The sequence below is a fragment of the Drosophila navojoa genome, chromosome X (assembly GCF_054131105.1).
Source record: "Drosophila navojoa isolate 15081-1374.11 chromosome X, UAZ_NAV_1.0, whole genome shotgun sequence".
NCBI lineage: Eukaryota > Metazoa > Arthropoda > Insecta > Diptera > Drosophilidae > Drosophila > Drosophila navojoa.
Genome location: NC_142895.1, coordinates 18,049,834 through 18,121,922, shown reverse-complemented (window position 1 = coordinate 18,121,922; position 72,089 = coordinate 18,049,834). Strand labels below are relative to the sequence as shown.

The following is a 72,089-nucleotide window of genomic DNA, read 5'->3' as shown; positions in this document are numbered from 1 at the left end:
TTCAATCGAAAGCCTCAGTTACTTAACAGATTACAGCTTAGAAAAATACTTTAAATTGCATTTGATGCGTTTCTTCTATTTGGCCATTTCATTGCCTTGCCTTGGGCTCCATACAAAGTTCAGATTGCTGAATAATCCCACAATGACGAAAATGAAATCGAATAAAATATATTGATTTAAATAATTGCTTAAAATGCGACAACATCTTAGCTAAAGCTGTCTGTGGTTGCATTTGCTTGCCTGGCTGAATATTTTAATATAAATTGATTGGGCAGTGCCAAAAAAAAAAAAAAAATATAAAAGATTTTTGTTATTTTTTTTTGTTTTTTTTTTTTTTGTGATTTGAAATTGTTTTCCATTTAAGACTTTGCTTTGTTAACCGAAATATGAGCATGAATTACAAGTGTAAACGTATACATAACATAATCTGCTTCAAATGAACCAGTTCAGTTCAAATGAATCAGTTCAGTTCAAGTGAACCAGTTCAGCTCAAATGAATCAGTTCTGTTCAAATGAATCAGTTCAGTTCAAATTAACCCGCGCAGTTCAAATTAACCAGTTCCATTCAATTCAACCTGTTCAGCTCACATGAGCCCGCTCAGTTCAAATGAATCAGTTCAGCTCAACTGAATCAACTAAATTCAAATGAACCACTTCAGTTCAAATGAACCGGTTCAGTTCAAATGAACCAGTTCGGTTTAAATGAACCAATTGGCCAATTGGCTCAATGGCTTTAGCGCAGTTAAAGAGTTGGAGCTGCATTTAAATGAGGCCCTATTAATTGTCAAATGCTAACGCGAATGAAAACGGCAAACAGTCCCAATGGAACAACAATAAATGATAATCGTTTATTGTATAATTATGTGCGTTGCTTTTGCTATTGTTGTTGTTGTTGTTATTGTAGTTGTTATTGTGTTTGGCTTTTCAACGATTTTGTTTGTTTTGCAATTATTTTCAATACTTTTTTGCATGCGAAAATTGGAATCAATGCTTCAAAAGCCGTTTGACGTTTTGACATTTTACGAAATAAAAAAACTATAATAATAATACAAAAAAGTGGTAATCAAAACCGCAAAAGAGACACAAAAGCGGGAGGGGAAGATACTTAAATAAAAGCATAAAAAGAATGGAAACAATGGCAAAAAAAACGTTTTAAATAAATAAATATGCGATACATAAATTATAATTAAATGGCGGCATTCATTTGATTAACTTAAACTGCATGGAATTAAACAACAGCCGCAGCCTAACCCCAGCACGCGCCCCCCCCAAAAAGGGGGCGTGAAATCGTGGAGTGCTGCATGTAATGAAAATAAATTTGCTAACAGCATTAGATTAATGCAATGCGCCTAAATAACAACAACAACAACAACAACGGAGAGAGAGAGAGAGAGAAAGAGACAGACAGTGTATGTGTGTGTGTTTGTGTGCATCGTCCTGTCTCGGCGATTATTAATAAAGCCCATCTATTTAGGACTTATACTAATTAAATGCGCGCGATATTTTTGAGCTTTGTTGCGTATACGCCGCGTGCGCCCGATTATAATTATAATTAGCAGCATTATGGCTTTTGTTGCAAATGCATTGTCCGGCGAGCGTGATATTCGATTAATGGCAAACGGCTGCCCTGGCAATGGCCAATTATTTGTTAGCCAAGCGCCGCGCCGCTCGATTTATGCAATTGACGTGCATAATCCCAGAGCCGCTGCGCCTACAAGTATGCAAAGATTGTGGCCCGATGAGCGATTAGCGATTAGCGTGCCAGCTCTCTCTTTCTCTCCCCCCTCTCTCTCTCTCTCTGTGCTGTGTGTGTGTGTTGGCCCTTTGTGTAAATTATAAATTGGGCCTTTTGATGCGCTAATGAGCGAGCGATATATGTGAAGCTGGTGCATGGGAGCCGGCCATGCGGAGTCCTGCCGTGCAGAGCCATCCTGCCGTGAACTGCTGTGAACTGCACTAGCCTGTATATCCTTAGCCGTGAAGCGCACGCTGGCTTTGATTATGAATTCATTTCGCACATATTTTATTTCTTTGGTTGCCAGGCATACAAAATTTGTTGCTGCTGTTGTTATTGATTCTTGATATACATATATATATATATATTTTTTGCATGCAGTCAAATGCTATAGCCGCAGCTACGGGCTCGCGCTTCAGCGCCCATTCGAATGCATTCGTTATTGATTTTGTATGAATTTCGTTATAAGCACAAACAAAACAGAAAAGCATAAAAAATAAATAAAGTGAAACACTGAATATATTATTTAAGTAAATAAAACGCAAATATATGCCATGTGTGCGTTAAACGCTTCACAATTGCGAGTGTGAGAGAACAAAGAAGTCAGAAATACAGGAACGCAAAGAAATCTTAAATATTACAAAAGAATTTGGCAACCGAAACAATCAAGAATGCTCTAGGAAATCCCGTGAATCCCACGCATGGAAAATACAAAGCACATGCACACATACCCACACACACACACAGTAACAAATTTGAGGCGTATGGGGCGTGGCATCCGAAATTGACAAAAATATCTCTGTATGCATCACATGGACCAACAGGGAAAGCCTCCAATCACTAGTTTAAAGAGTATTCAAATTGGGCTTAAAAACCGACGACAATAATCGAATATTATCGAAAACAAGTAAATGGAATGATATATCGGATAAAGAAAATACACTCTTACTGCGTTGGGTATCGACGAGTATTAATGCAAAATTTCAAGTCTCTAGCTATTGTGGATTACGAGATCTTGGCGTCCATACAGACGCACAGACACACAGACGAACATGGCTCTGCTAGTGGTGCTTTGTGGGGTCTGCCATGCCTCCTTCTGCCCGTTACACACATTTGAACATATCCATATCCCTAATACCCTACTTCTACAATTTCAATGGGCTCAATCAAAAATATCTTCAGTGTAGCTGACTGCTCAATACCCTGGAAGGTCACATGAACCTGAAAGCTTAAAGCTGTTGAAGATCTTCATCTCAATCGTTTGTATTCATTGTTTCAGCAAGCGGAAACTTTATGAATATGCTCAATATTCGCTTTGTAAAAAACCTGACCAGAAGAAGGAAACACATTTCCATATAATTATGATAGCTAATTAATATTTATTAACCAGCTCATGGGCGTCGCTGTTGCCGCCGGCAAAGGAGCTCAAGACGATTGCATAATAAGAGAATAAAATACAATTTAAAGCACAAAGAAACATGAGACAAAGTGGAAGATAAGAAATGGAATTTTTGGTTTAGTGACATTGAAGTGATATCGCTTGAATATGCATATTTGCTGATCGGAACAGAGTCGGCACAACAGAGAGATACTCCTTATTGATCGCCTTTGCCCCTGTCACTGGCCGTGTTCATTGGCCGTGCAGCATGCGGCCGAGGTTGCTTGCCTGCTGACGACAACAGCACGGAAATTATTGTAAATTTATTAAAAAAGGCATAAGGCCAATTACGCCGGACTCTTTTTACCTTTAATTAAGAAATTGCCAATGCGAAAAATAATAATTAAAAATAAGCCCGCACCAGAAGCGTCCAAAGGATCGCCGACCCCGCGCCGCCTTCTGCTTATTAGCTGAGGCGAATTATAAAGAAAAATATGAGCTGAGTGCACGCCCAGTAGTCGGCTGGCCAATACCCTGTAAGGGATAGAAAAAAGTCTAACCGGGCAGATAGTATAATGAAAATAGAATTGCGCTATATAAATTAAATTTTTTTTTTTTTTTAATTTCTATTTATTGAGAACGGTTAATTGTGATCTGGAAATGAAAATAGAATTGCGTCAAAAAAATTTAATTTTTTATTAATTTCTATTTATTGAGAATGGCTAATTGTGATCTGAATTGTCCGGGACTACTTTTCGTCTCATCCGAATATGAACTGAGGGACCTAGGCCCGATTGGCACTACCTACATATGTATGTATCATATACATATAAATACATATTCCTTTATTCATTTAAATAGCTCGCCAAAAACCTGACGAACAATTGAAATGTGGGCAAACTTTATTTGATGCACGCCTCGATAATGGCATTCCACTTTAACGTGTGCGCATACAGACGCACACAACTGTGCCTGCATAAACACCATATATGTATGTATGTGTAAACGAAAATAAATACACACACACATATATATATATATATATATATATTGATATGCATGGGCACTGTTTTTATTGTTGTTGTCATAGTGCGGCGCCTGTTGATGTTGATTTTTCGCTGATGCACATAATTTATTTAACATTTTGCGGGAATTTAAAGCCAGCCGAGGCGCGTCCACGGCGGCAGGACGAAGTGGACGAGGGCGACGGGCCGTGGTTGGGGCATTGAAATTCAATTTGCCCTCAAGTTGCCGTTCAATAATTTCTACAACATCAACAACGAATGCAACAACAGCAACAACAACAACAACAACAACTACAAACGGTGTTGAAAAACGTAAAAACAATTAACCAAATTTCATTGTTATTTTGCTGATTTTGTTAATTGTAATTTTAAAAAATATTGAATTAATTTTTGAAAAATATTTTGTTTATATAAGAATTAATATATTTAATATGCATTTATTTTAGCTTGATCTATATGTTAATGTATTCGTTGCAGCTAAGTGAAGAGTATCAAATGTTGGATTTTATTTCATTTTGGTTCGCCTCGCTTTTGTGTCTTATTCATCGCAAGCCACAAAAAGGAGGTATACAAGTAAGGACGTTGCCGTCGGGCATTACCGACTGTAGAATACGCATTCACGCCCCCCATGGGCGTAGATATATTCGCCATGACTGTTTGTTTTCAAAATTTCAAATCTCTAGCTATTCAACCTCATTTGTCACGCCCCTAGTAGGCACATCTCGTGGGAAAATCTCGAGGCTTTCTTTACTTTAAGTCGAGCGTATATTTGAGTATATTCTTCAAATTTCAAGTCTCAATGAAATTGCATTCACATGGATGGACGAATAGACGGACGGACGGACGGATATTGCACAAAAGCCAATATACTCGTTTCACTTACGTAAATGAGCATAAAAAGAAAAAATAATAATAACAATCACAGAAATTTTAACATTTTAAGTATATGTTCATTTCTCTCTCTCTCTCTCTCTCTCTTTCTCTCTCTCTCTCTCTTTCTCTCTCTCTCTCTTTCTCTCTCTCTGTGTGTACGAAAATGAATACCGAAACGGACGAGAAGGCAATAAATTGCACAACTGATATATGAATATGAATGAAAATTGCAATGCAGTCGCTGTTGCAGTCGCAATTAGCTGAGCGCGAGGCGCGTTCGATAAGTTTCTTATATATATATATGTTTTTTTTTATATATATATATATATATATATATATATGTAAATTCACTTAAAGAAATGTTTTATGTGCTCATACACAGCAGCTCGCTTCCAACACACACACACACACATCTCTCTCTCTCTCTCTCTCTCTCACTCGCCCGGCTTGGGCCCTTTCTCTGCGTCACTTTCTCTGCGCGTCTTGGACTGTCTTTTTGCCTGGGGCATGCCAACTGTTTGTATTTGGTAAAGCGTTTTCTGCTTTTTATCCGTTGGCATTTTCAAGTAATTTTTCACGCATTTCTGTGGCTGCTTTGCGCCTCATTTTTCACCACGCGCATGTGTGTGTGTGCGCGCCTGTGTGTGTGTGTGTGTGTGTGTTAAGCTGCTTAAATGTTTTTGCCACTTCTTTTCGCAGCATTGTCTTTTTTTTTTTTGTTGTCATCGTTTTTCTTTTGCCTCACTGTTGTTGTTGTTGTTGTTGCATTTACAACACTTAAATTGTAAATAATTCCGATTTGGTTGCCCAGACTGGAGAGCTGAAACCTCAGTCCTTTGATTCCTCGCCAGCCAGCCAGCCAGCCAGCGCTCCAGTGTGTAATGGCCAAAGCCACTTGCCTTTGTCAACAAATTTGCGTTTAAATGGCTCATGTGCCGCAAGCCGTCCGCCCGCCCATCCGTCCATGCATTCATCCATCCGTCCGTCCGTCTGTACGTCTGTACGTCCGTTTGTCAGCCGGTTTGACAGTCGGTTTGTCGGCTCATCTCGGTTGTCTTGTTTGTTGACGCAGCCTTTGCAATTCGTTTTAATGTATTTTTAAATTATGTTTATTTTTTTGTAACGCATTAAGTGGGACACACGAAAGAGCGAGAGGGAGAGATTGGGCGTGAGCAAATCGACAGACTAGTGAAAAGTTCTCGCAGCTTCTTATTAACATACTGACATTATTCTTAGCATAAAGCTTCATTAAAGAGATTCGGCCCGCTGGCTTCGGCAAATAAGTTAATGGGATTAACGCTCTTAGCCGTTTGGCATGCCCCTTAGCATATTGCATACCAATCAGGCTCGCAATACAGACTTCTTCTTCTTGTTTTATTTTGTTTTTTTTTTTAATACTCGGAGCCGTTAATGTGCGCAGAAAATATTTATTTTATTGGATATTATTTTCAGTCTTGACTTCTGCACAGTTGTGAGAGGTGTGGTGTGTATGTGATATAAATATATGCATGTATATACATATGTAAATGTGTCGAAATCTGTTATATATATATATATATATATATATATATATCTGTATATTCCCATGCCTTTTATATCTGTATATATCCTGTATATATCTACATATATCCCAATCTTTCATATCTATTTATCTATGTACAGATGTATATCTATGACCTTCATATCTATATATCATATATTTCATATCCACGTCTTACATATCTATATATGAATACATGTCCATACATGTCGCTCATTTCTATATATCTACATATATCAAAATCTTGCACACCTATTTATCTATATGTATCCATATATTCAAATCTGTATATCATATATTTCATATCTACATCTTATATATATATATCTTTATAAGATATATCTTTATATTAATATATGTACATATGTATATACGAGTCTCACATTTCTATATGACTACAAAGATCTCAATCTTGCATATCTATTTCTTTATACATATATATACACGCCTTCAATACCTACATATGTATGTATATACAAGTCTCTCATATCTACCTGTCTCTATATATCCATGACTTTAAAATCTATTTATCATATATTTCGTATTCACGTCTTTCATATCTATATGTATATACCAGCTTCTCATTTCTAGTTATCTTCATCTATCTCAATCATTAATACCTGTATATATCCAAGTCAAAGTCAAATATACAATATATAGATATTGAATAGACTTGAATACTAGACATAAAGATATTAATCTACATACATAGATAGATAGATACATATTCAAGTCTTTCATATCCATATCTCTTTATACCGCCTTTCATATCTATATATTTATATCTCATATCTACAAAAATATTTACACATATTATCTTTCATAGCAATTTCGTATATGTATATCAACTTTTATCTAGATATCTATCTATTGATCTATATATATATATATATACATTATCTATTTATATCCAAGCCTTTGTTATATAAGAGATTTCAATGCAGCTGGCAATATATGATGAAGCAATTAGTACTTCCATTTAAGACTTGATTCGCATAACTTTAGCTCTTGGCTCTCTTGGTCCCTTAGTCTCTGGGTATATTCCTATTAAAAATATGCTTAGTTCTCAATCAGCTCACTCTGCAAATGCTCCATCAATGCATCTTTCAAGCTAGAAACTTTGGCTTGCATTTGCTGGACTTTTATTGAATATTTCTTTTATTATTATTACTATATATGTATATCTACTACATATACATTTTTTTGAGTTCATGATTATCGAGTTCATTGTGTAACGGTCGACTGAGCGGAGTCTGAGGCTTCGGTTACGATTGACGGCAAATTCAATGCTATGATATAAAATCAATGTCACAATCGGATTGCTGGGCCAGTTGCATAAATGTAGCTGCTGCTTTTAACTGTTATGCATTGGGCCCATTGTGGAGCTATTGTCGATTGTCGATTGCCGATTGTCGATTGCTGGCTGCTGGCTGCTGATTGCTGATTGTTGTCGGACTTTGGATTTCGATGTAATGGCGCCCATTTACATTCGAAAAAGTACATAATTAATGTAATATGCCGTTCGGAGGAACGGGTTTTGCTATCGCTCATAATCGCACCAAAGTGAAATCGCTAGAAGAAAATTTTTCAATTTGTTGTAGACGAGGTGTGCATAGAAGAAAGCTGATATGGCTAATCCATTGCTCAGCATCAGCATCATCATCAGCATCATCAACATAATTATCATGTGGCCCAAAGGCAATTACGGCTAGGGGCTATGGAGGGGAGAGTTTAGCAGCAGCAGCTGCTGACGGGAATATTGTTGGATGACGGTGCAAAAATATGGAAAACAGCTGAAGTTGACCATGAAAATGCTCAAAGCCAAATTGCCCAAAGCCAATGCAGATATACATACGCTTCTACTACTATTTGCATATTCATAAGCACCGTTTCATCCACATAAACACACACACAGAGATACTGCGGCAGGGAGCGGGCCAGCAGTCGATGCTGTTAATGTGTGCCGTTGGCGAAATGTTAATTAAGCCAACTGGAAACCCAGTTGAAGTCAAGCGAGTGAGCAAAAGCAGCCGCTAATCAAGTTGGAGGTCAGCGTTGGAGCACGCATATTACGTAAGGATCGTCATCAGACAGAGATAGAGATGAAGCGCGAGAGAGAGAGAGAGAGCGTGAGTGAGAGTGAGAGTGAACCAACTGCAGAGATGGAGAGATAGAGAGAGATGCCAAGAAAAGTGAAACCGGCTAAATTTCCAGTTTTTGTTAACTCTTTTCTGTTACATATACATAGCTGTAAATATGTATGTATATACAATATATTTCTTTGATGCTTTTCTGTCTTACGTTATGCAGCTGAGGCCCAGGCAGCCAGGACAGTTGACCTTGCGGGCCTTTCAGGTGACAGAGTCCAAAAACCAGTTGGAAAACCCATTTATGATAAGAGCAAAAGTCAATGAAATGCCAGCCATGTTACCTAATTCGCCGTCGAGCCAAAATTAAACAAGAAATACGAGTACGACGACGAGTGCCAGGAAGACAAAGACAAAGGCAGAGACACACGCTCACAGAAATATCACATGCACAGAGGAAGACCAAGACCACTTCCAATTGGCAACGTCAACACTTTTTCATAGCAATGCACAGTAAAAAAAATTTAAAAAAAAAATAATAAAAAAATAATAAATAAAAATAACTTATTAAAAAAACAACAGCAACAAATTGAGCGAGAAAACAGCTATTAGCCTTTATAGCAATACACGAATGCGGAAGTGTATTTGTTGCCAGTGTCGCATGTTGCGTGTCACATATGTTGAGTGTGTTGCAGCAGTGAGTTTTTCTTTTCATTTTCATTTTCATTTGCTTTGGCTGCTTTGTGGGCCAACGAGAAGCCTACTTACCATGAACGCCAACGGCGATCAGCAGCGCCGCGATCAGACAGTGCTGCAGCATCTTGAACATCATCCAGACCGAATACACCGATATACACAGCGGACTTTTGACAGAGAGAACGCGAACAGAGAGCGAGAGAGGCAGAGGCAGAGCGAAGGAGAGAGACGTCCGCAACGCGCAAATGCAAACCGCCAACTGAACGCAGACAGCGCCAAAGAAATTGCAAGAAGCCAAGTTAAGTTCAAGTCTCGTACAACGGGCTGCCGAGCGACGATCACCGTTCAACGATCAACGATCAACGATCACCGATCACAACGATCAGCGGCGTTGACTGCGACGCCAGCAGCGGGAGCGAGCTTGACTTAACTGATTCTCAATTCACTTTCATTTCGACTGGTTCCACGATGACGGCCAAAAGAGTCGAGCAGCCGGTTTGAGCCGCGCCGCATGCGCGCGCATTTCAATGAGCCGCAGGGCAGAGCCCTAATCAACCGGCTGCCCGCAGATCACAGATGGCATTATACAGACACACACACACACACATACATACATACATACATATGTATACCCATTAAAACGTGTGCCCATCAAATGGTATATTCCTTTGTTGTTCACAGTTCAGTTTATGCATAGAACTCGGCCATAATATCAATCAATTGGCCATTCCCAGGGCGTGGCTCGCCCGTCTCGAGCACATGGCTCGCATAGCAATCGCACTGGCTTTAAGTACATATTACAGTTAGCACTAGAGAGTTCTACAACTGTATTTCGACACGAGCTGCATACAAATCGTTGCACAGAGCCCGAACATTTAGATTGGCCCAAGAATTTATGCAGCCGATTGCATAATTCATGGAAACTCCGACTGAGTTTTGGAAGTTTCCAGCCTGAATGCATTCGAGTTTACCCAATGAGCTGGCTATGAAGCTGAGCCAAACATGACTTATTGAGCTGGCCGCTGAGTCAATAGAATATAATGATTATATAGAAAATAATGAATAGATTCTACATGAATCTTCCATAGAGCTGCAACCTAATAGAATTTATTTACAATTTATTTATTTATTTATTCATTTAACAAATAAATTGTCGACAAAAAATTGTTATATAGACTAAATCAATATAAATTTGTTGTATGTTATTTGTCTAACGGTATAGCTATGCCCCAATTCACAGCCCAAATACAGTTTATTTAGTTTCAATAAACAAATAAAATATACAAGTGATTTTTAATTTAATAAGTCTAATAAAAATCAGAATAAAGATTAACAATAAAACTTAAAAAAAAAAAAATAAATAAAAATAAAATATATAACAAAATCATGTATAGAAATTACTTTATATATGAATATATAAATAATATACCAATATAATATACCAATAAGAGATATAAATTTTTTATTTATTCATTTATTTATTTATTTATTTATCTATTTATTTATTTATTTATTTTTTATTTATTTATTTATTTATTTATTTATTCATTTATTTATTTATTTATTTACTTATTCATTTATTTATTTATTTAATTATTTATGTATTTATGTATTTATTTATTTTTTTTTCTATTTATTTATTATTTATTTTTTTATTTATTTATTTATTTATTTATTTATTTATTTATTTATTTATTCATTTATTTATTTATCTATTTATTTATCCATCTATTTATTTATTTATTTATTTATTTATCCATTTATTTATTTATTTATTTATTTATTCATTTATTTATTTATTTATTTATTTATTTATTTATTTATTTATTTATTTATTTATTTATTTATTTATTTATTTATTTATTTATTTATTCATTCATTTATTTATTTATTTATTTATTTATTCATTTATTTATTTATTTATTTATTTATTTATTTATTTATTTATTTATTTATTTATTCATTTATTTATTTATCTATTTATTTATCCATCTATTTATTTATTTATTTATTTATTTATTTATTTATCCATTTATTTATTTATTTATTTATTTATTTATTCATTTATTTATTTATTCATTTATTTATTTATTTATCTATTTTTTTATTTTTTATTTTTAGCTTATCTATTAATCCATAGCGCATTTGCTTGTAGCTTTAACTTCTTATTAGTTTTAATCCATCCTTAATTCTAAGCTGTTATTACAATGTAAACATAATTCATCAAAATAAAGAATGAAAGCCATGTAAACAGGGCAAAATTAATGAAAAAGACAGAAAATAATTAAAAAAGTAATTAAAAGCAAAGAGTAAAAGCTTAATAAGAAATGATCACACAAACAAATATAGATGAAGTAAAGGAGAGAAGTGAGAAACCATCAAAAGCAGGTGAAACTGTTCTAGCGGTAGCTGCCTGACTAGCGAATACCCTGTGCTGTTTGTACAAAATATAAATTTCTGCTGCAGATTAAAAATCTGAAATATTCAAAGTATTTGAAATTGCAAATTTCATTATTAAACTGTAAATTATTATTTAAGTTTTTATTAGAGTTGAATCCATATAATAAATATTAGTCGTCATACGTTTATAGCTGTCGCTCATTAAATTTTAGAAGTGTAACTACTAATATATGTTATATAGCTAAACAATATATTGATATGATATGGTTCGTATTTGCTTTTACTCTCAGACTCAAGCAACGAAAGTATAACAGCTGAACCTCAGTGCATTTCGATTGAGTGCTTGAGTCTTTTAATCTTAATCGAAGTGCTCGATTCCTATATAAAGTCCCACTACGCAGCGCTATGTCTGCTTACTCTCCGCTCTCTGCTTTCTCGGAGATAGATAAATCTGCTCAAATATATATACATGTATATATGTATTCGTGCTCAAATCGATTCACCAAGAGCTCCCATTTCTTATCGACAGTGAGGAGTATTATATAGTTTGTCCTATTGAAAACAACTCTCTCATCATTATTTATGAGAAGAGCATGTGAGCGCATCTGAAATACTTTCTCACACTGACACTTACAGTTCCTTCTTCACCTACACAATTAAGCATGCTGTCTCTTTCTTACCTCATTCAGTGCATATCTATTGCTTTCATATAATATCTTCGTCACTCCATTGGATCTATAAGCATTAAGCTGCCTGAACCCAACATTTTCGGGTTTTCAATTCTCTGGACTGCACGCCCACATACACATTTGCATACATACATACATATATAAGTGTTTGTGTTGTGTTGTCAATCAAATGTATATTTATACCCCCGCCAAAGTCATCAAATCGAGTTCTGCTATTAACATCTATATCAAAGTATATTTCCGATTCTCGAATTCGATATCAGGAACCGCATGGCACTCATCATGATGTCATCAGGCGGCATGGCTAAACCGCAGTCGAACTAGTCGTGGAACTGGTCAACCAAAATGCAGAGACTCAATTCGGATGAGGCTAAAAACGCTTTCGATTTTCTTGGAAATGTCAATAGAACTTGAATTAATTTTCAAGTTGTTTTATTTCTGCTTATATGTATGTGTGTGTGTGTATGTTTGTCTATTTTTATCTATTTTTTTCGGATTTCGATTCGATGGGGTTTTGTTTCGTTTGGCATTAATTGATGTTATCTTGTTTTAGTTCATTTCGCAGTATGCATGTTTGATATTTGTGATGTCTGCTCATTCATTTAAATTTAAAATATACATAGATTTGCATGTATGTATGTGTGTAGGTGTGTGCGTACACGAAACTCTGTGCGAAGCTGTATGTGAATACGAATGAAGTCTGCACGTTTATCAGGCGGCAACAAATTCTCTGCGGGCTTATTTCATTTATTATACTCGTCTAAGTTGTTATTGTTGTTGTTGTTGTTGTTGTTGTTGCTTTATTTATTCTCCTCCATCAATATAATATATGTGTTTTGTTTTGCAGTGAATAATCTCGCCGTTTCTGTTTATTTTTGCATTTGATATTTTTCTTCTCTCTATATATATGTTTATATTTTTTTGTTTTTTTTTGTTTTTTTTGGCAAAACATTTGAAATTTGAAATTGAACAGCAGTGGAGTCGACGAGTCGAATTGGCCATGTTATTGTTTGAATATTTATTGGTAAGCCTGTGCGATCAATGAACCGAAGCGCATAAGTTAAAACAACGCGACTATCAAATTCAATCAGAGCCTCAATATCGGCTGCATTAAATAAATGGATAAGCCCCTCAGACAGTAGAGAGCAACGCTTTGATAGTGACTAAAGCCTATATAACTAAGCAAAGCTGACATACATACATATATATAAGCCACATATGTATAGCCTCTATATACTTGTCCAAAACTAAATGAAAGTTTGACGCTTGCCAACTGGAAACCTCCACGGACTGTTTGTATAGCCGAGTATTTTATGTTTTTTAACTATATATATATGTATATATTATATATATCTTCTTTTATATTTTAATTTTTGTGTGCGTGTGTGTGTGTGAGTGTTTCTTTTTTTTGGTTTACATGAATATTCATACATTTATTTGACTGCAGACAGACAGCGCAGCACGGCCACAGCACGCATGCATATGCCGAGCACCAAATTTTTGGGCATTTAAACCAATAAATATGTAAATTTTTCATAAATTTAATTAAATTCACCACAAAAGCTGCGTCTTTATCATCCACAGCAGCAGCAGCAGCAGCAGCAGCAGCGACGCTGACTGCAGGGAAAGTTTTACGCCCCCCGAAATACATAAAAAAAGAAGAAGAAAAAAGAAAACTGAAGACAAAATAAACAAAAAATATTGTAAATGAAAGAGAAGACAGAGAAATAGTGCGCGAGTAGTTGGCGGAGAATGAGAGAAGCGGAGAACTTTTACCGCATGGCATAAAAGATCTATGAGCTTTGTAAGGAAATCAAGAGAATGCGCAGAAAAAAATAAAGTGAAATAAAAGTTGAGAATTGTATGCAAATCTATCTATTGCAGGAGTTGCCCAGATCCCCAGCCAGGTGCCAGATGCTTGACTGACTTACTGACTCACTGACTGTGGTGTTTGGTTGGGTGGCTCAGTTGAAAGAGCATTATATACATATATATGTATATATGTATAGGGCTGGTTAGCTCAAACTTGTAAAAGTTGGAGGATTCGCGGCCGATGATAAATGAAAATTTGTCAGAGAATTTAACGATTTGACTGACAAAGGCATTTCATAGTTTTGTTTATGCGAACGTGCCAACAACAACAACAGCAACAACAACAACAACAATAAGAGCGCATAGTTGCCAACACAATATGGCATATCACAGGTTGTGCTTGGTGGGCGTTGTGGGGCATGGCTTTGGTGGCGGCATTTGTGATGGATGAGCGCACTTAAACAAAAAGAAATGAAATGACAAAGGCGAGCAAAAACGCAAGTGAGCGGACATGGAAATTAAAAGCAGCTGAAAGGACATCGCATGTCCCTCGACCAACAGCCAACAGCCAACTGGCAACTGGCAACTGGCAACTGACAAGCGGGCTGACTACATTCACCCGGCACTAGAATGGACATGGGGCATGGCCACGTGACTCTTTGAGCTGCATGAAAGAGGCTGACGCTGTTGCTGCCGCTCCTGCTGCTCCTGCTGCTCCTGCTGCTGCCGCTCCTGCTGCTCCTGCTCCTGCTGTTGCTGTTGTTGATGCCCCATGGTAAGCACTCACTGTGGCTGGGACATTTTCAATTAACACTTATTCAATTTTCCAGTGATTTTGGCCTTTTGTCTGCAGCCGCAGAGGACATATCCGATTAATAAGCCAGCGACGACAGCCAGCGAATCTCGGCGAAAGTTATGTCAGCCCATTAATGAATGGATAGGCAGAGGTGCAGCAGTAAACAGTATTTCAATAGAATTGCCAAGCTGAATACGATTTGAGTGCGGAAAATATGCTTGATCAAGTTCTTAAAGTTTACACACAAAATTCTTCTAGTTGACCTTACATAATGCAATCGAAATGAATGTTAGTAATATATATTATATAAATTTGGATATTTTATTGTCATTGAATTTATTATTTATTTTATATTTTTATTGGAGATAAATATGTGGAGAATGATATAAGCCATGATTGTGATGCGATTAAAAAGAATTTAACAGTTAAACATATACATATATATCAATTTGAATATTTTGATTTTCTTAACAAAATATGTAAGATTATATTTTTATTGGTGAAGTATTCAAGATGCAATCAGAAAGAGATTTTTGATATTAAATAATGCCTGAATTTGGATTTTTTATTCATTTTTATTGAACCTAATATTTCTTAAGCTAATATATATATTATTTGGAGATAAATAAGGACGAGTGGAGGAATAATAAAAGTGATTGGCTAGTGTTTGTACGAAGACCAGGGTCGGGTCTGATTTATTGCTATCTTATTATACATTGGCTCCAAATTTGGAGTTATGGAAAGGCATTAAAAAAAATCCGTACTAAATAAAATACATGCCAACCCGGTCACATTCCTCAGGTGTGTGATACACGTGGAAATTGATTTGATATACAATAAACAAATAATCACATCAGTAAAAATGACCAACCTTTCGAGAAGACCTAGTCACAGTAGAAGTCTCAGGGTATTTATTCTCGGGAGTTACATCACATTTACTACATGGCTTCATTTCATTTCAATCTCAATATAGATATAGTTCCCCAGCCTTTTCTTATCCCCCAATATTCTAGTCGAGAAAACCAGTAACTATAGAAAGCAAAGTTCTAGTTGGGCCAGCTCGACAAGAAAATGAATCATGAATCCAGCGAAGAGCTTATATTCCAATCAGTCTTCGCTGCATAACAAAGAACATGTGCACCCATGCACACAGGCACACAGACACACACACACACACACGTAAACACGCACGCATAAGCTCACGCTCTGCTAGCAGCGCAGTAAACGAATGCAGCGACTGCGCTTGGGCAGAGCTTGGACTTTACTATGGGAAACTAACTGTTGAATATCTTTTGTTTGAAATATATCACTATAAGTATAGTATAGTATATAGATACTATAGAACTAGTTAACAAACAAGTGATAGAAGTAAATAAGATAAAGAAGTGAGAAATCCTTCAAAATTTATCAACAGGAAATCCAATAACTGAGATTGATTAATATTTATGTAGAAACATTTAAATAGTTTTAACTAACAATAACGACAGAAGTATATAGAAGTTTTTAAGTTTATATAACATCATTCTACATCCTATATATGTATATACCTGTCCCTTATCAATAGCTATTACAACTGGCTCTGCTTAATATAGCATTGAAACTTGATAAACATTGATTTATGCCTTATGCAGAGAGCTCTACATTTCTACTCTATTAATTTATTCCGTTGCCATGTCTGTTTGCATTTAGGTATGGACACTTTTAATATCCGATGTAATTTTGATATTAAAATGGATTTGCGCAAAAGCTCTTTAAAAGCGCAATATTTCTAATTGGTTTTGGTGCCGTTGAATGCGATTGAAGCGTGGGCGGGTTGTGTAAGGAAATGCTGTTTTGATAGGCAGGTGATGGATGAGTTGTGATTAGCAGGATGTTCGGACAAACGAGTCAGCGGGTGGGCGGGGAGCGGGTGAGCGGGAGAGCGGATAATGGCTAACCGGGCTGGAATTGTGAGATGGAATGGGAATTAAAATAAAAGCAAGGCTCGCATTTTGGCATGCAAATCGAAATGAAATTGAAGCGACGCGTCGACAGGCTACGGCGGATGCAGCAAACCAGCAAACAATATGCAGCGAATAAAAATAAAGCACAAAAACAGCAATAACAACAACAACAATTGCCGAAGAAACAACAATAATAACAACAACAACAACAGCTAAACAAGAGCAACTCAAATTGCTGCAATGCTGGCAACGGATTTGAATGTTACGGGCGTAAATTCTGGCAAATCAGGCACATTAATTATGACGAATTTCGCGAGCGGTTGGGCAGCCATTGGTGCATTGGCGGCCAGTGGCCGGTGGCCATGTTGCGTGTTGTAAAATTGAAATTGGATTGGAAATATTTGCACGAAATTCCAATTTCAATTTTCAATTGACGCGGCGCACGATGGAGGTTAGGGTTCGCCAAAATGGAAGATTGCTTCGCTGGGGGCGGAGCTGGGGCCGGTCGGCGATGATGTGCATGGGGCTCGTCCGATGGTGCTGCGCTGGCGGCTCAAATAATACATGGCAGTCCACTGGCCAGACCTCGGCCAGCTCTGATGCGTTCGCAGCACCTTTGCCAGCTGCACGGGGCAGTCGCTGCGAATTTCAGCTGCCATTTTCCTGCTTCACTCAATTACAGGCCTTTTGTGTCCATTCGATTGTCCGGCCGAAAGTGCAGGCCGTAACTGAAACCAAGTCCGTAACCGAATCATTCTCCAAATTGTCCGGCGTATGTGTGTGTGTGTGTGTGAGCGCGTGTTTGGCTGCTGGTCGTTGGCCGTTTGTTTGCGGCCAGGTGGCCGCACCTGAAGTGATGTGAAAAGAACTGAAAACAATAACAGTGATCATGAAATGCGCATTGCGCGCCTGATGGACACAAGGATGCGTTTACGCGTTTACCTGCTCCCATTTCAATTGCTTCAGCCACGTCGTCTCCGTAGATTTATGGCTGGCAAGATGGGCGTGGCCGCATCGGAGAGCAAGCGAACTGCTTTATTTGCATCCATTCCAAATTTGCATAAGTACACGCACACGCACACACACACGCATACACACTGCGAATAGCCAGGTAGAATTTCACCTGTAAATGCTAGGCAAAGTGGAGCATATTAATCAGCTAGCTGCATATCCATTTAAGGTGGTTAATTAATTCAAGGCAATTCGCTCTATATACATGTGGATGTAGGTATGTATGTGCATACAGCAGACATACATATATGTATGTATGTGTAAATATAAACAGCATTGCAATTATAAAAGATTAAGTTATATTTATACATACATACATACATACATATGCATATACATACATACATATACATATACATACATACATATACATATACATACATACATATACATATACATACATACATATACATATACATACATACATATGTATTATACATATATATAATATTTTATCTTGATTTGCTCACCTTATATTTGTATTTAATTTAATTTAATTAAATTTAATTTAACACCTGCGTCGTCTTTCTTCACAATGTTTATATATTTGCAGAATGGCAATTTCTAGTCGCTTCTCTTCGCTCACTGAAATTCATCTTAGCCTGCACAGGTATAGCCATCTCGCTCCCACTTAGCAATAACCGAAGCTACGCTCAGCAACAGCTATCTACATACATATGCATGTGTCTTTGTCTCTCTCTCTCTCTCTAGCTTACACAGATCCAAGCTGCAGCTAAGGCGCTCACTCTCGCTCGAATAACATTTTTACAAGAGCTCAACACATGCTCTCAACTTCTCACACCAATACAACTGCAGTAGTCGACAGCAATCACAACAGAATTGAATAGAATTAGGAAACTTGGAGAACTGACTTGTCTACTGCGAGACGACTTACAGTGGTTCACGGCTGATTTAAACTAACATAAAAAGAGACTTGGACATATACAAAATGTAAGCTTAAATAGTTGACACAAAAAAAAGTAAATTTTAACTTTATAAAGTTATAGACATACATAAATACATATGTATTTTTGAATATAAACTGTGAACCACTGTTTGAATATTTTGTCTTTTTTCCTCACATCACTTCATAATCCATTCTGACTACATTGAAATGCGGCAATGGACTTCACATCTTCAGTGTGCTGCGCACTTTTCGCTGGCCACTTATAATTAAATTCGACGAAAAATGCAAAAAAAAAAAAAAAAACAACAACATTTTCGTATTCAAAATAAATTATTTAATACAAATAAAAAGTTTTTCGATTTATTTTGGTGTTTTGTTCGGCCATATAATTCACTTTAGCTTTCCGAGCGTTGCTCGCTTTTGGGGGGCAGGCAGCAGGTGCATGGATATGATTCGGTTTGGGGAGCATAAATTTATCGTTGCGCGCGTAAATTTAACAGCATTCGACGGAGCCTAAGCTGAGCCGTTCCACGTGGCGGGGAGGCAGTGGGAGCAGGGGGGCAGTGAGGGCGGTAGGCCCGTCTAGCAGCCGGACTTTTTCGGACAATGCCAATCATTGGCCCAGCGAGACTTTCGCGGCTGGAGTTGCAGCCATCGCTGACGTTGGGGAGTGGACTGGCTCCGTTGATGGCCTTTCGCATCTATTTATCGAATGCCCCAGCTGAACGCAGCTCGCGAGGCGGGAGCAGGCAGCGGAAGCAAATGACTTGAAGCGTTTTACACCTGAAATGATTTCATTTTTGAGGGCAGGCTTTGGTCTCTTTAAAGCGACCCTCTTGTTTGCTCAATTTTCGCTGGGAGAGGGGGCGACGGCAAGTGTATTAAATAAAAAGTGACAACAAATATTGTTACGCTTGACGCTTCGAGCGCTTTGGCCACGGCCACCCACGCGGTGTCAGTGTCTGGCCAACGACGACGGCGACGGCGACGGCGACGGCGACGGCGACATTGTTTCTCAGCCTGGGACAGTCCGCTTCGCTTCGCTCTGCTCCGTTCAGCTCCGTTCTGCTCTGCTCCATTCTGTTTTGACTAATGCTCTGAAAATTGGCCAAAATTTCATTTTGCCACCAAACGCGTCTGCACGTCAAATTCAGGCAGCGCCACGCCCTGCAACTAATGGAACCGAAGCTTACCTTGCTTGTAAGCAAATATTTACCTCTGAAACAAAGTAAGTAAGTTGCCAGCCTTTATGCCATCACAGCCACCAACGCCCTAGCCCTTGTCCATGCCCTCGTCCTCGTCATCGTCCTTGTCCATGCCACCGTCCTCGTCGTCGCCCTCGCCCTCGATGTGGCCCTTGCCAGCCCATGTTAAGCTGTATGCGGATTATCAAAGCAAACAACTGACTTACCTTCAACTGCTCGGATCCTCGACAGCTTCGTCCTTCCCGGCTCATCCGGCTGACTGCTTAAACCCTTTTTGAACGGCAAGCAGATGTGCAAACTATGACGTCACACTTGCCACCGCAACCTCTTTAGTTGAGTGTCTATCGAAGCATAATATTATTGAGAGATTACCAAAGGTGTGATAATGAGAGTGAGGGGGTGAGAGAGAGAGAGAGAGAGAGAGAGAGAGAGAGAGAGAGAGAGAGAGAGGAGAGAGAGAGAGAGAGAGAGAGAACGAGTAAAATTGTTAATGACGAAGAGACAGAGAGAGTGCGATAAGAGACATCAACTCTTAGAGCAAACGGGAGAGAGAGAGAGAGAAAGAGCATACTTAAGAAAGTATAAAAAGAAGAGTGTGAAAGATAAAATTAGAAAGAGAGAGAGAGAGAGATATGAATAGATATTACGAGAGATAGTGAGATAAATAAAAAGAGTTAGGCCGAATATATCAGCGAATGAGAAAGGAAACAAGAAAGAGACAGTGAGAGGAAGAGGTGGGGTAAATAACAGAGATAGAGTGAGACTAAAATTAGGAGATGGAATATTAGAGAGTAAATAAAACATACTGCAGAGTGAGAGTGTGATAGACGTATGTATGTAGAGTCAAATATGTATATATATACACAAAGAGAGAGAAAGAGATGAAAAACAGAGCAGCTTAAGCTATAAAGCCAGAGACAAATATGTTTTTGCACCTCAATCTCGTTGCTTTAATGCTCTCTAAGAGATGTAAAGCAAGACCAGATAGGATTAAGTGGAGAAGACAGAGAAGTCTGCTCACAGTTTAAGCCATTCATATTTTGCATAACTGAACGCCCCTTCACATCTCCCTCTCTCCCTCCCTCTCTGACAAGCGCTGGCAAATATTGAGCCTAGTTGAAGGAGCCAAGTTAATGTTATCATTTAATTAAGAAATGATGTTTGCATTCGTTTTGGCCGGTGTCGAATTCAATTATAAATCGATTGCAGCTGGCCGAAAGTCTGTGTGTGAATGTATTCATACTAGAGGAATGCGGGAGCTAAGCTAACCGCTAATTGGCCAACAATGGAATGCGGCTAAGCAAAGGACTTCTTAATGGCTCCACTTGCGGCACACTAATCCATTCTGAAGGCGACATCAATCAAATCGAATCGAATCGACATCGACATCGGCCACAGCCACAGCCACAGCAATTGCAATAAATATTAATTTTGATTTTGTTATTATTGTTGCTGGCCGCAAGAGCAACATGTTGCTGCGACACTGGGCAATACGCTCATTTCGCATGTGCTATGAAAGTGAATGCCATAAAAGTTATACATACATACATACATACATACATGCATACATATGTATATCTAAATGAATGAAGTAATAAAACTAAATAGCATCAGACGCAATTTTTTTGTGCCACTACCCCCCCCTCTCTCTCTCTCTCTACCTCTGCCGATGGTCAAAGTGCCAGCAAAACGAGCACAACTTGTCTCTGCTTCAACAACTGGGTGTGCGTGTGCGTGTGTGTGCGTGTGTTTGTTTGTGCGTTAAGTGTGTGTATTCTTGCACTAAAGACTAATTAAGTTTTCATGGCCATGAGTCCAGGGCGCTGCTTTGGTCAGCCCCTGTTAAGTTCGTCGTCAGTTTGCTCGTTGAATGAATGAATGGTCAACTTGATTAATTTGAGGCAGCTAGACAAGCATTAATAATCCGGTTAAAGTGTGGGTAACACACACGCACACCACCAATGTAAACACACTTAAGCAGAGCTTGTGGCTGGAGGAAAAGCAACAATAACAATAACAGCAACAACAGCAGCAGCAGCAGCAGAGGCAACAAAAAATTGCCGCAGTAAACACAAACTAAGTATAAAAGTCAAAACAAAGCCACAAAGTGTTGGTAACACACACTCGCACACACACACTCGCACACACACACTCGCACACACACACACACATGGAGCAAGAGCAGAACGAGAGAGTGTTTGTGTGTGTGTTTGTGTGTGTGTGAGGTCTTGTGTAAGGACTTGTGTCCCCTTCCGCCGACATTTGTTGTTTATCGCTTCAGCAGCGCCATGAAGTATGCAACATTTTATTTAACTCAAATACTTTAACTAGCGCCAAAAAGGGGAAGGCAATGAAAATGCAATTGGGCTTTAGTCTATCTTAAGCACCATTTGCGTGGTGTTCGCGTGATATACGAGCCATAAACGAGGCCAAAGGACACAGCAGCAGCTCTCGCCACCCCAACATCCCAACACCCCAATACCCAAATACCCCAACGACCCCAACTACCCAAACGGCAGGTCCCCAACTATCCGCAAAACAAACTAGCTGCTTAGTGTGGACGCCAGAGCAACCCCTAGACAATGCTTGCCTACTGGGCACGACGTCACTCGCGACGTGTGAGGTCAGGTTCATAAGTAAGTCAATAAGTCAGTTGGTTAATGACAACAGCAACAGCAACAACAACAACAATAACATACACAAGCAACAGCATCCCAAGCATTTGTAAGCTCCACAACCAAGTCCCAGCAACTCCTCAGCCGGCCACCCCTCAGCTGGGGAAATTCTCTCAGCATTTGCTTCGTTTGTCAGCGCCTCTGCTCTCAGCGCGCTTAGCAACATTTGATGCCAGCAACATGGACAGCAGCTTAGAAACTAATGTGAGCAGGAGTAGTTTTTTTTTTCTTTAATTAGCTAATTTCAATATTATTTTTACACAAATACATATACATATATATGTATGTCATGCATGCGAATTGCACATTTTGGCTCTTGGCTCCATTCCATCGTTGGATGCAAAAGTGGAAGTAAGAGAAAAGTTTCATAAGTTTGTTAGCTTAAGCAATTGTTGCCTGCGGCTAAGTAACATGTGTAACTGCGTCCAGTTGACTTAGTAATACGCTTGCTGCATTGCATGCCAGATGAGCAGGGTAAGTCTGAGTTATCTCTGTATTACATAGAAGTTTTATCTGAGCCATAGACCATAAGCAGTTGATCTAAACTAAAATTAGTGTGTACTTCAGCATAGTATACGAATATATAGATATATATAGTCTATTCGACTGATCTTGAATATTTAAAAGAATAGACAATGGAATAAAAAATATATATGTTATTTATTACGACTTTGTTTTGATTTGACGTCTTGGACTATGCTTAACTTACGTATATGCTAATCAGTTAGTTAGAGAAGCAGTCAAGCCATATCTGTACTAGGTAAAGCTTATTAATCAGCTTATAGGGAAATCGAGCATTTAATCAGTCAATTAGTCGACAATATATGGGTTTGTCAGTCAAGTAAGTTACTATTTATAAGTAATATCATCAGTAAATCAGTCAGCTTATCAGTCAATTAAGCAATATATCAATCGTTTAGGCAGTCAATCATCCAGAGACGTACATAAATTGATCATTCAGCTTGTCATCAATCTACAATCAATCTACAAATCAGACAAGTCAGGCAGTTTGACCACATAGTACATGCATCGACAAGCTTATTAGTCACTTAGTTAGCATCATTAACAGTAATAATAATAATAATAATCATTGCTCCATCACTCAGATGTCAAGTCAATTAAGCCATCAATCAATATATATATATATTTTGACTTATTAAGAATGTCTATTAGCTGATTATTCTATAACTGACTGAACCTTTGATTGATTGGTTAGTTAGCTTTTAATCTGATTGATAGTATCAGCAGTTAATTAGTACACGTCAATCAATCAATCGATCAATCAGTTCAATACTCTGACAATATTGCTATATGTCTGTCCGGCAGCCCATAAGTTGGCTGGTAATATAGTCAGTCAATCGAAAACAGTTGATCAAGCAATCTTCAGTCAATTAGTTCACAGTAAATTTAACGGTCAATCATCTTCAAGCAAACATGAATACCATTTCCACTACACTATTGCTCCATATAAACTCAAGTGCAAAGCTAACTGCTACAGCGAATCACTTGCATAGCAGTCAGCTTTTGTTTGCCAGCAATGATCAATGAGTCGGCTGTGTGTATGTGTGTGTGTGCGTTTGTGTGCCGTCGATCGTTGCTTTAAAGGTCAAGCGCGTCGCTTGAAGCACTCACATATGCACATCAATACATGTGTGTGTGTGTGCGTAAGTAAATGTCCCAGGCCGTGCGCTGGACGGGCAATTCTCTCTTTGCTGAATCTGTGCGCCTGGGAAATTATTGCAAAGGCCAACGAAAAGGCGAAATCATCTTGAGTAATTTGTTTGCATTATGCAAAGTGCGGCTAACTGAATTATCGTTAGCTGTGCGCTCTGGCATCCTTGGCAGCTGCACTTTCTTTCTTTGCCAGAGTCCTTTTCAACGCTGGCTGCCCTCTTCTTCTTTTTCTTTGTCTTTGGCCTGCCTTTTCAATGAGCAATGCGCCGCAGTCAATTTGATGAATTTTTCACAAATTCCATCTTAACGTCAAATTGGCCAACGGGATAGGTTCTCGTTTATTTTTTATGCTTTTCTTGCTGCTGCTCTCACTCCCTCTCCCTCTCCCTCTGCCTTTCCCGCCCTCACACTCTCTCTTGGTTCTCGTTTATTTTTTCACTTGTGCCTTCTTTTGTGCCAGCGAAAAGCCCAGTCGCTGCCGCGAAAGCAGAGAACAGCCAGACTGCTCCTACCCCCCCCCCCCCCCCCCTCTCCCCCTCGGTCGCTCGCTCTGATTCATCGTGAAACCGCTTGAGCGTCAAGTGATTGATGCATTGCGCTTGTAAATTTGATGGCGCGTTGGTTTGCGGATGAAGCAGGTCGTCGGTTCGGTTTCGGGCCGCGAAGGACGAAAGAGTGGGCGCCGCCTCAGCAGCAAGTCATCGTCCAGAATTGTGTGCTGCCTGGTCCAGCTACGGCAGCAGCAGCAGCAGCAGCAGGAGCAGTAGGAGCAGCAGCAGGAGTGGCGGCAGCTCCATTCGCTGCATTTGCCAACTCAAACAGTCGCTGCGGCCTGGCGGGGCATGCAAAGTGCGCGAAATTGACTTTGCTTTTGCGGGCGCTGACAGTGGCATTGCCGGCTGCTGGTTGCGTCCTGGTTGAGATGGTTGGGATTGTTGGTTGGCTGCTTGGCAGCTGCGCGAATGATGAATGGAAAATGCGAAAATTCGTAAGGCTGAGCACGAGAGCGAGCGAGTGGGGAGCTGCAAAAGAAATTGTGAAATCTTAGTTGAAATTATTATAAATTAATGGCTATCCTTGTGACCCAGTTACCCGAATGTTTCGAAATAAGCAGCCACTGGAGCTGGCGGTGGTGCAGCCGCAGCTGTGGTCGAGCGTCGTTGGGTGGGTGGGTGTGCCATGGCCCATGGGCGGGCACAGTTCATTGAGAAGAAAGCAAACTGCAGAGCTGAAGAGCTTCACATACATGTGTGTGTGTGTGTGTGTGTGCGTGTGTGTGTGCGTAGCGGCACTGTCGTCCTGGTTTGACAGTTGCATTTTTAATGCTGGCCATAATTAAGTTTTGTGCAGCAGCAGCAGCAGCAAATGCAGCAAATGCAGCCCGCGCCAGCTTAGGGACAAAATATCATTAGCCGGCGCGCTGCGCTCGTGTCCCAGCAGTGCGCACTGTACAGTGCGCCGCCGTTGCAATGGCCAGCGCAACTTTCGAGCCGCTCTTCAGGCCATGCCTCATCGACGACTAAAACTTCGGCTGCTGCTGCTGCTGCGGCTGCTTCATCATCTCAGATACCTGCTGGCTAAACCATTCATTCACTATTCATGCACAGGCAAATGAGTGCCACAACAACAATACTTGGCCCGGGGACGAGGGCGGGTGGGCAGCCAGCTGGCCCAAGGATAAGCGGAAATTGATTTCGAGCCACTGTCAGCTCTGTGCGCTTAATATATGCATGCTGCATTAGTGAATCGATTTAGTTATTCTATTCAAAATAAATTTGATCAAAAGAGTCGCAGACAAAGGGCAGCCAAAATGGAGGAGGGGGGCGAAAGTATGTGAGAGAACTGAGGAGGGGAGGGGTGGGGGGGAGAAGAACAAAGATTTCGATTAGAAATATGATAATGGTCATGATAATTGGGTAGGTGATGTGTGATATAGAGCGGAATATGCTGTACAGATAAGTCTTGGATTAATATAATAATATAATTGATACATATCAGCAATATTACAATATATCAGCAATATAAGGAATGCCTCAAGAGAGACGAGAGAAATAAAATAGATGATTTAGTGCTTTCTAAAAAATATGAATATTAAGAAAAATTTAATAAAATATTGAAATATTGAACAAACCTTAGACAAAAGATAAATAACGCTATAGAAGATATGCATATGTTTATAATATAAGTTTAAATTTAAATTACAGTGGAATCCGGTTATCACGACTCCGCTTAATGCGTCCGTACGGTTATTGCGATGAGAATTCCGGCCCAAGAAAACTCAAGGCTTTAGTGTCTCCCGGGTCTCTTGACCGAATTTATAGTCGAATTCTACTGTGTTATGTATGTATCAAGAAAAAAAATATAAATATATATAAATATATATTATAGAAAAACCAAATCGTATAAAGAAGAGGTATCAAGATTCATATCTTTTGAATACCCTGAACCCATTGAAAATGGGAAATCGGGGTATAATGGTTTTGTTGAAATGTATGTAACAGGCGGAAGGAGGCGTGGCAGTCGCCACAAAGTATATATATTCTCGATCAGGGCGACGAGCTGAGTCGATATGGCCTTGTTTGAATCTGAGCCTTATGGAGAAAATCTATGTTAAACAGATAGGCAAGTCTTATAAAATAAAATATTTCCATCATATAATAAACTAATTTTAGTTGAAGCCGAAATGTATAGAAATTCACATTTGAGGAAGCAGAATTATTTTCAAGCATATACAATGTAAAAGAAATTTTCTTTAGGTATATCTAACTATAATTTTCAAAAAATTCTTTTCAATTTCATTCATTTTTATTTGTTAAAAAATATAGAAAATTATTAAATTTTTGTTTTTTAGCATAAAAAAAAATGGTGTATAATTTCTGTTAGGAATGCGAGATATACAAAAGTAAAACCAAAAATATTTCAGAAAATAAGCAAACTCCATAAACGCCCATGCACTTAATTCTATAAATAGTTCATATGTGAAGCAGGCGTGAATGAGATGGCTATCTTATGGAGCGGGTCAGTGAATTTCAGATGCGTTAATTCCTATGACAGGCAGGCAGCGAGCGCACTGTGGGAGCTGAGCTGGTCAATGTGTCAAAGGCGAAATGTTGATAAAGATGGTTTTACTTGACGTTTTGCTGAATATGCCCGAGTTTCATGGAATATGCAAATGTTGTTGCTGATGCTGCTCGTTGATGCGGCTGCTGTTGTTGTTGTTGTTGTTGTTGTCTTGTCATCTGTTAACAATAAATGCAGCAGCAACGAGCTGCTGGCCTAAAGCCGGCAGCGTGGCCGGCAACAAGCTAAAAGAGGAGCGAGACAGAGAGAGAGAGAGAGAGGGAGAGGGAGAGACAAGGCGACGCGCGCGTGGCACATGTCAAAAGCGAGGGGAAATTGTTGAACAAACAGCAAACAGACGCAGACGCAGCGTGAAAATAAATTGAACAGCCCAGCGAAGCGTCACTGACCTACGCGTACACGTGAGCAACAGCAGCAACAGCAACAGCAACAACAGCAGCAACAACAGCAGCAACAGAAATAGCCAAAGCAAAAAGCTGCCCCCGCAGCGTGAATTTCAAATTTCCCAGTCGGCAACATTCTGTGTGTCGGCTGGGCGATGTTGCTGCAACAAGCGGTGGCACGAAGTGGCGCCAGCGTTCGCTTCGTGTCGTCAGCATCGTGCCTCGTGCGTCGTGCCGCTGTGTGTGGATGCTGCACACGTTCGGTCTGGGGCCGGCCGACTGCCGTCGCAATTCTTCAGCTTCAGTCTTTGCGCGATTTTCAGCTGCTGCGGTCCGGTCCACAGCCACAGGGCGAGCCAGCCAGCCAGCCAGCCAGCTAGAGTCAGTCAGTGCAGGCCGTGTTCAACGTGTTGCTACGTACGTACAGCAGCAGCGTCTAACGGTACGAAACTCTTTTGGCGTAATCCGTTCTCAGCGCGTGCGGTGGGGCAGCCACTGAGCGGTTGCTCAATAAGCATTGGCATAGCTACGGTTAGCGATACGGGTTTTACTTTTCTCTAAAATTTTCCAAATTTTTTTTTTTATTTTTCGGAATTTTTTTTTTTTTTTTTTGAGCGTAAATAAAGTTGTTTCTGTGACGCCGCGTGTGGTAAGATATCGAAGCGCGCTTTTTGGCGCACGTTGCGCATTGTCCAGTGAGTGAACTGCAAACGTAAACAGATAGTATCAAGTGCCCCAAATAAACACAAATCATAACAACAACAGCAACCAAAGATACAACAACAACAACAACAACAAGAGCTGTTCTACGAGATTCGTGCGGGTAAGCCTTGAATCGCGAGCTAACAAAAGCCGCAAATCTTGTCGACCCCGAAAAACCGCAGAAATTTATATCAATTAAGACTTGACTGAGTTCCATAGAGGGACTGGAAAGGGGGGGGTTTCGGTGGGGTCGGTCGATAGTGCTGATAGTGCAAAATAGCCGCAAGCGCTTGACATTCGAGATTGACACAAATCTAGCCGGAAGATATGCGCCCAATATAACGCCCAATAAATATCGTGCATCCGACTGGGCTATATAAAGTGCTCTAGCATGTTTCATAAATGTTTAGTTAATTATGCAAATTCGTTGCCATTGTTTCCGTTTATTGACTTTCACTCGTTCAACAAAAGAAATTGTAAATAACATCAATAAAAACTCGAAAGAAAAAAAATTGCGGAAATGTTTACAAATATGTTTGCTTATAATTATTTTGGCTTTGTTGAATTTGTTTTTATTTAATTATGTTAAGCAATCAAAGCTCTAGTTTTTTGTATCTGTCTTTTCAATAAAAATTAATTTAATGTAAATTGCACATTATTTAATTTTAATTACAAATAAAAATAAATGTGTTGCAATCAATTTATTTGCTAACTCGCAAAGATTTTTGAGGGCAATTTTATTGTGCACAAAAAAAAAAAAAAATAAAAAAAAAAATGCAGGTCTACGGTGAGACTAGTTGAAGGCTTATATGGCTTCTATTTAAAGCTGAGGGTGTTGGCGACTGCGGAATACTCACTCACTGCGCTAATGCTGCCAGCTCCCATATCAAAATCTTGACACCTTCTGATTCGTGGTTGTATATGCATATATGCTTAAAGTTAAGGCCTCCCTACAGACAGACAGGCAAAGTAGACATTACAACAATAAAACCAATATACTCCATTCAATTTCGTGAATGTGTATGCAACAATTTTCAATTCAGGCAGTGCTCCAAAGTTAACTTTAAGCCAAACTCTGGCGGAGCTCAGTCAGTCACTTACTTAAGCTAATGGCTAATCAGAGTGCACAGCTGAGGCGTTATTTCTGATTTCAACTTTGCCAAGCGATGCATTGATTCAGTTAGCAGCGCCCAACGCCGCAGTCGCCGCGTGTTGGCCTTCAAAAAGTGCTTTCGCCCGAAGTGGGAACTCAGCCACGTAGAGCTGGAGCTAAACAGAAAATCACAAAAAAATAGAAAGCAAAGAAACGAAACAACAAATAAGCACTCGGGCTAAAAAGCTGGCAAAAAATGACTACAAATGGATATACAAATGGAAATGCAGAAAGTGCAGCAGCAGCAGCAACAGCAGCAGCAGCAGCAACAGCAACAGCAGCAGCAGCATCAAAAGCCAGCGGAAATGGACAGTAAATAAATGTTTACAATTTTTCTGTTGCGCCTGCTTTAGTTGGGTATCATTTCTTTTAGTTTTTTGTTTGCCTTTGGCACATAAATATTCCGGAAATTGTGTAGCCGCTGGCAAAGTAATGGCCAAGGCACTGCTGCTGTTGCTGCTGTTGCTGCTGTGGGCCCATGGAGAACGTGGCCAAATCAGAGCTTACTCTGAAGCACAAGAAATGAGTATATGAATAATGTGCTAAACACTCGCAGCTGCTGCTCAGACAAGCAAATTTCATTACTGCCAGCCAGGCGCTGCTCTTATTTCTTGCATTTCTTATTAAAACTTTCGTTTATTTTTTACCTATTCAAGGGACTTTAGTATGCCTGAGAGCCTCGCCTTAGCTGAGAGCCATTGCATTTCTCATTGCATAAAATACCTACATATACAAGGTTATATGTGGCACTCAGCGCAGTCAGCTCGTTGACTGACCTATTAATTACGAGTCCATCAGAATCGCATAAATTCCGTCATTCATCAATCATATAGCATTATTATATAACTTGCAAACTTGTCTTCAAGTTCCCAATTATTAATAATTTTATTATCAGTCAAGTCAAGCACAAATCCATCATCATCAATCATTACATCAGTTAATCTACTATCAACCAACAATCAAGTAATCTATCAGTCATAAGCTCATCAGTTAATCAATCAGCCTAATAACCCACTCATCAGTCACCATCAATCAGTTTCTGTACATGGATTTGTGAGTCAGTAAATCAGATCCATTCAGTCAATCATTTGGTCAATCATTTAGTCAGTCAATTCAATCAGCTTATGGATGCAACAGTTGTTGCCTCAATCATTGAGTCAATCAAACAGCCCATCAGCTGGTCAATCTATAGCAGATGATAGGCAATCAGTCAATCATTTGGTAGCTCAATCAATTATTTTAGCACTTATTCTAACATATGCTGCATCAGCTAATCAATCAATCACTCCATCAGGCAATCATTCAATTTATCCACCAGTTTATCATACAGCACATCGAAAAGTCCAATCGATCTGTCAATCAGCTTATCCAACAGTGCATCAAATGACCTATCAATCAGTCAGTTGATCATCAGTTTGGCAATGAGTAGAAGGATTGGTAACTCAGTCAATCAGCCAGTGCGACGACTCCTGCGACGATGCCCTGGAGTAGTTGGCTTAGTATCGTTAGCTTCTCATTAAAGGCATCAGCCCGATGAAACAAATGCCAAATGCAGCTGCATACTTCAAGTCCTGGTGCTATTTCTGCAGTCTGCTTGAATACATTTATGTGCATGCAAATAAATTTATTTATAATTTAGGAGGGAAAAAAAAATAAGAATTATACTTGAAGGCAACAGCAGCGGCAGCAGCTTTCGAGAGACAAGTAGTGCAATTACTGCATAAGGTACTTGTAACGAACCAGTGCTGATGCTGCTCCTGCTGCTCCTCCTCCTCCTGCTGCTGCTGCTGCTGTTCCTCCTCCTCCTGCTGCTGCTGCTGCTGCTGCCAACTGCCAACTGGCACTAGGCTGTTCCCGTTACTCTCTCTATCTGCCCCGCTCACCCTCTCTCTCTCCCCTTGAGGGTCACTTTGTTGCCGAGCGCTGAACTAATTTAAGGCAATTATTTGTGCCACCCGCTGCCGTTGCACAGCGAGCCTGAAAGACTTAATAAAATGGATAAAATGTTTCCTTAATACCTATATTTATATACATACATATATTTAAATATGGATATATGTATATGTGTGTGTGATAGTGTATGACCTTTAAGTATTTGAGTGTGCATGGAAATTCAGCTTAAGCAATTGAATTTCAAGCTAGATTGTGATTGCAATAAATTAAGTGTAATAAATCAAATTTTATATTAAAGAAAAATCTTAAGCTAGTGCAAAAAAATAAATATATAAAAAACAAAATAATTTTTATTCATTTTCAATTTATTTTATTTTGCTGTGTAGATTATATAATAAATGTGCCTCCTTATATTTTTACTTAAGAGCCCTGTTTATTTTCTAACACAATAAATGTTGCTAAAGAAAATTATGACAAAATAATTTATTGCAAAAGGAGTTTATTTAAATAAATAATTATTTATTTATTTAGTATATTTATAATATAATATTAATTATATTTTTGAATAATGTCATTTGTATAAATTTTTTAATTTTCTGCCTTAAGATTATTATTATAATTATTATTATTATTATCATTATTATTTATTATTTTTTATTTCTATTTTTATTTTTTAATGAATGTATGCTCTACAAATATTTGAATGTTTTAATATAAATATTTAGATTTATATTCTATCATATTTTCTCGATGGCTCACCCGATAAATTTTTATCGAGAATAAATATTCTTATCTTTAAACCAAAATAGCTTGTTTATTTATTTATTATTTATTTTTTTTTTTTATTTAATTTTTGTAAAACATAGCTATAACATACTTTTGACTTCATTAAATATATATTTATTTATTTATTTATTTTTTGGTTTTATAACTATATTTAATTTAACTGTATTTAATTTAAATATTTTTAGTAAATATTTATTAATGAATTTTTCTGAATATTATCAGCGGAATATTAATCATTTTATGGGTTAAAATGAATTCGATTTGAAAAGAATGAGGTTTATCTAGAATTAAATGTAATTCATTTTGTGATTGTTGCTAAATATAGAGATATGATGGAATTTTATTTATAATTAGCAGGTGACTCTCTGTCTCTCTCCCTCCAACTATCTCTGCCTCCATCTCCCTCTCTCTCTTACTGTTTGTCTCTCTTTGTCGCCGTTATACTTTGAAAGAACTTCAAGGATAATCGCTTGTTTTGCTTAACTTGGGTCGAGCCTTCATTTGCTGGGCGTGGCAGTCGCCTCCGCCCACAACTCGCATTTGAGCATATTTATTCATATTAATTTGTGCGCGCCCAGGTAACTGTGTGTGTGTGCTGGTGTGTGTGTGTGTGTGTGCAGAGTTTTCGTCTAAGGCGCAGCATTCATTCAGTCATTTGCAGTGTCCGTTGCCATTTAGTGCACTTATTCATTAAAATACAGAAAAAAGGAGAATAGGCGCAGCAGCGGTATCTCTCTCTCTCTCTCTCTCTCTCTCTCTCTCAATGGAGACGATTGCGAAACAAGAGTGAAAATGAATGAAATAAAAAATGTAAACATACACAAGTGCAATGCAAATTAAAGCAGACAGCAAAGTGGCTGCTCCTGTACGCTCGTGCAGGACAAGTGGCACAGCCAGGCGGTGGAGCGGGGGCTAGGGTGGTGGTGGCTAGGGCAAACGGAATGCTGGCAGTGGGGCAAATGTGGCCAACGCCGACTGATGCCATGGCGAAAGTTAGATGGAAACAATGAGCAAAGCAAAAGGGATTGTGGGCGATGGAGGAGGCGTGGCAGCGTGGGTGGCTGAATGGGGCGAGTGAGGGAGTGAGAGAGAGAGAGAGAGCGGCATGGTGTGGTTGAGGCACGGCAGCAAGTCCTTGCCAACGCGAAGAGGCAATTCATTAGCTTTAATTTAGGTAAATGTCCTTGGTCCTTGTGGTGCTGCCTCTTGTGGCGAACGTTGCAAATGCAACTAAAATGTTGCGGTTACCTCCATTTTCATTTGCTTACCACATTTGCGTATGTGTGTGTGTGTTTTATGAGTGTACTCGTTATGTTCTCTCTGGCAGCTCACTTAATATTTAAAGCCATCAAAAGTCGTGCGAGTGGCACATTCAACAGCAACGCCAGCTGCCTAAATTACCCAATTAACAAATTAAATTGCATTTCGCTTGATTTATGTGCATTCGGCTTTAATATTCAACAGATAAACGTAATATGCATAATCGAATTTGATTGATTGAAATCGTTGAATTTCCGCTCAGGTTCAGTGCATTGCATTTGATTGGGCTTGAGAGCTATGCGAGATTGTCTCTAAAGAGGGCTGGAGCGGGGCTCTACGACATACAGCTTGCAGTTCATTCCGCTCTTTGATCTGTTAGAGGCAGAGCCAGGCCTACCAGGGTTACCTACAGGGTTACCTTGAGCACCCGAATGGATCTGGGGCTGTCCATAGTGCAGCAGCGGCTTTACGATGTCATCTATGTAGGTCTCTGTAACGGTTTCAGCCTGAGTTCTCAAAGTAACTCTAGCACTGATGGGCTAGATATAATCCTAGTAGGCCTTGCCGGACCCAATGCTCATTTTTGCTCCATCAAAGTAGCTTATGGGCTTTCCCTAACCCACATTTGCTCCGACTACAAACCGTATTTCTCATTCAATATCAAGTGCTTCAGCTGTAAGCATCACATATTAACAAATACAGGAAAAAAATATTTAGTTTTTCAAGTGAAATAGAATAAAAACAAAAATTTCTCATTTTTGGAAATATAAATATCTCTTATAAATATTCGACAATAATACAACGTGAGTATGTGGGAAAATTCATTCAATTATCATGGAAAGTCCTCACGTTTCGGTTCACTCTGCAGAGATCTCACCGGGCGAATAATCGTAAAACAGAAATACAATCTCTAGGCAAATACGTAATACTTTCGATATACACAACTGACGTTGCGTCCAGGCGGATATTTCAGTGGTCTAGTCTAGTTTCCCGTAGCCCAAGTGAGTATGCTGAGAGTGCGAATGGCACACAACGTGATCTCAGTTTCGTCCAGCTATAGCCAATGGATACCGTGTCGGAGATAGAGCTACCCAAGAAGATGGTACAGCACCATCGACTCCTACATCGCTTCGTCAACTTGGATATGGAGCATTTGGTGATGAAAACGGCAGACAAGGAGGACATTGGCCTGACAATGCTGGAGAAGTTCCTCACAAAGAGCGAGCCGGATATTCTGATCGTGGCGGGCGACACCACGTACGGCTGCCATGCCGTGGTGCTGCGCCACTTCTGTCAGCTCTGCGAGAACGTTTACCCCACCGGCCTGATCACCGCCCTGCCGAAGCATCTCACCAAGGAGGCCTTTCTGCTGGCCTACGACTACATGCTGCTGGGCGAGATCCGTTGCAAGCGCTGCCAGTTGCTGGAGCTGCTCGACGTCGCACGCTACTACTTCATACCGGGGCTGGTGGACAGCATCATCAATATGTTCGGCGATCGCCAATTCCATACCGAAATGGACGCACTGAACATGTACTTCTTGGCCAGCGGCAAGAAGAAGCTGGGCATCGCCCGGATGATGATGACCCGTGTGCAACGGTACTTTCTGCCGATGATCAGCACCAAGGAGTACCGCGGCATGCCTCTGGGCTGCGTACTGAGGCTGCTCTCCTCCAACACCCTGGCCGTGCAGCACGAGATCGAGGTGTTCTACGCGGCCCTCTACTGGCTCTTCGCCGACTACAACGGCCGTAAGGCGCACCTGAACTTGCTGTTCCGCACGGTGCGCTTTATCATGATGCCGACGATGTTTATCTTCAATTTGGCCAACCGCCTGCACGAGATGCTGCCCCGCTTGGCCGACGAGCTGCAGCCGTTCCTGGACAGGGCCATGCTCTATTTTCAGAGACGCGCATTGGACGGCGAAAACAAGGACGAGCTGCTGCTGCGCCCACGCTGCTGGATCACCGATCCGGAGTGCCCCTACACACAGCGCAAGAAGTATCTGAAGATGTACGGCTTTAAGCACATTGATTTTCTCGCCTACGTCACTAGGCTGCGCAGCATGGAGGACTTTCTGGCTCGCATAACTCTCAACTGAACGCGTTTGCTTACAGTTAGTTTCCACATGCGCTTGATTTGAATAACGTAACGTAACGTAACGATAGTAATAAATGATGGCAACACTGCCCGGCTCATGCCACATTTCACCCACCTGCTGACTCCTGCTCGCATCTAATCTGCGGCGCTCAATTGCCTTGACAACCTCGTGCGGCATCTGAATCCGCTTAAATGTCGATTGCAGTTTACATTTCCAGCTGGCTGCGACTCGAGTTGCCGCAGTTGCCGCCGTGCAACAAAAAGCACAGCTAGCTGAATGCAGCCTGCAACGTGCAGCCGTTGCCACAGCCGTCCAATTTGTGTGTGGGCGTGCCAGCCTCCCAGCTGCATTCTCAGCCAGCGTGACATTGGCATTCCCTCTCGGTGTGCCCAAGGCCCACATAATGCACACACACACACTCTCTCTCTCTCTATCTCCCTCTCTCTCTCTCTCTCTCTCTCTAGCTTAGCGCTGTCCAGCAGCAATAAATCATGCGAGGCCGAGCCGAGCTGCAGCGTCTGCCTAATTAGATAATGTCAGCAGCACGCAGCGCGTCATTTCCTGCACAGGATCTGGGCCTACGCTGCCCGAGTGGCTCTGGCTTCTGGCTTCGGGCGTCTTTACACCCACACACACACACACGCACACTTCAGCATGTGTATGCGTGTGTGTGTGTGTGTGTGCATATTCTTGACCCCAATTAAATTTAAATCATTTGAGTGCTTCCAAAGTAAAACTAATTGCTTTTGCTGGCTCGCCTTAGACCCAGCTGAACCTCTCCATTCCCGCTGTCCCGCTATCCCTCTGCCCTGCGCCCACGCCCTCGCATTGTGGCAGCCTTTGCCATTGTCTCGAGTAGCCCATTCATATTAACTCGACTGTTGTTGTTGTTGCTGCTGCTGCTGCTGCTGCTCAATTTGCCAGAGCAATTTCCAATTGCCATGCGCTTGTGTAAATCTTGCAAATGTTAAGTGCGACAACAACAGTTGCTGCTGCTGCCGATGTTGTTGCTGTTGTTGTAAAAAAGTTGCTGCTTGCTCTTGTTTTAATTCAATTTGTCAGACCGCAAATAAATAGACACTTAAATGCCGCAGCGTCTGCATCCGCCCGGCACAAAATGTTATTATAATTCACTTCTTTTGTACCTCTCCCCTCTCCCCACTATCTCTATCTCTTTCAGTGTCTTTCTGTTGTTCTTTTGCTCTGCTTTTTTTGCTGCTGTTGTTGTCTGCGACGAATCAGTCTGCATATTAATGCGTCTCTGGACGCACATTAATGCATTGGATAATGAATAGCTCACTCGCAGTGAGTGAGAGGAAGAGAGAGAGAGCGCGCGCATGAGTGGGTGAGCGAGAGGGCGCTACACATGTACGTGCCTGGACATGACGTGCAATCATTTTAACCCCAATGACCCCAAAAAGTCAGGGCTGCCTTAGAAAGTTTCTTTTTCAATGCCATTAAGCAGACACACACACGCACACACACACACACGGACAGAGAGGCACACACACACACACACACTTCTCTCGTTTTTTTGATTGTGGTGCCACGCCCTGGCTGCCGCCCTCTTAGCAGCAAGCATAGCTTGTTTATGCCTCAGTCACATGTTAGCTGCAGCTTAGCCTTAGCCGTGCCACGCCCACTTCACAGGTGCCAGCTGGCAGCCACTTAAGGGACATGCCACTTGTTGCACGCATGCAGCATGCAGCATGCAGCATGCAGCTCAAACCAAATGATTTTCCCATCGACCTGACCCGACTTGACCCAACCCGAACCGAATCGACCTGCTCCGACCTGGCCTCCCGCTCGGCTCAGCCAAATTAGCCAAATAATTAATTAGAAAAAAGTTCCTTGGCGAGTTGAGCGCCCTTTGGGGCATGCAACAACTGATGCCAGCTGAATGTCTTTAATAAATTTATTGTGTATAGCAATTAGAATGTTGTGCCATATGTGTGTGACTGTCTCTGTGTGTGTGTGTGGGTGTGTGTGTGCTGGGACAGAGACCCAAAAGTTTACAATGCCTCAGTTACACATATACACACACATATATATGTATGCAAAAGGCCCAACTCATGTGTTGCGCCTAAAACAGGGCAAACATTTGTTGCCTGATTACTTTTAAATTATTTTGTGGCATCATTTCTGTGGCTCTGCGCCAGGCACAGCAACAACAACAACAACACGAATGTGCGGCCAGCCCGCAGAGCAGCAGGAGCAGGAGCAGGAGCAGGAGCAGCAGTGGTAGCGGCAGGAGACGGCTAAGGCGGAGGCTGGCATGCATAATCATAAATAAAAGACGCGCGACGGTCGGCGAGCGGCCGTCGTGCAGGAGGCGGGCGGCCAGGAGGGGAGGGGGCGTGCCAAAAAGGATCAGGATGACAGAGCTGCTGGAGGGGCATAGAAAAAGCTTTGAGGGCTTTTGTTGAAAATGGCAACACACACACACACACGAACACACAGACGAGCACACACACATGTGCGTAGGGGTAAACAGGATACGAGCAGGACACGCTGCGGCTGCTTTGGCAAAGGCAAAGGCAAAGGCGCCCAAGCATCTGGTTTATGGATAAGGCTGCTCTTTGAGGCGCCTCACATTATGATATGCTTAAACAGCACAAAACTGTTTAATTATTTATGGATGCTTCCCTTTGTCGATGGGCATGCCCCGGAACGTAACGGGAACGGAATGGGACGCAATGGGACGGCACGGTACGGCACGGCGTGGCACGGAGCCCATTTTGCTGGCAATCAGTGAAGCATGTGTGCTGCTGCTTGATGAAAAATCTTTGCACGCCAATCTTGTCACTGTGTATGCGTGTGTATGTGTGTGTGTGTGTGTGTGTGTCCTTCAATTGTAAATTAGCAAATCACTTAACCACTGTGCACAGTGGATCAAGGGAGAAGAGCGAGCCAGATCAAAGTCATAGATCGTAACAGCAACTCTCTCTCTCTCTCACTCTGCTTCTCACACTCCCTCTCTCTCACTCTCGCCCTCTGTGTGTGCTTGTGTCCAGCCAGCCAATGTTAGATTATAGAAATTATAATGCCAAGCAAGTGCTGGCCATTCCATTTGGGGCTGGCTTACAAAATGCTTAACATAAAACGCATCTCATGCAACCTTTTTAAAACTATACACAGCTCAGTTAAGTAAACAAATATATGTGTGTGTGTGTGTGTGTTGTGCTTTGCACAAATTAGTGAGCTCCTTTGTGCTTGGGCTAGGTTTAATATAATAAAACAAAACGCAACCCAAGGCAACCTTAAAAAAAAAAAAAAAAAACAAATAAAAAATAGAGGATAAAGAAACACAACATTCCTTTCATTTGCACAATAAGGCAAAGGGACATGGCACACCCACACACACACAGACATGAACACATGTGTAAAAAAGGACTCGAACATATGTCACATGTGGCGCACATCAAATGCGCTTATCAGTTGTTATACAGTTGTTCGTCCCTTGGCATTCCCTTGATTAATTCCGTCCACTTCTAAATTAAATACAACAAAATGAAAAAGTTTTCCATAAAATGAAATTCAGCGGCGAGAACTGCATAAATTATTAAATCGAATAAAATATGTTGTGCTATTTAGTTTCGCTTCAGCTCTAAATAGTTTTGATTTAATTTTATATAAGAATTTATTATTTCCATTTATGCATGATTGCACTCAAAATATAAACAGAAACTTGTAAATTGTTTCTACTCCTATTTTGATTTTTTTCTATATACATTTCGCAGTGCTTGATGTAAGCTTCTGGGAGCTAAAATTCCAGGTAACTTTTTTTTTTGTGAAATTGCAGCCTTAACAATGCGTACGCACTTCAAGTGCAACTCAAGTAGTTTCCAAATCATTGATAACCCATTGAACTAGTCGATAACAATCGATTCCCTAATTGGCATTGGCAGTCGCGCAGCGCACTGCACATAGTAATTCCATTCGGAGAATAGTAAGTGCAAGTAGAGGGAATCCCATTTGACGTATATTGCATTTTTTGCTGTTTCATTTGCTTTTCAAGTTTTGTCAAACGCTTATTGCATTGCGACACTATGCCATAAGCTGATAGAGTACAGCGGAGGTCGATAACAATCGGGTTCCTATTCGTCTCGATACATTATTGCTCATCTTTAAGCACTTATTGCACATCAAAAAGAAATAATCTTGTTAAATCACAGCGGATATCGATAAAAATCGATTTATTATCGCCAGTTGCCATCTCTAAGTTTTCCAAAGTATCATATCCTCTTCAGGCCACACAGATAGAACTCAGCAGCAGTCGCTGAGACTTGCACATGCGTAGGGTATTTGCTAGTCAGGCATTTACCTTGTCTTACCTATTTTGCCATAGAAACGAGTCATTTATCGCTCATCATTTATGAGCATATTTTTTTGTTGTTGAATTTTCGCATTAATTCGCTAATGCTTGTCGATTGCACTTCACTTGACTGCCAAATCGGTTGCAATCTGGCTCTGAAGAGCGGCTTGAGCGACCCGCACAATTAAATAAATATCAATTTATCGACCTTACACATGAGTTGGCCAGTCAAATCTGAAATTTTTTTAAAAATATGTTTATGTATATGTACATATATGTATGTTTCTAATTGCCGATTGGGAGTTGGAGCATAAGACTAGCTCCGCTATATCCCAGTTAAAGCTCTCTGTATATGAGATACTATATTTATATTGTAGATCTATAAACTATCTTTAATATATATATGGACTATAAACATCTATATATGTATATTGTAGATCTCTATTATTTCCTTAATATAAATGTATATATTTTCTGCAAATAAAACCCTACATATACCATATCATATACATGCATATTATTATATTTATTTAATATACATTCATGTAGTCTATGATATAATAGCTAATAGCTATATTCGAAACTCTCATATAGATACCACACTACAAGCCATTGGCCCCAAATGACTTCAGCTTAGAGATAATCTCGTTCCAATCGAAACTCAATCAATTTAAAGCTGAAAACTAATGTTAAATAATAACTTGATGCTCTCTGCCTGCATTCGCATCGAAATATTCATTTGACATTGATTGAATTCCCTGCCCATATTTTATGAAATGAAAGAAATTTCTACACGCGCTTCGATTCCCTTTCATTTGCCAATTGCAATTTGAAATGTGAATTTTCCAATATTTGCGCACACCCGACCATTGTGTGTTCGCAGGGGGCGTGTCGAAAGGTGAGCGTGTGGCAGGAGCTGGGTGGGGGCTGGCGTGACGTTGGCTTTGGCTCATAGGCAGGGGGTGGGCGTAAATACGGCTAGTTGTAAATAATTAGAAGATAACGGTTTAAAAGCAAACAATGCAACAAAATGGCGCACATACCTATATGGAAACACGGGCGTTGGCAATGCACGACTAACAGATGCCCTCTATTTATGAATATGATTGAAGTGATGAAAGTTGCTTTAAAGTTTCTGACTTTAGTCAGGTAGAGAGAGATAGAGAGAGAGATAGAGAGCGAGAGGGAGAAAGAGAAAGAGAGAGAGATAGAGAGAGAGATAGAGAGCGAGAAGGAGAAAGAGAGAGAAAGTGAGGAAAAGATAGTTACTATATGATCCTCAATCGATAAAAGCAAATGTTATTGAGAGAAAGAGAGAGAGACAGAGAGATGGAGAGATATGGAGTGAGAAAGATTTAAATTGCAATTAAGAAAAAAAAAAAAAAAAAATAGAGAGAGATGAAAAGAGAGACGTTTTATTACTGTAAATACCGTCTATCGATAACAGTCATTGTTATTGAATATATCGATAACCACTCGAGTTCTCCCTCATAGAATATGTTGACAACTGCTCGGGTTCCTCCTAACTATAAATAGAGCTCTCAGTATGCTTCGGCTTTGAGTATCAGCGCAAAAAAGTAATATTTGCACGATTCGAAAGTTCGATATATGTATACATACATATGCATATATGTAACTAATATAGCCCATTTAGGGCGCACTATCAATTCATTTGGGGTATTAAAATAAATAAATAAATAACATGTCTATTATGTGCTATCAAACTGCAGCCAATGCCTAAAACAATTAGATGTGGGCGGTTTCATTGCGGTTACATGGCGATGAAGAGAGACAGAGAGAGAGAGAGAGAGAGAGAGAGAGAGAGAGAAGGGGGTGGGGATTGAGCATTAAAGCTGGGGTCTGGGGGCTTAGTGAATGCGACTATTTGGCCACTATTGCTAATCAGCGCAGAGTAAGCTGCTTAAATATAATATAAGCTGGAAAAACTACGCAATATGTTTGTGTGTGTGCATACATATAGATTGATATGTATGTGTGTGTGTGTGTGTGTATTTGCTGCAGCGATTTGCGGTCAAATTATGTTTAGAACATTGTAATTATTAAATGCGCAAATGCGACAAGCAAATTGTTTAACTGAGAGGCAATCGAGAGAGAGAGAGAGAGAGAGAGAGAGACAGAGAGGCCCAAACCAGCTGTCATAAGCACACACACATACACACACACATGCCAACTATATATGTATATAATTTTATGTAAATAAATAAAATATGCATTACATGTGCAACAAATAAATGAAACAGACGATAATGCCATATAATTGACAGGCGATTTATGCCAAGTTTATAGCAGGAGCAGCAACAACAACAAGCAAACAAAATGAATTGAACACATTGGCCATTTGTTCAATCGCATTTGCTGGCCATCATATTGGGCTCTCAATTATTCATTTATGTATTTGCCGTCGCTTGGGCTCGCTCGCATCAAAGCAAATCTCTGGCTTAATTTGAAGTGATTCGCATTATCAAAGCGAAGATGCCTAATGCAAATGCCTGGGATTTGCGCAATTTCAGCTCGCACAAATTGTAAGGTGAAAATGTTGCCTTTGAGCTTAATAACAATGCCAAGCAAATGGATTGTTTATCTGCTCATGGCCAGCTGAGTGTTATTCATAATTAAGGCATTCCACAAAGTCTACGAATCTCCTCATGTGTGGCCGGCAAACATTGACTTTAAGCTGAAAGTTCTGTCGGCAGATTGAAGCGGGATCTGAGCTCGATTTCAGTAATGAGGCCACAAAGAGGTCAAGCTGGAAATGTCGATAACAATAGGCTGTACTGTGTCTCTTGTCTTCAAATAGATATTTGCAAATGACCTGAAAATTATGGGGAGACATATCAATAATTGCTTCAGCTATCAAGCACTTAATGGGTTTGGCTTAATATAAATATAATTTTAAATATATTTTAATACATATAATAAAGCTACAAAACTATCAAAGTATAGCAGCAAAGCTATCGATAGTGGCTATACACGATGAATGTAACTTTTGATAGTCGCGAGCATAAACATATATTTTAATATATATGTATATGAAAGCTACGATAGTGTATATCAATAGTTTCAAGCAAATACGCAATCGAATCCAAAAAATAGATATTTTATTCCGATTTACAAAGAAACTTAAATAATCGATAACGAATTTTGTCAAGGGGAATATCTTTTCATATATCTTTTTCATATATTGCGATTTTTTATTTAGCGGGGTAAACAAAAATTTTCAAGACTCTACTGTATTTGAAATACATATACTTGAGCTGCGAATTAATCGATGGTATCTGTGCACGATGTTTTCCCCTTTCGATAGTTTCAAGCTTATATATGTCAATGCATTTATTGCAGCTACAAATTCATTGATAGTGCTTAGCTATAGACTAAAGCAGATATACATATTTAATTTACCTATCTTAGAACTACGAACCTATCGATAAGGGTGGCACTAACAGAATTCAATATTGGATACTTCAAACTCATATAAATCAATACCGATATTGCGGCTGCAGAGCTATCGATAGTGACTCCACTTACTGGTTTCACCTGTCGATAGCTATTGCGACTAACGGTAAAATTGTCTATGTATTACTCAGCTCTTATACATCTTACATATACCTCCACACATACATGTAATACTTTATAGATTAAACCAGACGAGCAGCTTGAATTTGCATTTCTCTTTAAGCTTCGCCTCTATAGATGGACAAATAAGTGTGTTTTTCGTTTTTTGGGCGTTGGCAGATTAAGAACTAATACAAATCAGCTGAGCCGAGTTAAGTAAATCAAATATACTCAAGTGGCACATTCGAAGCCGAGCGAATAAATTGAAAGAGGTCGAAGTTGAAATTTATGCACAATTAAAGTGACTCCTGTGCTGTCGGCCAGGTGAATTTTGTAAGCTTCAGATTTGGAATAGTTTGCATCGGTTGAGAAGTGCACTGAACCAATACACTGAATGCTTGAGCAGGCATAAAAGGAAACGCATTTGGATTTGGTTAGAGAAAGCTTTATTCAGCTGCAGCTGAAAGCACTTTCATAGATTATTTCTTTTTTTGCTTTTTCTTGTTTGTTTGTTATTTGTTTTCGTTTTTCTGCTTCTTCTTCTTTTTTTTTTTAGAGCCCAACTCAATTTTCTGTAGAAATTAACTAGATGCAGTTGCGCTCGCAATTGAGCACAAGCTGCAGCTGCTGATACAATGGCTGTGCATCAGAGAGATTAAATTATTGAAATGTCTATGCCCAAATGCCACGCCCCAACACACACAGACACTGCCAGCTGCAAGCTCATCGTGTGCCTATGTGTGTGTGTGCCTATGTATCGATGCAAACATTTCCGGCTCAAAACGCTAAAATGTCACGTCGATGCTGTAATGTTGCTGTTGATGAAGCCCAACTTCTGATGCCTGTCAATCAGCAGAAATTGAGGGTTGCTATTGCTGCTGCTGCTGCTGCTGTTGCTGTCTAACATGTCGTGTCGTTGCCCTGGGCTAGGAGCCTGGCAAATATGTGTGTCAACTGGCAGTTGATGCCATTGACGCGGCAGCAATGCAGCTGCAATTGCAGCCGCCAGTTGGAGCTGCCAAGTGTGAGTTGTGGCTTTTAAACCTCTTCCGATAAAATTCCTTGCATAATTTTTAAATGAAAATCAACTACAACACTTAAGCAGAGACTGTCTGGCCAGCCAGTCAGCCAGTCAGGCAGTGAGCCAGTGAGCCACTGAGCCAGCCATTCAGGCAGTAGTAAAAGAGCTTCAAGTATGTGGAACATCAAGTGCTTTTCCACAGCCATTTTCCAATAAGTTTGTCGCCTAACTGTGCCACCCCGTCTCCACTCACACACACACACAGAGAGACACTTTCTCTGTGGCTCCTTCTTTGAGTGTTTTTACGCTGTGGCTGATCAGCCTGTAGGCCCTCGTAAGTATGCTAAGTTTTTTGCGCCACGTCGGCGCCTTGCCAAATGACAGAGTGTAAATCTAAGTGGCTCAAATGTGTCGACTATTAGCCCCATTGCCCTGCCCAGCCACACCAAGCCCCGGCCACGGCCCGGCCCCGCCCCTTGCCCACATTCCGCATGTCGATAGCAATGCGGAAGCGATTTTTGAAGCTCTGCACGTTCTCAGCGTGTTCTCGGCTTTGTGGCCATTTTCTAGCAACTTTCTAGCCCAGCCCCCCCACCTCTCTCTCTCTCACTCTCTTTTTTCGCTGTGTGAGTGTGTGTGTTTTTTTTTCTTTGCTCATTCGCGCTTCATTGTTTTATTTGTTTGCGCCGCTGCTTTTGCACTTATTGCTGCCGCTGTTGTCGCTGGCGCTGCTGTTGCAGCTGTCGCTGCCACTTTTCAATGCATTTTCATTTATTATGCAAATTGAAGTTTGCAAGCCGCGAGCGCAGAATACAAAGAAAAAATTATTTGCCCAAGCAGCTTGTGTTATTTTTCAAACTAACCCGCCCGCCCCTCCGCCCATCTGCGCAAACTAATTTGACATTGAAATTATGTGTAAAGTGTATGTTAGGCAAGGCGAGAGAGCGAACGAGCCAATGGGAGAACGGGAGAATGTAGGATGATGGATAAAAGGACAACGGAAAACAAAAACATTGCATAGGATAACTCAATTGGGCAACTTGATGAAATTGCCATCAACTAAGGCTTGCAGGAGATGGGACAGAGAAAGAGAGAGACAGAGAGAGCAGAGCTGCTTGGCGAGAGAGCAAGACAGAGAGTTACTTAGATAACTATTGGATAACTCACATATATATGGTATATATGTCAACTACTATATGTCAAATAATTCTCATGTCTGGCAATTCTCAATTCATTCAAGCTTGCTTTGATGGGTAATAGATTTGATTAGAGGTTAACTAATATTGTGATATGCTTTTTACGATTTTATCTCCGTTAGTTACGATACTCTGAAGCTAAAGTCTTTGTCTTTTGTATTGAATTGAATAATCTTCATATTCTAATCACAGTCTAACTGACTATCGATAGCCGAGTATCGATAACCTTATAGTTAGCTGTCGATAGTCAGGTATAGTTATTTTAGACTTGACTGACTGTTCTGTGTACTCATATAGAAGTCTCTATACTAATATAGATATATGTACATATACATATTTACTGGATACTATACTATTCTATATACATGTAAAAGAATCTTCTGCTGACTGTACACTACATGTGTGACATAGATGTAATTCATTCCTTTTCGGCTGTTCACTCGATACTATACGTATCTAGATTGCATAGTTTCATCTACTTATATTCAGAATGCATTATATAAGTCCTATAATAACATGAGCATGGAAGACTCTTCTGTTACCATTCAAAATATACTAAATACGACAGGTGTATGTTACCATAGATAATAGATTCGTTAAGAGCTAGCCCCTTTTAAACTAGATATTATACTAAATTAGACTTGATAAATTCATTCACTACTACCACCACTACAGAATATATATAATACTAACATTCACATGACAGACTCTAGTATCTCTAGTAGATACTATTAAAATGCTACATACGACATACATACACTAACATAGATGTGAGCGACTCTTTAAAGTCGTCCTTTAAGCTAAAAGAGACTTGACAAATACTTCGACTACTATTCAGAATATAATATATATACTATACCAAAACTCTTCTGGTACTATTCAGAATGTAATATATATACTATACCAAGACTCTTCTGCTACCATTCATAATAAACTAAATGCGACATATATTAAAATATGCGAATGTAATCGACTCTTTATCGATTAATCACCATACACACAATGTAATATCGACTCGATCAATTCTTCTCCCATTCAGAATATATTGTGTTGTGATATTAAATGTATTATTATAATATTAAATATTATTATATGCCATACTAGAATATATTTCCCAGTTATCTGTCATTTATAATTTATACAACTTTCACATCGCTTCAACTCCGCTTATACGTCCAGTCTGCATCTGAATTGCGCCCCAATGGAATTGATTAAATTATAATTTGATGTGATTTTAAGTGGCAGTCATTTACATTCACCTGGCCACTTATTTATTCATTAAAAGTCAACTTGAAACGCTTAGCCAGCCGATTGGCAATTCCATTTAAAGTTGATTCTTTTAGCACTCATTGCGTTCGCTTTGAATCATTGCCAGATGTGCCGCCTAATATCGACATTATGTCACAGCGCTGTGATTTATGGCTCAGCACACACACACACACACACACACGCACACTCCAACTCAGACACTCGCACACCCACTCGACGGTTGCACGCCCACGTTAATGGGCATTATTATGAAAAATCAAATTATCACTGATTGCTGGCAAAGATGCAGGCGGTTGGCTGGGTGGGTGGGTGGTTCTGTGTGGTTGGCTGGGTGGCAGGACGTGCCTGGTCACGTGACTGGCCATGTTTATGATCGGCTATCAGTTTAATGGCTTGAATCAATGAGTTCATGGCCTCGCTCTGTCGTCTTGCTCTGGCCAGCTGCCGTGCCACTGGAGTTGGCCACAGAAAGCGCTTGCCTTATATTTGTGCAACAAATTTAATCAGTTCCATTTTGCTGCACGTTGCAAGTTGCACGTTGCCAGTTGCCAGTTGCAAGTTGCAAGTTGCCCTGCTCTGGCCATTATTTTCGCTTCCATTTGGCCCGCACTTAGCTCTCTCCCTGGATGGGCGGCACGGGGGACGGGCTGCGGCGGGGCAGACACGCTTTCACAAATGTTTCGTCTGGCTGTGGTGCCCAAAAATAGCCCAGTCGATGATTCGCCGGCATAAATAGGCTGCTCCAGACACGCAAAGCTGCCACCCAGTTCAGAGTCAGCGTCATTAGATGTGTACACATTTGCCATTTAGCATCTAGCTAGCAACCAGCTAACAGCAACCAGCCAACAGCTAACAGCCAACAGCCAACAGCAGCCAGCTACCATTTCAATTTGCCATTTTTAGCAAACAGCAAATGGCGCGTGGGTGTCACGCTGGCTGCAAAGGGAGCTGAGCAGCTGGGGCGGTGCTGGGACGGTGCTGGGACAGTGTCGAACGATGCACTGTCTGCAGTCTCGATGGAGGCGACGCACATGTGCCAATGACATCAGCTTCACCTATGTATCTATGCGAGAACAGACTTGTTTCACTGCGAAAACAATTGAAGGCGTCCAAAAATATTCTACAAATTGGCCAATTGATTGTAGCTAGATGGTAGAGACTGTAAATATATGAAGTCAAGTCAAGCCATCCAGCTTATTATATTGCATTTAGTGTGGGTCAAAGTAGTCACTCTTTAGGTTAAAAATTATTGCAAATAAATAAAAAAAATAAATACAAAACTAAACAAAAAAAAAAAAAAAATAAATAAAAATAAAATAAAAAAATATATAAAAAAAAAAATAAATAAAAAATACATAAATAAATAATTTAAAAAAAAAAACTTAAAAAAATAAATTACTATTGTCAAACCATCGATAGTTTTAGCTATCGATAGTATTTATTTATTGATCAATTTAGTTATTTTACAAAACTAAAAGTTCATTTTCGAGCAAATACAAAGACGTTAAATTAAAAATAAAATAAAAATAAAGAATATAAATAATAATAATAGAAAAAAATTATAATCCATTCATTATCTAATCTTACCTTCCACTGCTCTTCCGGTAACTATCAACCTTTAACTATCGGCTAAATGAGACGATAATCCATAACAAACATATATCGGTGATCTATGGCAAACTTTAATCTAGATTGTTACTAAGGTCACCTTATCAGAGTCTATAGTAAGGTGTCATCGATGTTTTCAACAGCTTCTTATAGACTCTGAGGGAGTGTCGATGCTTAAATCAGGCTAAGCTCGTTAGTGAAACACACACACACACACAGACACCCACACTCGCACACACACCCACATATAGTCTTGGCAAGTTTCAAGGTTTTGCAATCAACTCATGCAAAATAGCTATCGATGTCAGCGAATCGCCAAGGCAAAATACAATCTATCTATGGTACATACATACACACACTCATATAGAGATATGTATATATGAATACATATGTGTATGTGCGTATGCATGTGTATAAACATGCATATATATATATTTACATATTGAGTCAAAACTTTGCTCCGCTGCCAAATCGAATAAGACAATTCATTCGCTTGAGATAATCGAATTCGCATCTGTGGGCTTATGGCCCGCTGGCATTGTTTACAGCCATTTGAATTGTAAACGAACCATGTGAATTTCTATTACAAAGTTTCTTCGGGCCAAGACATGAATGAAAACCGTTAAGATTGCGACCGAGCCGAAACCGAACATATTGGATCAGACATATTGAATAATTGAAGCTGCATACTAAGTATTACGTGAAAGCCAAACTTTCGCCATAGTGAAGACAGTTCCACGACGTTTGCCCCGAGAGGCGCGATATGACAAAATCTTTGCGTAATTGTGCTAGAATATGCCACACACTTAATAATTCATTTTTGCTCCAAATGCCCCCTGCCCCTGCCCCTGGCCATGGCCCGGCCAGCGCACACACTAAATGCAAATCTTCAAATTACATGTGTATTTATTTCGGCCCATAAGCCGAAAGAGCAGAGCACAGAGAACACAAAGACATCCAGATAGAAGCTAAACCAAAAACCAAAAACCAAAAACCAAAACCAGAAGCCAGATCTCGTGCCAGGCCGACGACATCGTTGACGTTTTGGAATGTAATTTTAGCCTGGGGAGCCAAAACTGGCAAAACTCGCAAAGTTTTATAGAAAAGAAGAAATGTGCAGAAAAAAATGAGAGAACAAAACCAGCTGATGGCCACGGGCGGCTGCACTATCGAATACCCTGTGCGCTAGTTGAAAGTGGTACAGCAATATATTTGATATATTTTATATGAATTTTTATGCACATTTTTACAAATATAATTTTTAGTCAATGAAAATAAAATAAATAATGACTTTGTAGTTTAACAACAAATAAATTTTATTTTTTATTTATTTATTTATTTATTTATTTATTTTTGTAATCTGTCTTATACTAAACTATGAGCAAATGTATTGCTGGCTATATGTATATAAAAAAAATGCATATATAAATATATATTTTCTTAATTTTAATGTTTTTTAATAAATACATTTTAAATACATTTAAAATTTTATATACCTAGCTGTTTATCAATAATCAGCTTTTAAAAAAATTTGTAACAAATTTTTAAATTCACCAATATATTTTTTATAATATAATAAATTAATTTGGTTTATTACACATAAATATAAATGTAAACAAAATTCATCAATATATTTTATTACATCAATTTTATTTATTAATAATAAAATTTACTTCGCAAATACATTTTATAAGATAAACTTTTATAATAAATAAATAATTTAAAATTTAAAATTTAAACTACATAGGCTTATCAAGTTTTTTAGAGATTAAGCTGATATATATATATATATATATATATATATATATATATATATATATATATATATATATATATATATATATATATATATATATATATATATATATATATATATATTTAAGTTTATTTAAGTAAGCCCATATATGTATATATTTGCGAATTAAAAAATCTGTAGGAGCTCTTTATTATGGCCAACACTTAAATAATATATTTTTTCAATTGAAATTTTTTAATTGAAAAAATTAGTAATTTATAGATTTTTATATTTTATTTATTTAATTTAATACATATCAAACTTTTTAAAATAAATTAGTTGTACATTTTAACTCATTTAGACTAAGCACGTCCACAACTGTATATGCCGCACACGCCTCCTGTACAGGGTATACGTGCTCTTTTACTGGCAGTGTGGAAAATGCAACAGTTTAAAAAAGTAACAAAAAAAAAAAACGACACGAAATGTGCACAAATGTCAAAACAGCGGCTACAGAACATATCTGTGTGTGTGAGTATGTGTGTGTGTGTGTGCATGCGTATGCATCTGTCTGCATGTGTGGAATATTCATACCATATGCATGGCGAGTGCAGAGAGCATATCACTGGAATTCTAATTTGCAAGCGAAATTGAACGGAAATGGCAATTTTCAAAGTGAAATGCGACGAAAAGTTGCGACAGCTGCAAATGTTTGCGCCACCCCAGAAGACGACTTGGCAACGAGCAGCGGGCAACAGAGGAAGGGGGGTTGCTGAATCGATATCGAAATCAAAATCGAAATCGAAATCGAATTCAACTCGAATGATCGGCACACAGGTGAAAGTGAACAGGATGAAACGAGAATAAAGCATGCTCGGGCATGCTCGGGCATGCCGAGTGTGGGTGGCACTAACTAACGCCACTCGAGTCAGCCAACAGGCATTTTTACAACTCATTTAACAAGGCAATGCCAAAAGCAAAGCAAAACGAAGGAAGCAAGGAGGAAGAAGAAGAATGGATGAAAAAAAAAAAATGAGCAAAAGAAAAGCACATTAACCGCAAGCCCCAACGATGATGACGACAATGAGCCAAGCGCTGGCAGCAGCTTGTGGCAGCACCCAAAGCCAGACACAGTCATTCACACACATACACACACACACACACATACACAGAGCGAGCAAAGCAATTTGAATATTCGACTTCATTAAATGAGCGCGTTTCAGAAAACGCTTTCGCTCTCGCCACGTTGTTGTTGCTGTTGTTGCTGGTGTGTTTTTTTTTTCTTCTTTCCTCTCGACTGTCTGCCCCGGCTCATCTGTTTTGCCACTTCATCGTGCTGGTCAGTGGAGCAGCTGTCTAGCAATTTATCAGGCAAGGGTCTATGGAGCGTACCCAAAACCCCAAGTCGACCGCATGCCAAGCAGCAGCCCGCGTGCTGGGGGCTGGAGGCTGGAGGCTGCGCCGGGCCATGCGGGGCTTGCCAATGGCGTGCCACTGCTGTTGGCTTCTAATCTGCGTCTTGTTGGCAACAGATTGAAATTTATTACGCATAAATCTAGGCATTCATTTGCACCTGACCGGGCTGCAAGGTTGACACGAACGCGCCGCTATGCAAACTATTTGTGGAAGCAACAGTTTAGCGGCTCTGTGCCACCCAACAAACGGGGCGGAAGGGGGGCGCATGCCTGTAGGTGCGGTTAGCTGAGATGGCAATTGGTAGCGGTGCTGTGTATGGCACTCGAGCACAGGTGACAATCGGCAGTGGCAGCCACGAACGAGGCGCTGACGTTGGCAGCGGCATGGCCAGTGGCTGTGGCGTTGCCAGCGGCAGCTGGAGCTGAAACGTGCCGCAATGTGCGTGATTGCCAGTCAGGGTGAAGTGTGGGTGGGGGAGCAGGGGCAGCTGGCTAGGCAGCCGGGCAGATTGGGGGCAGATTGTTGGCTCATTGGCACAAATAGATTTTCATTTCACTCTGTTGTTGTTGTTGTCGTTGTTGCTCAAGTTTTAGAGCCTTTTGAAATTCGAGGCCAAAGACGTGCTGCAAATGCCTAACTAAGGCATCGATACATGAGCTGGGGCCACAAGGACACAGTCCGCTGCAGAGGCACAAGGATTCACGCATCAAATGGAGCTGGAATTCTGAGTGGAAGCGAAACGATATGGGCAGCAAGGCTTGATAAACAACAGAAATGCAGAGGCGCAGACAGTTAAATGGGATGGACAGCAGAACGGAAAGACGGACGGAAGACCAAAGCGAGGCACTGAGAGGGCAGACGGACGGACAGACGGATGGACAGGCCATCGTACACTGACTTTCCTTTGGCTTAGTCAGCAGCAAGACTCATATTCGTACTCACAGTGACACACACACACACACACACTCACACACTCGCAGTCCATCCATCCAGAACTCTGGCATATTTGAAGTTCAATAAAAAGAAACCAATCGACAGACAAAGGCAGCAAGACGCCACGCCAGTTATCAGACAAAGATTTCGATGCATATGAAAGATGCGCAAATGACAGCCAGCACAGTGCATACGAAAAGTTGACGCCCAACCAACAGGATTCTCAATTGAATCGACCAAAATTAGCAGACAGCATAGCCCTACTTATATTAGCAAATGGATGAACATAAGTTAAGAAATTATGTATATTCGAGCGCATACTTTTGAGGCGCACTGTGGCAAAGCTGCCGCTGGTTAGGCCGACTAGAATAACATATATTCTGATGGCTCACATAAATCTTTTTATTTGCATTTTTAAATGTGTGAAACGTGCCTCTCGTCTGCTTGTGCATAGACTTGTGCGAGCCACTGTGCCCACCCGCCAACCGTGTCAAATCATCAATTTGCATGGGTAAAAAGCAGTTTTCATAGCCATCTCACACTCTTGTTTTGTTTTTCATCATTCTTTTATTCTTTGTTTTTTATATGCCCGTTATTGCTATGTTTATATTGCTCTGCACTGGCTGGTCCTGACTTCGTCTGCCAGGACTATTTGCCAGGACTATTTGCAATGCCTTTATAGTTTTTCACTCTTGTTTCCTGTGTATTTGACTTGGCACATGTTATTTTGCTTCTGCTGCCCATGCTGCCCATGCTGCTCCTGCTGCCCATGCTGCTCCTGCTGCTCCTGCTGCCCATGCTGCTCCTGCTGCTGTGTGTCTTTGCATATCGCTGAAACTTCTTCAGTTTGAAGAGACAACTCATAAATGACACTAATACTATGACAAGTCTGGCCGAAGAGCTAGTCAAAGTCTCTCTCTCTCTCTTTCTCTCTCTGTCTCTCTCCCTTTCTGTTTGCTGTTGGGCTTGCAAATTCTCTAGATGTTGTTCGTTTTGTTGTTGTTGCTGCTGTCGATGCTGTTTGATAGCAAATAGAACGGAACTTGAAAGTCGCCTTTGCCATTTTTTGCTGAAGACCTATCAACTCATAATTTGTTATACCATTATCTGAGGATATGATCTCCTCCTTGGGCACTTTCGATAGCATCAAATGACATCCATTTGTGCGATAGCTTGTGAGATTTTCTACGATGTTGATATATCGTCTTACTACAGGCGTAGCTAAAGAACATTTTTGTATGCATAATTTAAAAATAATATATTTTAGACCTAAAAAATTTGAAGAAAGGTCATTTAATTTTTAAAAAATTTAATTTTCGTGAATACTTGAATAATCGAATATTTTTATATACATATTTGTATACAAATATTTTTTTTAGTATACTTCTAAATATCTTTTGAATGACTTTAAATATATTATAAATATTTTTAAGTATTTAAAAAAATATTTTTGTATACTTAAATTAAATTTTAATATTTTATCATTAAGTTGGAATAATTTTCCAAAATTTTTTGAATGCTTTAAAATATGGAGAAACTGTTGTTAAATATTTATTAAATTATTTATTATATATATATTATTTATTATACATTTATAAAATATTATTTTTTTATTTTTAAAATATATTTGTAAATATTTATTTATTGTTTTTTTGGTTATTTTTTTCGAATTAAAAAAAAATGTCTTTTCAAAATACTTAACCACGATTATTCCATAGTCATTAGCTGTTAAGTCGATCGATGGAAACATTGAATGGAACCACTGTAGATAGCTCTACTTCTATTAAATACAATTTAAATCCGAGTTCATTGAGCTGGAAAATCAGCTTGTCGTAGCACAACTCAGAAGGTAATTGGAACAATGAGCCACGCACCGCCAGCCCAGTTAACATCAGTCACAGTTGACACAGCTGACAGACTAGACAAGCTCATAGATTGAATGTCATAATAATAATGATGATAATAATGTAAATGATAATGCTCAGAACAATGATCATGCGCTTGAGCGGATTAGCGGCAATAAATTTGGCTAGTCGTGCGATTAGTTTGTTAGAGTATTTAAGTTTTCCCATCTGCGAAAAAAAAAGTATGATTTTTTTGTCGTTTTCTTTTTCTGCTTTCTTTCTCGTCTGCCCTTATATTGTGCTCAAGTGTGCAGCTTGCTGTGTGTGTGTGTTGCTTCGTTGTTGTGTGTGACCTTCGTTACGTGTTTGGCAAGTTCATTTTTAGCGCGTAAAGTTAACTCCGAGTAGAGCAGCAGCAGAGGCAGCCAAATAAACACAGTGTTTGCTCAAGTAGTTGCAAGTGACGCTGAGTGCTTGTGAAGTCCTCCCAGCACCAGCAACGCCCTGGTGTGTCTGTGTGTGTGTGTGTAGTTGAAGTGTGTATGCGTGTCTGTGGCACACGCGCCCCATTATATGCTTTATGTGCTTTATTATATGGCGCACACACAACAGCAGCAGCAACAAAAAAACACGCAGGCATAAACATGTGTAAGCAACTGTACATGTGTGTGTGTGTGTGTCAGTGTTTGACAAAACTTATTGTATGACACTGAGCATCAACGCCCTCGCATGTATGCATAAAAAGCGACTGCCTGTTTCCTACCTAATTTGGCAACATTGCGAATTTCTTCATTTTTCATGCATGCTAATGTTGAATATTTTGACAGCCATTGCTGAGCACACACACACACACACACACATACACACAGAGGCACACACACACTTACACATGCGTTTGCTTGGTACAGTTATCAGTAAATATTATGTGCGCATTCTTGAAGCACTTTCGTGTTGCCTTTGCCCACGTCAGAATGAATTATAAATGCCTTCGCACATATTTGCAGTTAATTATGTGTATACATTTGTCGCCCACTGTGCATGCCAACAAAGCATTCTGCTGGCCCGAGATGCAATTGCCTGTAATTATAATCAGTTACATTTAAATACAGTTTCTGGCCAAATTCTCTGATTAATTAGGGATCAAAGTGAGCCCAAGGCGCTGGCTCAGCTTCAAGCTTCGAGCTTCAACTTCACTGCTTATAGATACTATATTTTCAATTACAAATTTAATTGAATTATTGCAAAAATAATAATGGAATTTCGTATTACGATTTGCTCAGTAACCCTGCACAAGAATTCCATGTAAATTCTGTTTATTTCTGCTGGGACAATTAAAGTAATTAATGTGAGCTCGCTTTGATCTCGAGGGCCGCTCAGAGCCCGTCGACTGCAGTGGCAGTCAGCCAGCCAGGCATGCCGATGCATTGCATTAATTAATGTGGCCAGAGAGCTGCATTTACACAATCACCTCCCCCCCCCCCTCCCCCCTCCCCCTCTCTATGTGCCAATTAGCAGTTGTTTGTCTGCAGCAGTTTGATTCATCTTGATTTCTAGACTTGAATTGTTTGGCCCATTGAAGGGGCTTCGATTGCTGGTAGGCTGTGCTGGGCGGGGCACTCGTCACTTTCATTACGAAATGGCCTTGACACGCGCCGCATGCCACATACCACATGCCGCATGCCCGCCTGCAACTTTGATCCATCTCTAATCAAATTCAATAAAGATGCATTACAATTGCGCATAAATTCGAGTCGAAATGGAAATCGAAATGGATGGATGCATTGAAGGTCCTGCATAAATACATGGACAAACTAACAAATTCATGCATATGCAATACATGCAGCATATGAGTTTCTATACCGTTAAACCAAACCCTCACACACATACACACACACACATACGCACACATGTTTAAAGTGGCGTAACATTGGTAGACGCGGTTAATTCGAGCTTTAGAGAGAGAGAGAGAGAAGGAGAAGAGAGCGAGCAAGAGAAAGACAGAGAGAGAGGGGTGGGAGGGAGATGGGGGCAAGGACTTTCAGCGGTTGCATGCAGCTCATAAATATACAGCGACACCGCCGCATTGCACTGTGCGCGTTTGTGTTCGAGTTTGATCAAACAAGATGGCGGGTGCATAAACAAATACACCCAGCACACACACAGTGACACACACACACACACGCACACACACACACACTGGCATGCATATGCATGAGCACACATGCAAGTCAATGCTGATGTTATATGTGAGTGAAAGTGAAGTGAAGTGCGTCGCTGCGGGTAGTTTGAGTGGTGCGGGTGGTGCAGGTGGTGCGGTCGGGCTGGCTTTGCGGTTGGGCTTTCGCAATTGCATTTGTCGCCTGCAAACAAGCGGTGCAGCCCCCACGAAGCAGCTTTTGATTTGCATAATCTCGGTTTAATGTTCCTCCGGCTGCCGCTGCTGTCATTGTTGTTGTCACACATATTTGCTGTTTATGTGTGTGTGTGTGTGTTTTCTCTCCTTTTTTTTTTGCCATCTTGCCAAAGAGAAACACAAGCGATCCACAAGCCGTGCACATGTGGCAATTGCATTTGGTTTCATCGCGACTTGTGAGCTGCTTGTCGAACTGCCGGCAAGGCGCTCAGCCAAGGCTTACAGCTCAGCCAAGAACTGGGCCAATATGCCACGCCAACACAGAGAGATGAAAAACGCGACAGAGAGAGGGAGAGTGAGGGAGCGTGAGATATACCATTAAAGAAAATGTTAAAGAAATGCTGCTAGCAATCGCAATAAACAGAGCTAAAGAGATAAGTTTGCCCAAAGAGATTGTGAGCGATAGTGAGAGAGAGCGAGAGAGATTGTTATATAGAGAGATGCAAGGGTGAACATGACTTAGGCGGGCTACTTAACACTCATCGTTTCTAAATCTTAACTTAAATCAACTCTAGTTGCTTTTGGCTTAGTATATAAAAAATAAATAAATATATTAATAGCATCAATAACATTTATAATAATAATAATTATATATATAATATATTGATTATCTATATAAACTATATTATAAATATTATGTAGGTGTATACAAACTTTATTTATATTTTTTTTTTAATTTTCCTCGCTTTTCCCCGCTCCCGATGCATCTGCATTTGCATATTTAGCTGCAACTCTGCCACATTTTGTGGCGCGGAGCTCTTTTGTCTGGCTGCTGCGTGCTCTGTGTCAAGGATATTGCTGCTCTTTATCTGGCCGGGATTAACAACATGTTATCCTTAACACGCGCTGGCGCTTCCTTCTTTTATTAGTGTTGCAGCCGTTATCCTTGTTGTTGTTGCAGCTGATGCTGTTGTTGTTTACCCATTACATGTTAAGGGTATACTTGCACATAAATATACGATTGCTAGGTAAACCTATGCCTAGATAGATACCCATACCCGTACCTATACCCATACCCGTACCTATACCCATACCCATACCCATACCCATACCCATACCAGTTACCCATAGCCATATTCATTCCCATACCCATACCTATACCCATACCTATACCCATACCCATACCCATACCTATACCCATACCTATACCCATGCCCATGCCCATACCTATACCTATACCTATACTTACTCCCATAACCATACAATGCTATGGCCATATCTAAGCATATCCATATCTATACCTACAATTATACCCATACCCATACCTATACCTACGCCCATAACTATACAATGCCCATGTCTATGGCCATATCTATTCATATCCATATCTCCGCATCTAGTGTCTCTGCCGAGTGTGCATTTTCCACTTGAGCTTGCTCACCTCCTAGTTAAGCACTTTTGGCTACCAGGCGCCAGTCGCCAATCGCCGGGTTGAGTCGCTGTAGCAGTAGGTAGGTGTAGCTGGAGAGGATTCGGGCTTCGGTCGCGCTGCACGTCAGATGCGTAACAAGAATTATTACCACATTTTTGCTTCGCCTTGGAGCAGCACGAGTTTCGGGAGGGATCCCATCCTGGCAGCCGTTGGCCAAGCTTAGCGCCGCTGGCAGATTTGCGCGTTGCCTTTGTCATGGCCAACCAGCGGCGCTAGCTCGTGCCACGCCCGGGCCCGGCAGGCCGCGGGCTCAGAGTTTTTCGCGGCGCGGGTGGTGCTGGTGGTGGTGGTTGGTGGTGCGGGTAGCGTCTCATGGCATGCAAATTGCGCGACGCCTTGTTCGTGGCCATGTTTGGCGCAGCATAAGGCTCTGCTGCCCTGTAGCCATGTTGCCGTAGCCGTAGCCGTAGCCGTAGTCGTTGCCGTATGGCGCTCTACCTTCATGCCTCTTTCAGGGTCCACTGGCTGGGTCGTGTCGCTCATACGCCGCGTTGCACACACAAAGCGCCAAAAAGCCCGGCAACACAGAAAAACGCACAGCGCAAACTGGAAAATGGAAAATGGAAAAGTGAACACCGCAAACAGCTAAGGGCTGCAAGGCGTTAGATCTGACGAGCGCAACCAGCAGCAGCCACTCCTCCACGCTACGCTCTCTATTCCCTCTCTCTCTCTCTCTCTCTCACTCTATCCTTCACTCTGTGTTTGTGTTCTTCACATTTTTTGTTTCTTCTACTGCCTGGTGTTTTTTTTTTTGTTTTTTAATTTTCTTGCTACAGGTTAAGCGGCCCTTGGCTTTTGGCTCAATGTATTTACCTTTGCGCCGTGGCCAGGCCCAGCCCCGTCTCCTGCTCTGCATTTCTCTTTGTTTTTTGACTCGGTTTTTGTTTAACAAAGAACGTGGCTGATACAATTGCAGCACAGCAACAACAACAGAAATAGAAAGAACGAAAGAAAAAAAAACACAACAATATTAATAACAACAGAATGAAACAAAAGTGGGCGTGGCCGTGGCGTGGCAAGTGTATAAGGCAAGCAGACTACAAAAACACAAAGCATCGGATTGATTGAATTTCGAATTTTTAAGCACTTTGGCCACACGGCCAAAATTTCGTTAGCCAAATTGCAAAAGGCGAGTGCACAGAACCGAAAATTGCACAGCACCAAAAGTAGATTTTATTCATAACAAAAACAAAACAAAAAGAAGTGGAAAGGGAAATGAACAAAATCCGATAAAATAGAAATAAAACAACTTGAAAGTCGTTCGTCTTAAGATCTCAAAACAGACCCTAGAGCAGCGCAGCCGAGGTGAGCTAGCTAAAGCAACGATAGATAGAAAAAGGTAGATGGATAAATAAATAATTATAGAAACATGGACAGATTGTGTTAGATAGGCAAGGACATGAATACTAAAGAGTTGGGCAGGCGAAAGAGGCTGATGCAGAGGCTGATGCAGAGGCTGGCTTTGAATGTGGGGAGGAGCCTTTGAAAAGGAGCGGCTGAAATCTGTTTGTCCGTCCGTCTGTCCTTCCGTCTCTGTGTCCGTCTTTGAGTCCGTCTCTCCCAGTGAACGCAGCCCATTTCATTGCTATTTAAGCTAGAGACTTTAAATTTCGATTATGTGCTCGTTGGTATATCCCCCATGGCTTCTGTTGGGGCGTGGCAAATCATTATTATAGCTGATACAGCAGAAACTCTACGACTGAAAAATCTGTGTTAAGTTTTTAAGTAAAGTTAAAATAATGCTTATGGGGTTCTTATTTAGTTTTTCCGCGTACTTAATTTCTAACAAATCATTTTTCATTGTATAAAATATTAACTTTAGGTAAACAAGGATAATGAATCCTGTAGTCTTGAATTAAAAATTATATATTATAAATTGACTATATATATTATTAATTATATATTTATAAATATATATTATTATAAATTGATCCCATATAAATAAACAAATAAATAGACCGTTCAATTGGGGCAAAGTATATTCCAGATTTATGGGAAAAAATAGAAAGATGTGAAAGAAGTGAAACTCGGATTAGCTTTGAGCTTAGCAGGCGTATTATATTTTCATGTTCTACAATTCGCTTTTACTTCTACAATTCATTTACATATTTCAGACACACTTAAAAAATTAATAATATGTAGGTAAAACTTAGCTCAAGTCTCAGCTGCGACTTAGCCAAAGTGCAAACAGAAACCTTTGTGATGTAGCAAGTTTTTCATTTGTTTCTCTTTCCACTCTCTTTGCAGGCCGTTTGAGGTAATTGACTAAGTGAAGGACAATAAGGACTTGAGGTATTTCATACATGTTTGGCTGCACAGATGAGTGCCAGAAAAAAGAGGCTCCACTGCAGCTGAGGCGGAGCAAGCGAAGCTCAAGCTCTGCTCGTTGACCAAGAGCCTAGCTATCAGCTAGCACAGAGAGAGGCACAGACAGAGAGAGCTAAGAGATAGAGAGAGAGAAAGAGAGAGAGCTGAATAAGTGGCACACAATGCGAAACAAAAGGCAAATGTGGCAAAAACTCTGAAGAGGACTCGTGCATATTGAATTACGCGACAAGTGCAAGCAAGTTTGAGGCTTTTTAAACTGTTTATGCTTCACTGGGTGAGCGGGTGGGCGGGTGAGCGGGTGAGTGGTTGAGCGGGTGAGTGGCTCGAGCTTGAGTGGCAAGCGGGCTGTTGCATGCCTGTCTGTCCGGCTGTCCGTCTCGCCATTAGTGTGAGTGCGCAGTGAATGCGACTAAATGAGTGTATGAACGCCATTCTTCTGTTATAACAATGGTAAAGTTTTTGAGCAGAGTTGCCTACGAGCTGCGAGCGCTGAGAGCCGAAAGCCGAGCGCAGAGGAGAGCCGTCCGGCAGCTCCACCTAAGCGAACATCGCCCTATAACTGCAGCAAACACTTAACACAATCAATACACACTTATTCACACTCCCACACACACACACACACACACGCACAGGCACACGCACAGGCGCGCGTATGCTGTGTGAAAATGAGTAAAGGAAAATGAGTTAATGGAAATTCTTAGCAACTATTGTGATTTGACAGCAGCGTGTAAACTTGAGCACAAAAGACGCCGCCAATGCTGCCAATGCTGCCACAGCCGACGCAGCAGCCCCGCCTCCTCCTCCTCCTCCTCCTCCTGCTGCCCACATTGCCCAACCGACACTCAGCGAGTGCTGTTAAAGTGTTGGAGCAACTGCACAAAGGCGACCAAAAACTGACAATTTAAAGAAAATTGCAAAGGAAACTCCCTAAAAGCAAGCCAGCGGGCATGTGGGCGGGCCGGGAAGCGGCGAGGGCATGGCCTCAACTTAGGACACTCCATACATACGAACGTATATATGTACATACTATATATATTTGCTTTTGTGTGCCGTTTGAAAGAGCGGCTAAAAAAGACATACAACAACAACAACAACAACAACATCGACAGCAACAGAAGGAAGAAAAGAAAATCCAACTTCAACTTAACTTCAAAAATAATGAGTGGCAAAGGAAGTGCTAAGATGAGTAGTTCGAGAGCTAAAAAGAAATACGCACAGAGACTGCACACACACACACACACATATATATATATACATATATACACAGCATATGTGTTGTGTTGGCCTCAGCGAGAACGCTTGAAATGCTGCGATAACTCCCAATACACAAACGCATCGTTATCCACAGAGTGCGAGAGAGAGCGAGAGAGAGAGAGAGAGAGAGAGAGAGAGAGAGCGAGAGCTTATCGAAATAGGAGGCTTCACTGCACTGCGCTCAGCTTGGCTCAGCCATTTTCGTTGCGCCTCTCAGCCCAACAGATGGCGCCACCTTTTGCTGCCGGCCAACATTATTCAACATCAAAGTAGAAGCAGAAGCAAAAGCAGAAGCTAAAGAAATACCGAACCGCAGCGCAGCGCAGCGCTTGACACTTGCTGCTTTAATGCTTGCCACAAAATGTTGCGATTATGCAACGCACATGCATATACCCTGTAGCAGCTAAGCTCTTTGTATACTATGGACTAAGTTTTATTGCTCCTCTCCAAGGCTGTTCGCATTGAAGTGGAAGGCGAATTCTGGATGACTGTTGTTGATATTATTTTTTGAGTTTCTGAAAATTGTACCATAAGACTGTGAGAGCTTATCTCCTCTCAGGCTGAGTTTTCCATCAGTCAATCAAATAGGCGCATAGACTGGCAGCTCAACAGTCATTGGTTAAAATACAGTTAGCTGTTGGTTGATTGTCATTTAACATTTGTTTAGGAATTAGCTAACAGTCAGTCAGTCAACATTCATATAAAATTCAGGTAACAGTCCATCAACAGGCAGTTAACCGTCAATCAGTTGGTTAACAGTTACTCAACAGTCAGTGCACAGCCAGCCAACAATCAGTTAACATTAAGTGAACAGCTGGTTATCAGTCAGTCCACAGTCAGTCAACAGAAAGTGGGCAGCTAACAGACACTTAACAAACAGTTAATAGTCAGTTAGCAGTTAAAAGTTAGTCAGCAACCAGTTAACAGTCAATCATCAGTCAATAAACAGGTATTTAACAGTTAGTTAACAGTTAGTCAACAATCAGTCAATAATCAGTTAACAGCTAGTTAACAGTCAGCTATCGGCCAATTATCTATTAATTACCGGTCAAATATCAGACAGCTAAGCGTCACTTAACATCCAGCTAACATTTATAACAGTTTCATAACAGCTAGTTAACAGTCAGCCAAGAAAGGCTTTAAAATCACGAATAGCATTTCTTTCTAAATTAAATAAACTCTATGCTCAAAATATCTCAGCTCAAGTATACAGAATATTATTTAGTATACAGTATATTATTTAGTACATTATTTAGTATATTATATAGTATATTCTAGTCAATATCTTCTTCCTCACGTTTCATTCACCTACAACGGCCTGTGATTGCTGAGCATTCCCTGCTTTTGCTGGGCTGCTTTTGCTGCCGGTTGCACTTCAGCTGGCGCTCAGTGCGTCCGTAAATACTTATTAGATACGGCCACGCCCATTGCTACATCATATTCGGAACAGTCTCCGAGGGTTTTTCTGTGTGGGGCCTTTTGATTAATGATCGATGCCGTCGCCGGCGGTGCCATAAAGACGCCATGCCGAAACTATGCGGCAGTGTGTGGCTAGTTTTCCCAGTCCGTGGGCCGGGCATGCCCGCCCATGGCACTGCCGCTGGCATTGCAATTTGCCTGAACATCTCATCGCCCCACTCAATTAAGCGGGCGCGAAATAAATTTATCTAAATTATCGGCGTTATCTGCGGCGCGTTATTAAAATCTAACGCAGACAACATCTGCTCCAGCTCACGCCCAGCAGCCCCCATCGGGAGCTATCGCACTTGCCCTCATTCACTGTCTCGCTCTCTCCTCTCCAGTTATCGCACTTGTTCATTTCATTTTTGGCCTTCTTCTCGGGCTCGGTCTTGTCAACACCATCTTGGCATTGTGGGCTTTTGCTTTTTAACGAGAAATTATGGTGGCATTGTTATTGTTATTGGTGTTGTTCTTGTCGCTGCCACGATGCCATCAAAAGGCCAGTGGAGCAGAGAGAGGGGACGGGCGATGGTGGGTTGGACAGGGGATCCAAAGACTGCGCGTCTTTTATGACTTCCGTTTGGCTAAAATGCCGCAATGGGCCAGAGCCGAGGCCAAGCGGAGTCCCAGCGGCGACTGCAGCTCAGCATTTTGACTCCATGCTCGAGTGCGTCGCCTGCGCCATTGTTCCGCCAGGCAGCGGCGACCCACCGCAGACGTCGCTGCGTTTGTTTGCCAGAATAAAACTAACAAACAAAATCGTAATGAAAAGCACAATAAACTGTCAGTTTAAATATGAGCGACGCGACGCTCTCCGCTGTCTCTCTGCACTCCGGTCGCAATCTCAGTCTCAGTCTTGGTCTCAGAGCGCTGTGCGACAGCTCCCACGCCCACGCCCACGCTCACTACAGCATCATTGTCGTGCCATGGATATCCTTAAACAGCAGCCTCAAGTGGCTTGTGCATTGCAGCAACAACGGCAGCAGCTGCAGCTGCGGCTCACGCTGCGTACGGCGCACCGTCTTTTTCCCTCTGCAGCTCCCTCTCGCTCGCGGCTGGCAGCCTGTGCGCTACTTAGCCGCGCCAGTCAGTCCCAGCGGCTGTCGAGAGTGCATCCACTGCACAGCTGGCGCACAGCACGGATCGGCTCTGCGCCAAAAGAATTCAGCTCGCTGCACTGCTGAATGCATTCGCAATTAAGTCACAAAATGTTCCTCCAAATGCATCGAATAATTGAATTAGCTTTATTGACTGGAACCAGCCGGCTTAACTGGCTGAGAGCTTCAATTGTTTCGCACCAGTCGAACTAGTTGAGCTTCGAAAATGTGCTGAAATTTATGCAGGAAGCGTGAGTGAATGCAAATTGAAGTTTCGAAGCGCTGAAAGCTTTAAGCCCGTTTGACTTAAGTGTGCTCTAGGAGTTTCTCTTCTCATTGATTCGCCAAAGATTTCACTTGCTATTTCATCAAGTCGAGATTTTGTAGCTTTTATTGAAGTTTCAGTTATTTAAAGTGATGAAAGTTCTTTAATGTCTCAATGCGCTTTTCAAGCTCTTTTGGTTTTCTTTCTTTCTTTCTCACTTAAAGATTGAACGCTTTTGATTATATTGCACTTTAAGCAGCTTTCCATGCAGTGAAAGCTCTCCCATTGCATAATTCAACTCGAAAGCTTTCAGCCAATTCTCTCATTTGCGATATATGCCCCACTCTTTTTAATAGCTAGTTTAATTAATTGGCCACTTCAGGCTTTTGCACATTTTGCCATCTCTTAGGCATTTGCATATGCATGCCATGTGCTCTATGTGCTCTATATGCTCTACGCCTGCTGCCACTCGAAATTTGTTTTTAATTGCACATTTTGGCAACTCTTGAGCTGCCTGCATCTCTCCTATTGAGTCTGCTGAGGCTTCAATGTGCTTTGAAAGCTCTTTAGCTCTGCCATTTCATTTACAATCACTTAAAGCTTTCAGATGCATCTTCATGTGGCCCAATAGTCATTTTAATTAGTTTGTTCATTGCGTAAATTTGATGCCACTTAAAGCGTTGCCACATGCATTCCATGCGCTTTCGGCTCCTGCTGCTCCTGCTGCTCCTGCTTGCAACTAGTTTTTAATTGCGCATTTTGACAATTCATAAGTTTTGTGTCTCCCTTATTGAGTGCATTAACATAAATAGCGGCGCACTAAGTTGGCATAAAACTTTGCCCATTGGCAACTTTTTGCGCTGACCGCCAGGCGAACTGCACTGCCTGTGTCCGGATCATAGTTGGCCATAAAAATAAGTTAAAATGCCATATAATAACAATAAGAGAAATAATAATAGTAATGATAATAATACCAACAAGGACGCCCGCTGCGGTTATGGGCTCTGTCAGCGCCAAATGCTGCGAAGTAATTAAATAGCTACAGCAGCCAGAGCAGCCGGAGCAGCCGGAGTCGGAGCCGGAGCAACTGCTATGGAAGATGAGCAAAAAGAAAACTAGACATGAAAATTAAAAGTAATGAAAGAAAACTTCATTTCAAGGCTTTTCTATGTGCGTGTGTGTGTGTAGTTAGCTCAAGTTTTGTACAACTTTTTATTTAAACAACGAACGGAATTTACACAGCTTAAGTTAATTGTATTTCAATGTGGAATCAACTTGATTACATTTAGAATTTCGCCTAGCTGGCGCAAATCCCTGAATCAATGTAACGACTTGTTGTATTTGTCTCAGTGTCTGCCCAGAATACTTGGAAATATCAAAAAACTTTACACGGAAACAGAAGAGACAAGCCTTCAACAATATATCACAACAAACTCCAAACTTTGAGCCCGCAGCAGGACTTTGTGTCGCAGAAGACTTTGCCGAAAGGTTTGCTTGAACACCTTAAGCTTGAACACGTGCAACAGCCACGGGCACAACATATCCAGTCTTACAATACTCTTATCTAACTTAAATTATTAAAAATTTTTCTAACTAACTAGTGCTAAACTAACTTGAAGATATTTCAACTCTCGAAAACTATTCGATTACGATATATGTATATCTCATATATTCCTCTCTACTGTTCTCTCATTTCTGATCAACAATCTGCTTTGCTAGCAACTGTGAGACTCTATTCCCAAAGGTTTCGGGCGTAAGCAAATCTGGAGGGAATGAAATGGAACGGTCGAGAATGGAATAAGTGATATTCATAGTCTGCTCTTTTTAGATCAATGATCTTATTTAAAACGCAAGTCCAGATCCTAAGACATATCGGAATGAGAAGCTCAGAGATCTCACTGCCATCTGTCATTCGATCATGACACATAATGCAGATAGATTCTTATTATTTAAGCCTTCAGTATTATTTCTTTAGATCAATTACTTGACCTTCATGAGTATCGATAATCGTTCAGCTCATATAATAAACATACCTATTTCTTTTATCTCTATTATACTCTCTATTTATAACAACGATCTCATGTGCTCTAACAACTAAACGTTCATTTCCAAAATCCATAAAAATCTCTTGAAAATCTGCTTTTCCCTTGGCTGCTCTACTCCCAGCTGAAGCGCATTTATATTTCATCGTTAAACGAGCTGAGCTCCAGCAAATATTTGTTCAATTATGCTTAAGCAGAGCTCTCTCTCTCTCTCTATATATGTATATATATATATATATATATATAAAGACCATAATCATATCAAGTTTGTTGCGGGCATCGTCTTGTTTTGTTGCTTGCCAGAGTGTGCGTAAATTAAAAAGTATGTAGTTTTTGGTGGTGTTGGTGTTGGTGTTCCCAGCGACAATGTTGTGCGAATAAATTACGAAATAAGGCAACAGCAGTTGGCTTACATTGCTGTATGTGTGTGTGTGTGTGTGTGTCTGGGTGTGTATGTTCTGGCTATAAATCTCAACGCCTCAGTCTCGGCTCATTTGGCGCAGTAAATGTTTGAAAAACCAAGAGCAATTAAAAATAGCAAATGCCGAAGGATATAAAAATGCAGCTTGCACTGGCCAAGACCACTCGCTGGCCTGTCCATGGGGCTTACAGCTTATTTGGCGACAGACAAGTACACACACGCACACACACACATATATATATATAGACACAGCTAACTTGGGCAACTCTGTTGCCCAGTGGATCATCGTAAGCGGCGATAAAAGTGGGAAAATCGCATAATAGTATGCTTAATGCAACAGGAATACTGCTAGCTGCAAGAGCTCTCTAAAACCTAGTGTTAATTTTTATATCTAAGCTCTAAAGCTGCAGCCACAAAACATGCGATGCGCGTGGAGCATACACGGCTTCCCAGCAAACATGTTGCAGCAGCCCGTAAAACTTGTTGCACTTTATGAAGTTTCCCCGTGAGAGTTGCATAACTTGGAGTTTTCTTATAGGTGTTGCATTAATTACTGCTTTAATTAGTAAAGGGGCTCTCTAAGAGATACCCAGTACCCTTCACAGAGGTGATACATATGTTAATCATTCTACGTTTCTTTTATTCATACAGTAATTAGTAGGTAAAAGCAGTAAAAATTATTTATATATCTATATATGTATGCATTCACTCACAGCGCTCTGCTGACTGCGCAGCTGACGCAACGATTAACGAGTCCGCTTTGACTGCGTCTATAGCAAATAGTATATGAAAGAAGGGTGGAGGTTACTGGGAATCCGATAAAAATATATATAAATATATAATATTCATATACTTAATGTTCATGTAAGCATATGCATATACATACGTAATATATATTTACGTAATATTCGTATGCGTAATATTTAATGACGTAACATTCGCATACGTAATATTATTGCTCATAATATTCCTATATGTGATATTCAAATACGTAATGTTTCTATACGACAAATTCATAGTATTCGTATACGTGATACCCATATGCGTAATACTCAAATACGTAATATATTTATACATATGTAATAGCTATATATGTTATACTTATTGACGTAGTCTTAGTTGACGTAATATTTCTATACGTAATATTCCAATACGTAATATTCATATACGTAATATTAAATAACATAAGCATAATACTCCCCTATAAGTAATATTCAAATACGTAAATGGATACGTAAAAGTCATTGACGTAATGCTCCCATGCATAATATTCATCTGCATAACATTCTTATACGTAATATTAAATTACGTAATATCCATACGCGTAATGCACAATGACGTAATATTCATATGCATAATATTCAGATACGTAATATTCATATTCGTATGATTCATATACACCATACTCATATACCTAATATTCATATGCATTATACCCGTATACTTTGTATGCATACACGTTATATGCGGATACGTAATTTTCATATAAATACGTCATTTTCGTATACGTCAAATTCTTATACGTATTACAGGTAGCCCATGTGGCATGCTCTATAAGGCAGAGAGGGAAATTATTTCAACTCTTATCTCTCTACCGTTCTCCACCACTTTCACACTCTTCCTCTCTCTCTCTCTCTCTCTCTCTCTCTCTTTCTTTATCCGTATCTCACCATCTTCTTTTGCACTGAAGCGCAACAGAATGGCATAAAATGTTGATGCTATGCCGGACTACATGCTATAGAAATCAGTGCCAAGTGTTTCAGATGTCACGCAAGCTGCACAGCTTACAGCACGCCCACCCGCACACCTGCCAGCCCCTGCCCTCCATCAGACGCGTCTCCCAGCGCCCCTTATTGATGTTAGTTAAATAAGCCGAGGGGCAACCGCAGCACAGCGATTAAAATTCAACACAACAATTTTCCCAATTTATGGAGCTACATAACGTTGAGACTCAATAAAAAAAAGAGGACGGTCCTTGGTACACAGAGAGAGAGAGAGAGAGAGACAGAAAGAGAGGGAGATACAGTTTCTGATTGTGCCTGGCGGCGGGGGCGGGTGCTCGCTGGTGGTGCCCCAAGCCGATGAGTGTTATAAAACCAAATGATTCTATTAAAAGGAGATTTGTGCCATTCATGCGTAAATCAATCTGCTTTCATGTTGCTGCTGTCCTTGTTAACGTTCGTTCCTCTTTCGCTTTCGGCCAGCCAACCAGCCAACCAGCCAGCCAACCAGCCAACCAGTTCTTTGAGTCATAAATTATTTTCGCCTACCTTGTTGCTAACAAAATTGTTGAAGGCATCAATAAAATATTCATTGCTTGTTTATTGAATGTAATTTAACAACAGTTAACCCGCTCAGCGTCGCTCACAGTAAAAAGGCAACACCGTCTGCCCGCCCCTACTCGCACTTCTTCTAACCCGCATCGGCTTGCATAATGGCGGCTAGCGTCCATGGTGTGTGTTATCCCAGCCACCGAAGGGATCTATTACGTGGTATTTAATCAGATTTTTTACGACCGGCCGACAATAAAAATGTAAATAGACACCAAAGGATTGCCCCGGCTTGTTGTGCGCTCCCCCCCCAGTGTTGTTGTTGTTGCTGTAATTTTTTATTATTTATTTCCATTTGTTGTTGCTTTTATTTTTATGGCTGCCCTCGACGGCGAGCAGAAGTCGAGAAGTGCGGTCCAGTCCAAGTCCTAGTCGCATTCCTTGGACACAGGACATGACTGACGGACGGACGGACGGACTGACTGACTGACTGGCTGACGACTTGGCCGGCTGGCGGCCAGTTAAGTTTTCTGCTACGTTTAACGCCGTTGCCCTTAAGCGGTTCATTTTCCGCTGGATCCGCTTTTATGGCATATGCCATTGATGCGCATCAAAAATATTGTTTTATGAATGCCAAAGAGTGTGGAGGCCAGTGCTTAAGTGAATAAATGTATACATCAACATGCATTTATACATACATTTATTTGCCTGTGTACGTATGTATTTCATATTCCCATCGATGGCCGTAATCAGTCAGACATTTTATTTATTAATTCATTCGACTGGCAGCCGCTCTCTCAATTATGCGCACATTTCAGCATTTCAAAGCGAACAGCCCACAGCAACTACCGCCGGCGGGGCAAACAGAGCCACAGCCACGCCCCCCATCAAGCACTCAATTTGACAAGTGTCAGGTGAGCTGGCAGCCAGTTGACAATTTGTTTGAGCAGAGCGAGAGTTCAAAGAAAACTTTCATCGAACTGGCCTCAAATACGTGCGCAACATATTCCATACCCTAGCTAATTAGTTGATGAGCTGTGAGGGTCGCTAGGAAGAGGAAGATAGACAGATCGATAACATATAGTTGATATATCGTCACATTTAACCGATAGCTGAAACGATTTCAGTTTGATGGATTGATAAGTCATGTCATATATTCGATAACTTAGTCAATGTTCATATTCGATAACTTAATCACAGTGTATATCTTGAAGGATTGATAAGTGATAGCATACATTCGATAACTTAGTCATACTCCATATTCGATAACTTATTCACAGTATGTATCTTGATGAATTGATAGGTGATAGCATATATTCGATAACTTAGTCATACTCCATATTCGATAACTTATTCACAGTATATATCTTGATGGATTGATAAGTGATAGCATATAGTCGATAACTTAGTTAATGTTCATATTCGATAACTTATTCACAGTGTATATCTTGATGGATTGATAAGTGATAGCATACATTCGATAACTTAGTCAAAGCTCATATTCGATAACTTATTCACAGTGTATAACTTATCGTCACACTTAACCGATAGCTGAAACGATTTTAATTAGTTGGTTGATAATTGACAGCTAATATTCGATAACTTATTCATGTCCTGTGAATCGCAAAGAAAGGCGCGATAATATCAATTGAACACAACATCGAATGGAACAACTATCGATGGCTTTGTAGCTTAGAAAATTAAATTGCTTTTGGCCATAGGCTAATGCTAATTAAGACAGATTATCTACGCGAATTTCTAGTATACCCGCTGCGAGCCTGCGCTGAGTGATGATAGTCAAGAACGCGACTTGATTCCATTATGTGGAATTATATGAAGGCTGTCGGGATTAGCTTGAGGGCAATTCGAAATTCACTCGCGCTCTGTACCTTGCTGTTTGCACACTGTCGAACATAATTAATTATCTCGAGCAGCAAACTCTTTGTAAAGTTTCAAGGCTAACTTTTCCAATAGCCGGGCTAATAAATATTGACGCAATTAACACAGTTCAAGATTTTCCGTATATTTTCCATAGAATTTCAATTGACTGCGAAATGCCGGTTGGCCTCTGCCTCCGCGCCTCTTCACCAAGACAACTACAGTTCCGGCCATTGCGCTCTGTGAATTGGGCATAAAGGAAAAATTAATAAATTCAAATGTAAATATGTCGACTCGCTGAAAGGTATTTCAGCTTAATTAATTAATAATATCTTAAGTATACTTGACTGCGAAGGGGACAATCGCTGGATGTCTAAATGGCGGACTTTAATTAGTTTAGGCCTTAGCTTCAATTTTGGCTCATGGAATTGGTCCACTAAATGAAATAGGAGTCAAAACTTAGCTTAGTCTCACAGCCTAAACTAGTTACAATTACTGTTTATTCCAGTCAGA

The 72,089-nt window shown here is 40.3% G+C and overlaps 2 protein-coding genes and 2 long non-coding RNA genes across 5 annotated transcripts in view; 2 read left to right on the top strand and 2 right to left on the bottom strand.

Annotated features, from left to right (window-relative positions):
• Cda4 (chitin deacetylase Cda4) overlaps positions 1-9,607 on the bottom strand; it is a 52,462-nt gene extending 42,855 nt beyond the window's left edge. The window contains exon 1 of the mRNA XM_089263665.1: positions 9,407-9,607. Within this exon, the coding sequence (XP_089119791.1) occupies positions 9,407-9,470 (64 nt within the window). The 5' untranslated portion in view covers positions 9,471-9,607. The remainder of the gene's footprint in view (positions 1-9,406) is intronic.
• Positions 9,608-17,169: 7,562 nt separating this feature from the next.
• Positions 17,170-18,558, bottom strand: LOC149090680 (uncharacterized). The gene is made up of 3 exons (XR_016197413.1): positions 18,456-18,558; positions 17,917-18,106; positions 17,170-17,842 (listed from the first exon to the last, which is right to left on the bottom strand). It is a non-coding gene; the product is annotated as an uncharacterized LOC149090680 (long non-coding RNA).
• A 9,573-nt stretch (positions 18,559-28,131) lies between these two features.
• Positions 28,132-61,990, top strand: LOC149090679 (uncharacterized). Its single transcript, XR_016197324.1, has 2 exons — positions 28,132-28,733; positions 60,808-61,990. It is a non-coding gene; the product is annotated as an uncharacterized LOC149090679 (long non-coding RNA).
• Positions 34,388-35,852, top strand: LOC108658248 (kelch-like protein 25). 2 transcript variants are annotated; one of them, XM_089264882.1, is made up of 3 exons: positions 34,388-34,507; positions 34,573-34,705; positions 34,749-35,852. In XM_089264882.1, the coding sequence occupies exon 3, from the start codon at positions 34,768-34,770 to the stop codon at positions 35,803-35,805; it is 1,038 nt and encodes a 345-aa protein (XP_089121008.1). In that variant the 5' UTR covers positions 34,388-34,507; positions 34,573-34,705; positions 34,749-34,767; the 3' UTR covers positions 35,806-35,852. The 2 variants fall into 2 exon arrangements, with proteins under 2 accessions (XP_089121008.1, XP_017966392.1); XM_018110903.2 differs by having other exon boundaries at positions 34,759-35,851.
• Positions 61,991-72,089: the final 10,099 nt, after the last annotated feature.

What these genes read in the sequence shown, in the direction of transcription:
- LOC108658248 (XM_089264882.1), top strand. Translation starts at nt 34,768, where the DNA reads ATGGATACCGTGTCGGAGATAGAGCTACCCAAGAAGATGGTACAGCAC.